A 72,089-nucleotide genomic window follows, 5' to 3' on the forward strand; every position below is an offset into this window, starting at 1 on the left:
TATTATTATTTTTTATTCGCTTCCTTATTTCTCTTTATGTTACTTATTCTCTTTATATTATTAGGTTTTATAAATAATTAACTTTCTTATATCAATAATTATGTACTTATTGAAAAAGTAAGATAGTAGCGTAGGAAGAAAATAGTTATTATCATGAAAGAAATAATAAAATGGTAGCATAATAAGAAAGTAGTTGCAAATATCATTATATAAATACAGAGTGAGTCTTTTTAATGTTAACAGGCAAATATATATCTCCAAAAGAAGTTTTTTTAAAAAATGTTTCAGACAAAAGTTTTATGACCTCGAAGGGGACATAAGATGGCACTATTGGTTTGACCTTGGATAATCATTTGAAGGTCACGTAAAGGTCATCTTCAATTTCTTAAATGGAACTCTCTATTTTTTATTACATATTCTTGTAGCTTATCTCGAGACCAAAACACTATAATAAAATATTCTTCCGTTAAGTATTTTTCGAGTTATGAGGCTTGAAAGATATAGTATTTTGACATAAAATACAAAAGATCTTATAAATTATTTAGTTTTCAGTAATCTTACCTTAATACTTTTACTCGAAAAATACTTAACAGAAGAATATTTTGTTATAGCCCTAAAAGCTATATTATATTTAGATAACATTATATTTATATATTACATATAATTATATTAAGCAACCGAAATTAGAGCGCATACCCGCGCGAAACGCCGACGCAGCGGGTCTCACGCAATCCGAAAAACGAGGCTAACGCCGACTAAGCAATTATATTTCAAAATTGCCAAAATGCAAGCGAAGCGTCCCGTTAACCTCCTTCGCTTGCATCTAGATCTTTTGATTGCGCGTGTCGACCCAATTATCTAATATAAAAAGGATCCATCATTAACACTCAGGGGTCAATTCGAAACAACGATTGTATACGTATAAACCACGTCGACACGAACGAGCGCCTAGAAGTATTCAATAGTAATTACGAGTATCGTGCAAGGATACACTCTAACGCGCATTGTGATACGCGAGTGCAATTGTAAGAAGATAGATAAATTCTGGAAGTCTATACCAAACACTGTTTTACGTCTTTGAGTGTCAATTCCCTAGACCGATCCCGAACTTCCCAATTCCTATCCGGCCACGATCCCTTAAAAACCCTCGTGCCTCTCACGGGCACAACATAATTTTATTATAGTGTTTTGGAAAGCTGTTAAGATAAGCTATAAGAATATGTAATAAAAATAGGGAGTTTCATTTAAGAAATTGAAGATACCTTTCACGTGAGCTTCAAATGACTATCCAAGGTCAAACCAATAGTATCATCTTATGTCCTCCACGAAGTCATAAAATTTTTGTCTGAAATATTTTTTTTTTTAAACTTCTTTTCGAGATATACAGGGTGTCCCATTTTAAAGGACCCATTCAAATATCTCAGAAACACTGCGTTAAATCGAAAAATGTTTCCTACAAAAGTTGTAGGGTTTCGAGGGGGACATAACATAGTAATATTCATATGACCTTGGGCGGCGTCTCCAAGGTCAAGTGAAGGTGAGAATAAATTTTTTTAATGGAAACCCATATTTTTTATTATAACATCTTTTTCTACTAATTAATTTGAACAACTTTTATCTGAAGCATTTTTTTATTTTCTTCAAAATTCATTCTCACCTTCACTTAAGGTTAACCTTCACTAACCTTGGAGACGCCGCCCAAGGTCAAATGCATATTACTATGTTATGTCCCCCTCGAAACCCTACAACTTTTGTAGGAAACATTTTTCGATTTAACGCAGTGTTTCTGAAATGAGATATTTGAGTGGGTCCTTTAAAATGGGACACCTGGTATATATACTGGTTTTTTCCAGGACTTTTAATTTTTTTAAATAGACTGGTTATTTTCAAGGCCTTTTTTAAAATGAATTGGTTGTTTTCAAAACTATAATATCTTTCTCCAGTATGAATGTAGAGAAAGAATAGATAAGAATAAAGAGAGAGAATAGATAATAAAAGACAGGGAAAAAATTAAACAAATCATTTTTAGATTATATATTATAGTTTTTATTAATTCTAAGTAAATTAATAAACATTTTTTTAAACAGAAAAGTATTTTCTAAATCAAACAAAATGAAAAAATTAAAGGAAAAAAGGTTTTATTTGATTTTATATTATACTGGGTGTTCAAAATAAAGAGTTACAAATTTTTATCTCCAAAAATATTGTTTTTAGAAAAAAATGTTTCAAATAAAAGTTGCAGTATTTCAAGGGGGAGATAAGTTGATGTTATAGAAATGTTTGTAGAAGACGGTTTTCAAGATTATTTTAAGGTTGATTTTTTAAAATGGAACAACTTGATTTTTTAAAATGGAACTCTAAATATTTTATGTAAATAGATTTTTTATAACATTTTGCATAAAAAATTATAGAAGATAGTCAAAAATCGAACGGTTTATGAGATATTTACATCTTAATATCTGACATATTTTGATATAAAATACAAAATATCTCGTAAATTATTTAGTTTTCGATAATCTTACCTTAATACTTTTATGTATAGAATAATTAGACGAATCAATTGATATAAAGAAAAAACATACTTGTTTTTAAGAAAAAATATGTAACTGCATGTTGCAAATTGTATATTTTTACATGAAATATTTAAGGTAATTTCATTTTAAAAAATCAAGTTGACCTTGAAAACCGTCTCCTACAAACATTTCTATAACATTAACTTATTTCCCTCTTGAAATACTGCAACTTTTATTTGAAACATTTTTTTCTAGAAACAATATTTTTGGAAATAAAAATTTGTAACGTTTTATTTTGGTATATAAACAATAAGCATCACGCGTATTTATTTAATGAATTCGGTCATTCGCATTACATCGCATTATAGTGCATATTAAAGGCTGTACATATATGAAGTAGTTAAATGCAATAACATAATATTGTAACGATACCCCCGTTACCCGACCGAACACCGTGCGGAAGGCTGCGCCCGGCAAACACCGGCCGGGCGATGCAGCAGGCGCAATGCGCCATCATTTATTAAATACACCCGAATCGGGCCAATTATTCCAAATCCGAACGGCGTACCGAAAACCACGACGTCACGACAATATCCGAGCGCTACCGAAGACGCGCGGAAATTCCCGAACGCGAAGCCGGGACGCTTAAAAAGAGCGATTCGAGGCGAGAAAGCGCATTCCGGTCCCGATCCGCACACATCCCGAACCGATTCCAGAATAAAAACACGAGTAAGCCGCAAATAACGGGGGTCGGGCGTACTCTGCCTCCGGTGGGTGTTCCCACCTAGAAAGCGCTCTAGTGTCTTCCGTCTTCTCTCGCTGTAAGCGTATGACCAAAGGGGTCGGGTGTGCCCGGTCTCTACCGAGAGTTTTCGGTTAGCGGACAAACGCTGACGTCCTTCCGTACCCCGGTTCCGGCAATCAGTCACAAGGTAGGGAGTTCCCCGCCTTGGACGGGAGTTCCCGTCGCCGGTCACTATCCTCCGCGCAACTATATCCTTGCACGCGGACACGAGTCGCGAGTCGCGTATAATCCCGCGCGGCTTTCGAGATATATCGAACGCTCTCTCGGGCGCGAGAGAGAGTCCGTGTAGAAAAACGCGAATTCCGGAGCCACGCGCTCGGCCCCGCCGCGCCCCGCTTCCTGCGCCGTCATCGTTCGCCACAATAACATCAACATGCGTGAGCTAGTGGCCCTTTAAAGTATAGCTACCCGTGCCTAGGGGCAATAACCTCGCGATTGAAAACATATGATCGCGCCTCTCTGTATCGATATTATATCGCGGATTTTTGTATGTTATTTAGCCGAAGCGTTTCCCGCATTAATTCTTTTAATTGTAGTATTGTTATATCGCGGATATTTGTATATTATTTAGCCGAAGCGTTTACCGCATTAATTCCGTTCTTTTAATTGTAGTATTGTTATATCGCGGATTTTGTATGTTATTTAGCCGAAGCGTTTACCGCATTAATTCCGTTCTTTTAATTGTAGTATTGTTATATCGCGGATTTGTGTATATTATTTAGCCGAAGCGTTTACCGCATTAATTCTGTTCTGTTAATGATATTATTATTATATCGCGAGTTGGTCTCTTATATGGACACCTAACGGACGAAACATTCATTTCTTTTGTGTCTTTTGAATAAACAGTTTTAAGTTAAATATTAAATCATCGTCTTGTGTTTTCGCCTGAACCGTTTTCCCCGAACCTTGTGATCCCGACTGAGCGCAGTCCGGCCGTATCGGAAAGAAAACGGTACGTTACAATATAAATATTTTGATGATAAAGTAATAAATTTATATGTTCTGCTAAATAACATAATAATATTATTATATACTGCGGTTTAATTGTTTAAAATATTCTTTTTATGTTTAGATAATTTCATATACAGCAACCTTTCCCTACAACACATAATATTGAATGTTCTATACTCATACTGTAAATACGTAATGTATAATATTCATAGTACATAACTACTATGACTATATAAATTTATAAAATATTATTTTTAATATTAACATTAACCTTTAAAAGACATTTCTTTTTTATTTTGTTTTGCATATATAGTTATATTATATTTCTATATAAGTTGATAAATGAAAAAACTAGATATAAATATAAATACTTAAGTATCTGTTATATACATACGTAAAATTTACGTATTGATATAGTGCAATGCTGCGATATAAGGATCAGGGTGTTTTAAAAGTTTGGAAACGGTCAAATATCTGATACACAATGCATTTTAGAAAAAATGTTTTAAATAAAAATTGTGGGGTTTAAAAATATCTATTTACAGATTTTATCATTTTGATCTTGGATGGCGAAGTACCGAAAATTGTAGAATTGTAGAGAATTAAATTATCTTTCAAATGAGATCAAAATGATTGTCATACGTTCCATAGGTTTCGAGATAACGAGTTTCAAATATGTAAAAGCTTTGAACTTTACTTTTCAATCAAGAGACACGGTAGTGTCTCGCGTCAAGTTCACAATAAGCGTAGCTTTATTATAAGCGTAGCGATAGCGACCGCGAGGCACTCCGTGTATCTATACGCGAGTCGGACTTTTGAGAGTATCTCATATTATCAGATCTCATAGAACGGCTGGACCGATCGAATTCTTGATAGGCTTAATCGATAGCTTGGGTTTCAATTATATAAAGAAAGTGTCTTTATTTTTGCTCTACGTGTTATATAAATGGAGGGAGATATTACAATCTAAATTTGATTTATTTATAAAATTGACTTCGATGTCGTCGACCTTCTCAATGCGCATGCGCGCGAAAATGTACTGTTCAAGCAGTTCATGTTAGATTGCGTTGAAGTCGCTACTTGACCTCTCTAATATTAGGTTATTATAGGTTATCTGTCAGTTTTGATGAGATGCGCGTAGGTCAGTCACATGCATAGGATGATGATGATTTATTAATAATAAAAGAATAAATAAAAAATTCATTTTAATTGTATAAAAATTGTTCATATAAAATAAGGAAGTGATTAAAAGTCAATAATAGTAAATAATGTAAAGAAAAAGTCATAAAAATAATTCATGGCACTAATATAAATGATAATTCATAGCACTATTATGAATGCTATAAGCTATTAAAAATGTACATTTATTTTATGATTTTTCTCTTTACGTTATTTATTATTATTAGCTTTTATTCACTTTGTTGCGTGCGTGATAGACCTAAGAGAGGAATACCGATAGAATGCGCGTAGCGCGACCACGCACGATATGTGTGTGGAAGGGGGAGTCGTGCGTACGGGGGACACGGCCGCGTGAGGCACCGGGCAGCTCTCGAACTCGACTTCCTTCCTTCCGGGATTCCGTCTAGAGCTAATCTCGAAGCGAGAACACTTGTGAGTTAGATCATAGTAATAAACGATTGTGAGCAGCACATCGACTTGATTACACCCGCCTACTCCTTCTCACGGCTAATCCAACAAGTAACATAACAACTGGCGACGAGGATGGGATTGCCGTGAAGCACCGATAGTGGAGCAAAAAGCCGCGCAAGGAATTCGGCGAGCACGTGGCACGAACTGATAGTAACCACGGCGGGACGGACGGGACCAGACCAACGGCGTAATAATGCCAACAGGAACAAATGTCGAAGCTACAGCGGAAACGAGAGCAAGTACACTAAATTCTTTTTCAATTAAATTCTTCGATTCCGGGACCACGACGTTACAACGTTGGCTACAAAGGCTCGAGGGAGCATTTGCGATATGCGGGATAGATAGTACCGCGAAGGCCGCGTACCTTTTACACTACATGGGCGCGGCCGCCTTTGACGCAGTCTGTGATAGATTAAACGAGCAAGATTCATTTGGAGTGTCTTTCGAGGCTCTCAAGGCCATCCTATACGAGATCTTCCAGCCCGAACCATTGGAAATTGCTGAAAATTTTAAGTTCCACCAGCGCAAGCAAGAGGAGGGGGGAACAATCCAGCAGTTCGTTACGGCGTTACACAAGCTAAGTGTGCATTGCAAATTTGGCGCATACTTAAAAACTGCGCTGAGGAATCAGTTCGTATTCGGACTGGCCAGCGCAAAAATTCAAAGCAGATTATTGGAGAGGAAGGACTTGACCTTTGATCTGGCGGTACAGGTGGCAACATCGATGGAGTTATCGGACAGGGGGAGCCAAGCAGCTTCAAGGCACATCAACGGCTGTTGAATACATACAAGCAGCTAAAAAAGTACAAAAGAAGAAAGGATCTACAAATAAGTATCAAAATAAGTCGTCAAAAACCACAGTAAGCGAACACGTACATAACCGTAAGGCGAATTACAGTCAGGGTAATAATTCCAAGGAGGTTAAATGCTACAGATGCGGCAAGGCGCACCTTGCATCAAAGTGCATACTCAACAAGGAGATTCGATCCAATGGTTGCGATCGCAAGGATCATCTGCAGCGAGTGTGTTTCCAAGCTAAAGGTCATACGAATCAAGTTGAGGAAGTTCTCCATATGGAACAAGCAGAGTATCGAGACAAATTCGAAGCGATCTTGACAATCAACGGAAAGGAAGTCACCTTCGAGGTAGACAGCGGATCAGCGGTGACGCTGATGAGTAGACCACGCTCGAGCGCTATTTGCAGGTTCGACTATCCATAGCACTAGCCTTAAGTTAATTACATTCTGTAAAAACGAGATCAATGCGATAGGATTTATCACTGTACAAGTTGAGGACCGCGGAGAGACGCGAGACTTAAATATTTAATTAACGAACGTTGATAGGAGGCCATTATTAGGTCGGGAATGGCTCCGACAGATAAAAAATACACTTACGTTTAACGATATTCAAACAACGCAGGTTGATTATATGAATTCATTGTCAGACTGTAAAATTCCGATGGAGACAATACTACAAAAATATAAAAATATTCGCGACGCGGAGTTATCAGAAATCAAAGGCATAGAAGCAAGAATTACCTTTATTTCATATAATATTATAATATTATATTCTAATATTATATTAATAATTTTTGAGTTATTGTAGATGTATTTTCCTTTTATTTTTATAATGACAATAAAATATTTACAAAATTTTAAATTGCATTGTCATTTTTATAATGTATGTACATACATTATATATATATATATATACATTTATATGTCATTTTTATAATACTCTAATAGAACAATTCAAGCGCGCGCGTAATGCGCTCCTTTTATTATAAAAAGAGCTCTGTAAAGTGAGCAGTCACTTTCTGTTCACGTTCTGTGATTATACACAAGTTAATATATATAAGATATTTGTATATAAAATAAGAAATTAATAAAGAATAAGAAATTTTTATAAATAAATGATAAATTATAAATAATTCTTATGAATAAAAATATCTTTTCAAAAAAAACTCATCACTTTAGCGAATTTTTAGATAATGCAAATTTTTAATGTTGAATAAATAAATATAGATAATTTTTTTAACAAAGAAAGTTATTAATAATTTAAAATATATTAAAAGTTTACTGTGTTTACATATATTATGGTATTTTATGCTTTATATTTGTCCAGGATCGGGTGATTGTCAAAATGGATATATGCTGGCGCGACTGGATACAGTCGACGGAACGTCGAGAAACAATAAATAATTGGACACTGGTGCGAATAGTCAATTTATTTATGTACGGTTGAAAATTAAGTTGTCACAACCCGTGGAATTTGCGATGGTTCAGATGCGTAACGTCTTTCACTCTTCACAGATTATTCTCAGCTCGCTCGTTAATCGCTCGCTTACCAACGCAGTCTGAAAGTCGAGGTATTAGCGGTCACTCTCTCCTCGCACATCTCACCGACCTGACGCGATTCTTGGTATTGGAACCTATCGTATTTAGGAACGATCTATATGCCCAAATATGGAATATGTTGGCTTGTTTACATACATCTACAGATTCAATAAATCGGCGTATCCGTGAGCTGTCGAGTGTGTCCGACAGGGAGGAATGTCACAGTATATCAAGAGACACGGTAGTGTCTCGCGCCTAGTTGAGGGCGTAGCCGACTCCCGCTTTAGCGAGGCACTGTGTATCTTTACGCGAATCGGACAGTTGAGTCTATTATAAATTTCGAATCCTCAATAACGGCTGAAGCAATCGCGTTTATACTAAACTTAATCGATAGATTGAGTTCGAATTATATAATGAAAGTGTCTTTATTTCTGCTCTACGTACTTTGTAAGCGGAAATATCATAATGCAAAGTCTAAATGTGAAAAATTTCTTGTAAGAAACGTCATCATCATTATCATCGTCATCGTTCACGCATACATAGTAGTATCGTGCTACACGTATTCACACGTATACAACACATGCATACACGTATATTCACACGTAAACAACACATGCAATAGATGCATGTATTGGAAATGTCCAGCTCTCAATGTTTTACAACAGATGGCGTTATTAGTGCTCTATCGGTATTAGCAGCGTACGGGGTTATGTATATAAAATAATAAATAGTTACGTGCGGGGTTATGTATAAATAAATATTGATACGTTATCATTTTAAACTATTTCTTTCATATAATAATAATTACTTTCTTGCTACACTACCATCCTACTATTATCCTTTTTTTATAAGTACCTACATAATTATTGATGTAAAATAAGGAAGCGATCTTTACCAATAATAATTATTTATATACTTATGAAAGATGTAGTACGATGGTAGCGTTGCAGAAAATTATTATGAAAGAAATAGTAAAATGATAACGTAACATAATAAAAGTAAGAAATACATGTGATATGCAATACTGCATCAAAATATTCAAAGTGATAGCTCACATGATGCCAGATTTACCAAATGTTGACTTTGAACGAGATGTATATCAATTTATTATTGTAAGTAATGGTTCTATAGCTTGTACATATTAATATTTAAATTTAATTAATTTAATTGATTGTTTCTTATTACTTCTATATATTGTTATATAAATATTATAATTTGTAGGAATTTTTCAAAATCCTGCGTTTTGAGCAGATGGATTAAAAATTTATCCGACACTTGTCATACGTGGAACTGGTTTGTACGAATTATGGAAAACTGGAAGATACAAAAGTTATGCACCGAGTGTACTGATCGATCATATTCTGTCTTTAATACCATGGTGGACATGGGTTTATCGTGTACAATGTGATGATATACGTATGCCATTAGTAAGGTAAATGTAACAACAATATTAAATCATATGGATAATATATACATTTATGATTATACATAATATATATGTATATTTTTTCTTTAGATAGATTATACTTTAAAAAAACAGTTCCGGTGTAGAACATGGAAATTTACGTCAGTTAGCTTTAGCCAGAATGAAGGATTTAGGTACAGATTGCCGTGATATTAGGACATGTGAAGTAGGCATTCAAGAAATACATAATAAAGTGCAGCCCTATGAAGTTGAACTTATATGACGTGATTACGTTGCTAATGAAGGATGGGAAACGTTTCTATCATATGAAGATACTATGCAAGATATTCTAGTCGGTTTACTCAGATTAAGAAAATGCTCCGATAACACATTCAGGTGAGTTTTAATTAAAATAAAATATACTTGAAAGATAAATTTTGTAGACTATGATGTATACATGTATCAATATGTAATTAATAATTATTAATAAATCTTATAATTTCTTGTATTAGAATTAAAATGGAAATTTACGTGAGGTAGCTTTAGCCAGAATGAAGGATTTAGGTACAGATTACCGTGATGTTAGGACACGTGAAGTAGGCAATTCAAGAAATATAAATAAACTTCAAAAATTTAATCATTTTTATAATGAATTTATATAATTATTTCCGTACAACATGGAAAAAAACACTGTTCACCTTGTTAAGAGCACGCTTGGATGCGAAAAATGCGATGAAAAGATTTCGGTTATCCAAAATAAAATTATAATTATTAACAGAAAATTACATTTTTTAATTAAATATTATTTCAAACTAAACAAAAAGATATCATTATCTACCTATTATACCTAAAATTCAACTATTTTTATAGACATCCAACTTGCTTATAATTCTATATATTGATCATTATAATACTGTTTCTAATATGACTATGTAAAATTTATAAAATATAAAAAGTGATGAAAGTAATTAATTATAAAATTAGAAATTATATAGTTTATAAATAATATATATTGTATATGTACTACATATATATTGTATATGTAATATATATTGTATATTATAATGCACTTTAAAATAATTTGAGAAATTACATGTACAATAACAATGTAATAGTTAACTAATCTTGCCTTGACAAATTTGAATTTTATAAATAATTAAAAAAATTTTAATTTATTCTCTTACCACTTATACTTTCCTCTTTCAATTTATCCTAAAGTTTCAAAGTACTCAAAATTTATCTTCCACTGCATAAAAATATTTATTTACATTCTTATTGCCACATACATTTATATTATATATAAAATTAAAGATAAAATTACTTTTATAATGTTACATTCTACATATCTCTTCCTTAATGTATATGTATTCTGATATATATCTTATATATATGATGTGTATTCTCACTTCTGCATGTACAATGTGTTTTCTGCATTATACGACACATAAAATTATAAATAGATTTCTATCCCGAATTCTATTACGAATTTACGAATTATCTATTAAAATTGTCTAAAGTTGTCTTTTATATTACTAATGTGTACAAACATTAATTTAAAAAAAAATGATATCGAATATATCAGAAAATCTTTCATGTGAATTTTTTTATAAATATAATTCAATACTTGTAATTTTTTATATAATAATAGATAAAAATATTATTTTTTATTTTTACACGACTATTAAAATTTCATTCTGTTACGCACGCGAGTTGTACAAACTTAATATGCAAACCTAAAAAACTACTTATTATAACCCTGAGAACACAAATGGCCTCATTTACGTAAAGAATTCGTTTGACTTATTGAAGGCGAAACAATTTTAAAAAATTGAAATTGTTAAATTGCTTACAATATATCAAATTGACATTTAGAAAATACAGCAATTTTTAAAAAGATATTATTGTATATTACTTAATTTAATTTTTAATGGAAATTATTAACAATATCTAAATAATTATAATTTTGACAAATTTTTACATTTAATTGATATGTAATGAAGATGAATTCGAAAAGATGTAGTTGATATCAAAAAATTATGCTTTGTATTGGATGTAATTAGCCAAATAACCACTTGGTATTTTCTATAAAATTAAATTTATGTCGAAATAAACAGACAATTTGCCAATTATTCTATAAAGTTTTGATGGATATGTAAGTCGTATATTTTATTTTCCGCGCGTTACGAATCTTACTAGGTCAGTTCGCTCCGGTGAGGTTTTTTAACGAAAGCCAATCAAGTACCGCTGCAGACAGAACCCACAAGAAATGCGATTTTCATAGTCTGTAATCGCGCGACCGTCAATGAGGAACATTGCGAGATCCTGAAGAATGTGTTCAGCAAGAATAAAAATAAAATAAAAATTAATATCACTTAAATGACAGAGCTCTTCTAAGATGGCGTACCTCATCAATTGAACTTTAAATGCTACATGCTGATGGCGGAAGTAAATCAGAAAGAGGTAAAAAATATTTTTTCAGAAGCATTAATAAAAGTTAAAATTTACGAAAAATATAATAAGAATATTGAGAAATTAAATGCAATAAGATTGCTATATTGCACTTCTTATACTTCCATTCTCGTAATCATGAACATATGATAAGACTAGTCATTTTTGGTATCACTTCTTATACTTCCATTCTCGTAATCATGAACATAAGACTAGTCAATTCAGTGAATCTGTAAAATAAAAAAGTAATTTCTTTGTAATAGTTGTAATTTGCTTATAAATATTTCATATACTTACTATTGCAATATTTTTTATATTTACTATTTACATATTTATATATATTATGTTTCCGCGTCCACGTCCGCGGTCACGTCCTCGTCCCCGTGCCCTGCCGGCTCTTGCCCATCGGGCAGTTTTTTCTTTTACTGTAAGAAAAATTATATTTATATTATATATTTATTGATATTTTATTTAAATACTTTTGTGTGTGTGTGTGTGTGTGTGTGTGTGTGTGTGTGTGTGTGTGTGTGTGTGTGTGTGTGTGTGTGTGTGTGTGTGTGTGTGTGTGTGTGTGTGTGTGTGTGTGTGTGTGTGTGTGTGTGTGTGTGTGTGTGTGTGTGTGTGTGAGAGAGAGAGTGAGTGAGTGAGTGAGTGAGCGAGCGAGCAAGTGAGTGAGTGAGCAAGTAAGTGAGCGAGCAAGTGAGTGAGCGAGCAAGTGAGTGAGCGAGCAAGTGAGTGAGTATTTATTACATATATTCTATGGGTGCTTTCCAGCAATGACACAGAGCGACACAGAGTATCATTCTATCTTTGTTGTTTACTAGTATTGAAAGAAGATAGAATGATAGTGTTGCTCTGTGTTGTTGCTAGAAAGCACCCATTATTATATAATTTACTTACATTGCAATGTAGGCTGCTTCATTCGTTGCAGCCACTGTTGTATCATTGTCAGCAGTTACCACAACCTGCTGTGGTGGCTGCGCTTTTTGTATCAATGATAATTGTTTCTGTAGGTTTCTTAGCTCTGCTTTTAACAAGTCATTTTCTAACGTTGCAGATAGTTCTTCATTGTCCATCTGAAAAAATCAAAGAAAATGTTATTTCAGCAATTAAGAACTACGAGTGAGTATAAAGCGTGGTCTACAATAGCAGTAAGTAAGCAGTAAGAGTAAGCAGTACGAAATGGGATTTGCCATTTTGTCGGGAGTAATGAAATGAACAATTCTCATTTCGTACTGCTTACTCTTACTGCTTACTTACTGCTATTGTAGACCACGCTTTAGAGTAATTTTAAGGTTAAAATCTCACTCTCGTTCTCGTTCTCATTTTTCGCTCAAAAATTAATAAAAATTACTTACGATTTGTTGCTCCGAGCTGCTGCCCGCAATGGATTTAGTTTTCTTGTCTGGCATTTTTTAGTATGCACACGCGGTGTAACTTGCCGGATTATTTTATTAAGACGTGCAGGAGCAAGAGACGCGCCAAATCGCTTCTGCGCATGGGACGCGGAAACGTTTGTCGCGCGGCAAGAAGCAGTACGTTGATTGGCTACCGTTTCGCTTCTTGCTGCGCGACAAGCGTTTCCGCGTCCTACGCGCAGAAACCCTATAAGGTGTGGTGCCACGCGAAACTGGCAACATTATTATACACTGTGACTGAGTATAATGAGATAACTTTTATCACAGTCATCACAGAACAACTTTCTGTGCTATAGTAGAGCGATTATATTATAAAAAAAACATTGGAGGAAGATCCAGGTATGTTTATTTTTATATTATTAATAAAATATATATTGTACAAATAACTACTTTCTTGTTATACAATCATCCAACTAATTGTTTCATAAGTATATAATTGCTGATATAAAATAAAAAATTATACCAACAATTATGTACTTGTGAAAAAAATAGTAGGATGGTAGCATAACAAGAAAGTAGTTATTATAATGAAAGAAATTAGTATAACACACATATATATATATATATATATATATATATATATATATATATATATATATATATAGGTAATATTTAAATCACATGTATATAGTAATGCAAAATGTAGATCTTGCTATTTTTTCATAATATATATATTAATACAATATTAGTAATGACTCTTTTGTGTGTTACGCTACCATTTTATTATTTTTTTCATAAGAATAACTATATTTTCTTATTACGTTATCATCCTACTATTTCTTTCATAAAGATATATTTGTTGATATAAATAAAAAAGTGAATCAGAATTAATAAATAATATAAAGAGTACTTATAAAGAATATGTATCTATATATATTGATAGCTTATAGTAGTATTCACATAGCAATGTTATGAGAGCTATTGAGATATCAAATATGTACATTTTTACATTTTCATTTTAAATTATTTTTTATTATTAGCTTATTCGGTTCCTTGTTTTACATTAATAATTATATATTTATGAAAGAAACTATTAGTATGATAACGTAGCAAGAAAGTATACGAATATACGATATAATATATTTACAAATATAATATAAATTTACTAAAGAGTGTGTATATATTATATATATATATATATTCGTAAATACTTTCTTGCTACGTTATCATACTAATATTTGTTTCTTTCATGAATAAATAATTTATTTAATATAAAACAAGGAGGTGAATAAGCTAATAATAAAAAATAATGTAAAATGAAAATATAAAAAATGTACATTTTTGATATCTCAATAATTCTCATAACAGTGCTATGTGGGTACTATAAGCTATCTATAATATATATATAAATACATATTCTTTATAAGTAATCTCTTTATTTTTTATTTTATATCAACAATTATATCTTTATGAAAGAAATAGTAGGATGATAGCGTAATAAGAAAATATAGTTATTCTTATGAAAATAATAAAATGGTAGCGTAACACACAAGAGTCATTACAAATATCATTATATTAATATATATATATATATATATTATGAAAAAATAGCAAGCTATCTACATTTTGCATTACTACATACATGTGATAATTAATATTATCTATAAGTATATATATATATATATATATATATACTAATAACTTTCTTGTTACGCTACCATCCTACTATTCTTTCATAAGTACATAATTGTTAGTATAATTTTATATTAGCAAATATATATTTATGAAACAACCAATTGGATGATTGCATGATTGTAACAAGAAAATAGTTATTATTATGAAAGAAATATAGGACATCACATATGTAGTATCACATGTATATATATGGTATTTCTTTCATATTAAATATATATATATATTTGACGTGTATTGTTTTAATATAATGTTAAAATTTAAATAAGAAGTATATTAAATTTAAAAAATTATTTGTAGTTTTTCATTTTAATTTAAATATCTTTGAAATTATTAATTATTAAAGAAACGTTTTAAATAAGTTATTTAATGTTATTAGTTAAGCAATCTTGTTATTTAAAATTAAATTTAAAAATAAAGCATAATTTGTCATCTATGTATTTATTTGTATGTATAAAAAAGTTATATTTTAATAAATTACAGTTATTTTTTAAATGTGCATTACAAATTACAATAAAATAAAATTTTTAGGCAATCTTTAAGAAGATTTAAGAAAAGAAGATCAAGAAAAGAAGAAAAGAAGATCAAGGAAAGAAGAAAAGAAGATCAAGGAAAGAAGAAAAGAAGATCAAGAACAGAAGAAAAGAAGATCAAGAAAAGAAGAAGGGTCAAGAAAAGATTAGGCTGCTATGCGCCCATACAAGGCTGCTGTGCGCCTACAAAAAGTGGCTGCTGTGCGCCCATACAAGGCTGCTGTGCGCCTACAAAAAGTGGCTGCTGTGCGTCCATACAAGGCTGCTGTGCGCCTACAAAAAGTGGCTGCTGTGCGCTCATACAAGGCTGCTGTGCGCCTACAAAAAGTGGCTGCTGTGCGTCCATATAAGGCTGCTGTGCGCCTACAAAAAGTGGCTGCTGTGCGCCCATACAAGACCGCTGTGCGCATACAAAATTATTACATTACATAGTTACAAAAAATTGTATCTTTTTAAATTATTTTATTCTTATCGAATATATATAAATATAAATAATGTCTGTAAAGACAAAAAAACATAGAATTCTACTACCTACAGATAAAGATATAATCATTCGAGGTGAATGGTTAACCGATATACATATGGAACATTTTAACTATTTATTGCAAAATTGTTCGGATTATAAACCTGTCGAAACATGAAGATTACAACTTCCTGATACTATTCAACCTATGCCAATTGATAAAAAACATATACAAATATTACATAGTTCGTCAGGTCCATCAGATGGACATTGGGTGTGTAGTTATTACGATACAAAACATATGTTTATTTATGATTCATTAAATAATAAAAAATTACATAGACATCATGAACAATTCTTAAAAAGATTATTTCCAACATATAACTTTGAAAAAAATTCTGTCGAATTTCCTACTGTACAATATCAACCAAACGGTAGCGATTGCGGGGTTTTTGCAATAGCCTTTGCAATTTCATTGTTATTCAATATTAAACCCGAAAAAATAAAATATGATCATAGTTTAATGCGTTTGCATTTAATTAAGATTTTTGAATCTAATGTTATTGAGCATTTTCCACAAAATCCACAATATGCTCCTCAAAAGGTGCTTCCATTAGCAGTAATAAAAGCAAGAGAGATTGAAGCATCTCGTAAACGTACTATACGTCAATGTGAGACGGAACGTTTGAATCGGTTAGAAAAGCAACGTCATATTTACCAATCTAAAAAAGAGTTCAGTAATAATCAATTACAATTAATGGAAAATATTTCAAAGAATTTAATGAAAACAAACAATGATATTTATGAAGAAACTAAGCAGCATGATTTGGAAAATCACTGTGTAAATAAACGTGCACGCTATTCACAAGATTTAGAAAATAATCATAATAATCAATTACTATTAATGGAAACTGCTTCAAAGAATTTCATGAAAACAAACAATATTTATGAAATTAAGCAGCATGATTTGGAAAATTACTGTGTAAATAAACGTGCACGCTATACACAAGATTTAGAAAATAATCAATTTAAAAAATATGATTCATATGAGCAAGATTCCGAAAAGAATTGTATTGAACAGCGCGATCTGTATAAACAGAGCTTTGAAGATAGATGCGCTAAACGACGCAATTGTTATAAACAAAATTTAGAAGTCAATCGCGCTAAACAGCGCGATCGATACACACGAAATTTAGAGAATAATCGCGCTAAACGACGCGATCGATATAGACGAAATATAAAAAATAATCGCGCTAAACAGTGTGATCAATATAGACGAAATTTAATAAATAATCGCGCTAAACAGTGTGATCGATATAAACGAAATTAAAAAAATAATCGCGCTAAATAGTGTGATCGATATAAACAAAATTTGGACTTCCGTTTCCAGTTGCGTGATACAAGGTTGAAGTGCTGTCAGAGAGTGTGTTTTGAGTGGTTATTAGAGGTAGGAGGAAGAGAAAAGGCGAGAGAGAGTGAGTCAGTGAGAGTCTGGAGTGAGTGCATGCCGGGGGAGTGCAGGCGAGTTGGTTGAGAAGGGAAAAGAGCGGTGAGAAGGGAGTAAAGTGGTGCAGGTGGAGTGAGTCAGCAGTTAGGGAGATAGGTCAGGGGCGCAGAGGAAGAGGAGGGGAACTAGGAAAGGTGAGAACGGGTGTAGAGGGATCGGAGCAGGTGTAGTAGGTATAGGGAAAGAGAAAGAAGTAGGTGGCGCGAGAAAAGTCACTAGACATAGAGTAAGGGAAGTATAGAAGGGAGATGGATGAGGTGCAAAGAATAAAGAATGTTGAGAAGAGGGAGTGAAGAGGTAGCACGGGGACGCCGGAAGAGGTTTTGAAAAGGAAAAAGGATGAATTAGAAGATATAGGATTGAGAAAAGAGATGGAGGAGAAAGGGGATTTACAGTGGATATTTAGGAAAAGTAAAAAGGTGATAAGATCGCCAGAGACAGAAAGGAGAGAGGAGGCAGGAGGGATGGGGGAGAGTATAAGAGAGATGGGGAGGGAATGGAAGGAGGAAATAATCAGAGAGATGAGAGAGATAAGAAGAGAAATTAAAGAGGAGATTAAGGAGGGAATAAGAGGACAGGAAGAAATAAGAGAGGAGATAAGGGAGCTGAAGAAAGAAATGGAGGAGAAGGAGAGAAGGTGGGGGAGGGAGAAGGAGGGGTTGGAGGGGAGGATTTTAGAATTAGGGATGAAAGTGGAAGAATTGGAGCTGAGGAAGAGGGGGAGAGGAGGGGGGAGGGAAAGGGAGAGGAGATGGTTGAGATGAAAGGTAGGATTAATATGATGGAATGGAGGTGGGAGAGGAAGGAAAGGGAGGAAAAGAGAGGGAACATTATAGTAAAAGGTATAAAGGGTGGGGAAGGAGGAGTAAAAGGGGAAGTGGAGAGAATTCTAAAAGAGATAGGGGTAGAGGGGCCGGTGGGGGAGGTGAGGAAAATAGGGGAGGGAAGGAGAGATGGGACTAGTATGGCATTAGTAAGGGTAGGAAATATGGAGGTTAAGAGGGAAATAATGGAAAAGAAAAGAAGATTGAGGGGTAGAGAGGAGAGGATTGAGGAAGATCTTACGTGGAAAGAAAGAAGGATGATGTGGAGATTAGGAGAGATCGCTAGGAGGGAAGAAAGAGAGGGGGCGTGGGTACGATATGGAAGAATATGGATGAGGGGTAAATGGTGGAGGTGGGATGAGGTGAGAGGAGCTGAAGGAGGAAGGGGGAGAAGAAGGGAAGGGGGTAGTGAGGAGAGGAGGGGACGAGGGGGAAATGGAGGTGGACATATCGCAGGAGGCAAAAAGGAAGGGAGAGAACGAGTAGGAGAAGGAAGGTGAAAAAGGGAAAAGGGAGAGAGAGGGGGGAGGGAGAGATGGAGAGCTGGGGAGAGGAGGGGAAGAAAGAAAGAGCGAAGAAGAGGGAAGGGAGGAAGGATGGAAAGTGGCATTTTGGAATGTGGCGGGGCTAAATAATAAGGATGCGGAATTCTGGGAAGCGATAAGGGAATGGGACGTAATGTTCTTGTTAGAAACATGGGTAGATGAAAAAGGGTGGGAGAAGATAAGAGGGAGGTTGCCTTGGGGATTTAAGTGGGAGGTGCAATATGCGAGGAAGAAAAATAGGAAAGGAAGGGCAATGGGGGGAATAATAGTAGGGGTAAGAAAAGGGTTAGGAATAGAAGGAAAGGGCGGGGCAGATAAGGAAGGAATGATGGAGGTGATGATAAAGAAAAAGGGGGAGGGATGGAGATTGGTGGGTGTGTACGTAAATGGGGATTTAGAAGAAAAATTAGGAGAGATGAGGGAGTGGATGGAGGAGGAGGGAGGTGGGATTAGAACGATAATATGGGGGGATTTTAATGCTAGAACAGGAGAATTGGGAGGAAGGGTAAGGATAGGGGAGGAGGGAGAAGAGGAGGGAAAGGAAAGAAGGTCGAAGGATGCAAAGGTAAATGGGGAAGGGAAATTGTTAGTGAGAAGATTAGAGGAAATAGGATGGGCAATAGTGAATGGAGGGATGGCAGGAGATGAGGAGGGGAGCTGGACGTACATGGGGCCAAATGGGAGATCAGTCATTGATTATGTGATAGTGAAGGAGGAGGTGAGGGAGGAAATTATGAGGGTAGAGATAGGAGATAGGATTGACTCGGACCACATGCCGGTAGTGGTAAGGATCAGAGGGGAAAGAGGAGGATTGGAGAAGAAGGTAAAAAAGAGGGAAAGGAGGTGGAACTGGTCGGGCGAGGGGAAGAAGGAATTCAGGGAGAGGTTAGGAGTGATAGGGGAGAGGCAGGGAGATGAACAAGAAGAGAGTGGGGTAGAGGAGGAGTAGGAGAGGATGGAAAAAAAAATACAGGAAGTTCTAACTAAGGGAAATGGGGGAGAAAGTAGGGAGGAGAGAAGAAAAAGGGGAGGGTGGTTTGATGAGGAGTGCAGAGAAGATAAGGGGGGGTGGCAAAGGAGTTGAAAAGATGGAAGAGGGAAGGGGGGAGGGAAAGGAATATAAGAGAAGAAAGGAGTACAAGGGATTATGTAGGAAGAAGAAAGAGGAGGAGAATGAAGAATGGACTAGGAGGGCAATGGAAGCGAGGACGGAGGGGCAGGTATGGGAGGTAATTAGGAAAGAGAGGAGAAGGGGGAAAGGAGGGGGTGGAGAAGGGATTGAGATGGAAGAATGGAACAGTTATTTTAGGGATTTATTGGGGGGGGTGGAGTCGAGAGTGGTTGGGAGGAAGCAGGAGGGTAAGGGGGAAGGTGGAAGATCAGGAAGACCAGATGGAAAGGGGAGAAATTAGGAGGGCGATAGGAAGGATAAAAGATAGGAAGGCGGTGGGGGTGGATGGAATACCAGGAGAAGTGTGGAAATATGGCGGAGAGGGGCTAGAAGAGTGGGTGTGGGAATTATGTAATAGGATATGGAAGGGGGAAGGGTGGATCAGAGAATGGTGTGAGGGGTTGGTGATACCAATTTTGAAAAGAGGAGAGGGAAGGGAGGTCTCAGATTACAGGGGAGTAACGCTGGCACCATCGTTATACAAAGTGTATGCGACGGTGTTAGCAGAGAGGCTGAGGGGTGAAGTGGAGGAAGGAGGGATGGTGCCACCGAATCAAACGGGGTTCAGGAGAGGCATGGGGACAGTAGATAATATTTACGTGTTGAACTATCTGATGAATAGACAGATAAGCAGGAAAGGAAGACGAATGGTGCTATTTTTTGTGGACCTGAGGGCGGCGTTTGATTCGGTGGACAGGGTGAAATTAATAGCGGCTATGAGAGGGAGGGGGGTGAAGGAAGGGATGGAGATGTGAGGAGATAGTAGGGGAGATAGGATTCAGGGTTAGAATAGGGGAGGAGAGGGGAGAAAAGTTCTGGACAGGGAGGGGAGTGAGGCAGGGGTGTCCTCTGAGTCCGCTGCTTTTTAATATGATGATGGCGGACTTGGAGGAGGAGATGAGGAAAGAGAGATGGGGAGGAGTGAGGTTGGGAGAGGATAGGATATATACGCTAGCGTACGGATGATGTGGTGATGATGGCAGAGGATGAGGGGGGGAATGAGGTGTATGATGGAAAGATTAGGAAGATATTTGGAGGAGAAGGGATTGGAGTTGAATGAGAGCAAGTCGAAGGTGATGAGGTGCAGGAAGGGGGGAGGGAGGCTGAAGAAAGCTAGTTGGTATTGGAAGGGAAAGAAGTTGGAGGAGGTAAAGGAGTACAAGTATTTAGGCTATGTAGTACAAAGGAATGGGAGGCAGGATGGACAGGTGAGGGAGAGGATGAGGAGGGGGGCAGCAGTAATGGGGCAAGTATGGGGGATAGGAAAGAGGAAATTTATGGTTTTTTGATGCGTTAGTGTGGACGGTTTTATGGTATGGGGTTGAGATATGGGGGTGGGAGGAGAGAGAGGAATTGGAAAGGGTACAGGAAAGGTATATGAGATAGATGTTAGGAGTGGATTGGGGAACGCCGAGGTATATGATAAGGGAGGAGTTCCAAAGGGAAAAGATAAGATCAAGGATGGGAAGAAGGGCGTGGGGATATGAGAGGAGGTTGGAGGAGGGTAAGGGGGGGTTGGCAAGAGTATGTTTAGAGGAAATTAAAGAGAGGGCTAAAAAGGGAGGGGAAATATCGGAGTGGGAGAAAGAAAGAAAAGAGTTTTTTGAGGGTAAAGGGATGAATTTAAGGAAGGTGGAGGAAAGAAGGGAAAGAAGGGAGTTTAGGTGGGAGGAGGTTGAGGAATGGGAAAAGAAAGGACAGAGGGAGGAGAGATGGGAAAGGATTGAGAATTCGGAGTATAATAAATGGTACAAGCATATAAAGGGGGAGGGAGTTCCGAGGTATCTGAGGAAAGGATGGACGGAAGGAAGGTGGCAGAGGATGGCGAAATACAGATTGGGGAATGGGATGAGGGGAAATAGATATTGGAAGAAGGAGGAGGAAAGGAGATGTAGGATGTGTGGGGGAGGGGTGGAGACATGGGAACATGTATGGGAGGAATGTATGGAATGGGGAAGGGGAGAGAGCTGGCAGGAAATGGTGAGGGAGGTACTGGGAGAGGAAGGAGAAGGGGAATTGTGGGTGAAATTGTTGGAGGAAGCGAGAGGGGACGGGGAAGGAGGTGAGGGGAAGGGGGGTGAGTGAGGGAGAGAGAGAGAGAGAAAGAGAGAGAGAGAGAGAGAGTGGAGAAGGAAAGGCAGAAGTAACCGGAAGCGGAGGTCCCACATTAGATTAAGCTAGTAGTAAGATTGCGTAAGATAGGAGGGAAAGGGCGAGAGTGTGTGTGTAGGGGTAGATAGAGCGAAAAGAGAAAGATGAGAGGTAGGTAAATGGTGCGGCGAGATAGGGAGAGAGTAAGGCGGAGTTGAATGGCGTTTTGTTTTTATTGTATATTTTGTATATATTTTGCGTAGGCTAAGTTATAGGTTAAGGATCGATTATAAGTGGATGTAAAAAGTGGATAAAGGTTTGGGACTGCTCCTTAAGGGAAAAAGCGCCTTGTAATCCCCAATTGGGGCAGCAATAAACTTATCTAATCTATAAACGAAATTTAAAAAATAATCGCGCTAAACAGTGTGATCGATATAGACGAAATTTAAAAAATAATCGTGCCAAACAGTATGATCGATATAAACAAGATTTAGAAAATAAACGCGCACAAAAGCGTATGCGTTATTCGAAAAACTTTGAGCATGAACGAGATAGACAAAAAAGATTGGATCCTAATCACAAATGGCTTTATAATAAGCGATATTATCAGACAAAAATACAGAACAAAATCAAGACAAAATCTACATTTAAAATAAAACTTGCAATGTTGCCAAAAAAATTAGTAAAAAGTATAAACAATTGTGGTCGAAGAACACCATAAAACTTCGTAATTGTTCAGAAATATTTATAAAAAATATTATGGAAAAAATCAATATTAAAGGTCATATTGAGAAACGATTGGAAGCCGAAAAAATTGTACGTTGGTGCATGTGTATTAGGAAAAATTATATTCGCAATATATACAAAATGTTAAGTTTGATTAAAAAGAAATCAGAAGTGTATTTGACTCTTGTCGCAGATTGTTCTACAATCGAAGACAAATTAACTGCGCTATGTGGCGAATCTAGACATACAGCCTCATCTGAAAATTATTTCATTGAGTCTACATATCATCATGATGTAAATCCATTGGAACCTTTGGTAATGAATGTAGAAGGAAAAGTAGTAAACATATTACCATTAACAACAGAACAAGCTAAAAAATCTTGGTCGTGTAATATTTCAAACTGTAAAATTAACAATCCGCTTTTAATTGACCGTTCTCAGAAGTCTCTTAAAACCATAAATACATGTATCTTAAACAATGAACCAAAACTGATGTGTAATACTGCAAGATGTAAAATTAACGATTCGCTTTTAATTGATTGTTATCAGAAGTTTCTCGAAACCGTAAATACATGTACTTTAAAAAATGTACCAAAACTTATGCAAAATATTCATAAATGTACTATGAAAACTTCAAATGAGAAATTGGGTCATACGCGTAGCTGTTATATTGATTTAACACTTTGCGAAGGAATGTTTCTTCCAGTTCAATTATTATCGCCTCATTTTCCAAAAGTAAGATATATGAAGCGTTTAATTTATCAACTTACATATTTTCGAAAGTTGGAAAATCTAGATGATGCATTAAATAATGCTGATATGAACACTTTGAATGAAATTGTGACTTCTGCACAGGAGAAAGTAGATATGTACAGACATCAACGGATTGATACAATTTTGAGTGATGATGATATTATGTTTAAATATCGTTTAGCATTTAAAGCATTGACTAAACGCTCTGTGGACACACCACGACATGTTTGCGTATCATGCGAGAGATTGTGTTATAAAAAAGTGTTTCTAAAGTCAATAGTCTTCAGACACAAGTACATGTTAAAATTTGGAAAGATTTAATGACGTATGTACAACAACAAAAAGTTGATGCGCAATATATATGTAATTATTGTGCACGCAAATTTCGTAAAGGCTTAATGCCTGCATACTGCGTCTTAAATAATTTCTTTACAAATCAGGTGCCTGAAGTAATATCATCTCTTAATACATTCGAAAAAATTCTTATACAGAGAGCTAAAGCGTTTCAAACTGTCCTTAAAATGGGAACTGTTATTAATAAAAAGTTGCCTCAAAGACAAATGGTATCAAAAGTTAAAGGTAGAACATTTCATTTACCACTTCCGTTACAGGAGACATTGAATAAATTATGTTCTAATACTGATCCAATAAATATTAATCATGAATTATATATATTAGTTAGAGGTATCTCGACAAAATCAAAGATTATTTGGGAAGAGGTAGTTGATATTAAAAAAGTATTTGACGCTTTAACGTGGTTAAAGCGCAACAATACTTTATACTCTCATATTATATTGCCAAATGATTACAAAGATTTACGTTTACCAAAATTAAAAAATTCAGAATTTCAAATGGAAGATGAGACAGAAGATAATGCAGAAGTAGCTGATGATGAGACTGCATTATTAAATGATCCGATAGAAGAGATAAAAAATGATACGTTAGAAGGTCAACGGAAAGCAATGTTGACTCAAGTAACTAATGCTGAAAACGATGGCTATTACGAACAATATACCATCTATCCCTTATATGAAAAGAAAGCAAATAAAACTGCGACAGCTTTATATCAAATGTTAAAAATTCAGGACTTGCCTCTGAACAATCGTGAGCAACATTTAGATTTAATGTGTTTTCCAGATTTATATTCTTCTGGTATTAATGGACAACGTGAGATTAGACAAGTTAAACTTCATGATCATGAATTTATTAAATGTCGTTTGACATCTAAACATCCACAGTATAGATTAAATCTACAATATGTATAATATTTTATTTATTGAACGATGCAAATATGCGTCAATTAAGTCGTGGAATTTTTCATAAAATGAATGTAACTAATCCGCGACTTCGTTATACAGCTGCAGAATACCTAGACGCAATGTCGAAAGAATTGTTGGAATCTAATTTGAGTACAATATTTGCCACACTTCGAAATACGGAGCAATATTGGTGTAAACCGAGAAACGATTTAAATTATATGACGCAGCATTATGGACCTGCGACATGGTTTTTAACACTCAGTCCAAGTGAGTGATTATGGGAAGATTTAGGTGAATATATTCGTGAAGTAAATGAATGGCATGACGCTTCCTTAAGCGTTAGCGCACTCGTTGTTAGAGATCCTGTATCAACATCCAGGTTTCTCGATAATAAGTTTCGGGCAATGCTTGACTTCATTAGGTCAAAAGATCATCCAATTGGAGAAGTAACGCACTATTTCTGGCGACGAGAATATCAAGGTAGAGGTATACATTTTCACTTATTAATTTGGATTAAAAATGCACCAATTTTCGGTGAATCTACTATTGAGGAAGTTTCCAAATTTATTTCACAACATATAAGCTGCACAATACCGGATCAAAATATTTCGCCATTGTTGTACAGACGTGTTGATACGCATCAGCGACATACACATAACGATTATTGTCTTCGTTCTAAAAAAGTAGGACGTAAAGTTATTCGTCGATGTCGTTTTGGATTTCCTCGTCCCGTTACTGAAACTTTGAATATCAGGGATGTGGCAACTTCGATAGCCGGTAGAAAACAATTGAAACATAAAAGTAGACTTTATGATCTTCCTCGAACGGATAATGAAGGTAATATAAATGACTATAATCCTGTTCTTCTTACTGCATGGGAAGGTAATATGGATATACAATTTATTGGTGAAAAATCATCGCTGCTAACCTGGTATGTTACTAAATATATGAATAAAGCGGGAAAAAGTGAATTATCTGAGAATATTCTTGATAGTAAGGATAACAAAAACAAATCATTAGCGAGTCATCTTTGGAATATTGCTTTGCGATTTACGAATAATAGAGAATGTGGAGCTCTCGAAGCTGCTGATACATTGTTAGGTATTCCTTTGTATGGAACTAATCGAAATACAACCATCAGATGGTTAGATGTTAATCAAATACGATATAGAAAATTAAAAAATCGTAGAGAAATTGAAGCTCTTGATCCTGAATCTACAGATATATTTTATCAATCTTTGATAGATGATCATTATCCACATAGACCAAACGAATTAAAAAATACGTCTCTTTATGAATTTGCACAGTGGTATGATATCTCAAAGATCAAACCGAAAAATAAGTTTATTGAATATTATAAAATAGGTAATGGTTGTTATCTTAAACGGCGACAGCGCGGATATCTTATTAATCATTTTAGATATAATGTTAATACACAGCCGGAAAATTATTTCTTTGTGTTATTGCTTATGTTTAAACCATGGCGAAAATTAGAGGATCTTAAAAATGAATGCGATACTTATACCGAATCGTTTCACAAAGTAAAACTGCATCTTTTAGAAGCATTGCAATAACATGAAAGATTAGAAGAATTGCAAAAAGCATTTGAAACTGCAAAACAGTTAGTTCAGCAATGCTTAGATGACGATTTGCAAAAAGAGCAGTCTCAGGATGATCCTGAAAATGCAATAGGTATTCAAAATATAGAGGCTGGTGAAGCAATGCAAGATTTTAAAGATCTTGGTGATAGAGCAATTCAAGAAATTGATATCTGAAATGATAGTAAAATTAAATACGGATCAAAAACGAGTATTTGATAAAGTTACCAATGCTGTAGAGTCCGATAAATCAATATTACGATTATATGTTAGCGGAGAAGGTGGTACTGGAAAAAGTTTCTTAATCAAGACTATTAAATGCTGGATAAAACAACATCTCAACAAAGCTACTGCTGTAACAGCACCTACTGGTATAGCAGCATTTAATATAGATGGTTTGACAGTTCATAGATTGCTTCAATTACCCGTTGAACATGGTCAAACTCCTAAGTATAAACAATTATCTGATTGTGTGTTAAAAGTTTTACGAGCAGATCTTAAAGATGTTATTCTTTTCGTAATTGATGAAGTATCAATGATATCTAATTTGACTTTAATATATATACATCTTCGATTGTCTGAGATATTTGATACAGTGATTGCGATGATGGTTGGTTTGGTCGAAAGCATATTCTTTTATTCGGAGACTTGCTTCAATTACCTCCTGTACGCGAAGATCTTATCTTTACACATTTATCAGATCAAAAAATTGCTAATTATCTTGGTTCTTTAAATGCTGTTAATTTATGGATTATATTATTTGAATATGATGAATTGATAATCAATATGCGTCAGCAAGGAGATAATTCATACCGTGAGTTATTGTCGCGAATTCGTATTGGTTTAGTGACAAAATCTGATTGTAAAATTCTAGAGAGTAGAAAAATATCTTTCAAAGCTGATTCTTTCGAATCTAGATTAAATGAATTATGTGATTTTATTAACAGTTTATCATCGGACACTGTTTGTTTATTTCCTACTTGTAATATGTGTGATGTTCTTAATAATTTAATGTTAAGTCGCATTACTTCCAAAGAAATATTATTAATTGCTGAAGATACGATTGACTGTACATCATATGTAAAAAAGAAAGCATTAAAAGTATTGTCAAATAACGATGATGATAGTTCTCGAACAGCTGGACTTTCAAAACAAATTACAATTAAAATTGGAGCAAAAGTTATGATTCGGCGTAACATCGATGCCAGTTTGGGTCTTGTAAACGGTACAATTGCTAAAGTAATTTCAATTGTACGAGAAACATCTACTGATGACGTAGAAAAGATTAAACTTCTTTTACCATCAGGTTTAGAATATGAAATTGAAAGAGTAAAGGCTAAATTTCAGGTATTGGATAGAGCGTATGTTATTCGAAAACAATTTCCATTATCTTTAAGTTATGGCATCACTATTCATAAAAGCCAAGGATTAAGTTTGCAAAGTGTTGTTATGGATATTGGCAACTCTGTATTTAGTTGTGGTCAAATTTATGTTGCCTTGTCGCGAGTAACATCTCTAGAAGGAGTGCATTTAATTAACTTTGATCCTTCAGCAGTAATAGCTAACGAAAAAGCTATTATTGAATATAATCGTTTAAAACAGATATACAATCCGAAAGCAGAAATGATTGCTGTGTCAAAAGAACGCTGTCGTAAAGTAAAAGATGTTCCATGGACGTTACCAAAAGTAGTTACTTCTGTTCAAAAATCAAATTCAGATCGAAAAATTCAACATACGGTTTCAAATAAAAGAATTCAAAGCACTGCTTGGGTATTCCGTGGTTTTCAGAATACAGACAAGGTTTCATGTTATGCAAATACAGTATTGCAATGTTTATTACATTTAAATATTATTAGGCAGCAGTTGATTAATTGCGACAAAACAGACGTTTTACGTATATTAATGCATCGATATGAAAATGGAATGCGTAATCTAAATACATATGCAATACGGCAATGTTTAGGAGAATATTTTTCGAGTATGGTAAGACGAAACGCGTACGCGTACGCGTACGATTTTCTTACGGCACTTTGCGAAAAATATGATTGCATTAGAAATTTGATACAACATCAGGTAACTTCTACCAAGCGATGCAAAACATGTGGTAATACAAAAACTATTGTTGAAAATAATATTGCTATTTCAATTTCCCTTGATAATTTCAAGGAAAAAAGTTGTAATCATAATGAATTATTCAATTCTACATTTTCACATTGGTTTCACTTACACAACGAATCATGTGAATATTGTACTGGAACTGATCAAATATTTAAAAATGAAGTAACATTAACAAGAGAAATAATTGTTATTCGTTTAATACTATTTTTAGCACAAGATGGTAAATTAATAAAAGCAGAAAATAAATTTAATTTATGTGCTGTTCCAACAACTAAAGTATTAATAGCGGGACAATTGTACAAGACGATGAGTGCTATGCTTTATGATAGTTCGTGCACCGATGAAGGTCATTATGTAAGCATATGTAGAGAAGGACTATCTAATATTTGGATCGAAATAGATGATGCAGAAGTTAAAAAGAGGCAGTGGCCTAGAGGTGCTAAAAATGTTTATATAATATTTTTACAAAAAATAGGTAATAAATAATACTAATTCGATATAAAATAAAGTAGTTATAAAATTCTTACTAAATAGATTTTTATAATATCAAGTTTATGATTACTATTTAATCATTTAATATTGTATTTCGATCAGTCCTATATAAAAAAAGGTTTCGTAATATATTAGCAATTTCATGACAACGCTTTATATTCTGCATTATTCGTGAAGTGCAAAAAAATAATTTTTACTTAAAATACAAGATAGTTATTTTTATCTATAGTAAGCAGAGGACCGTCGTATTTTGAAATATGACGGGGGTGGTGGCGGGTTCTTTGCTTATTTATTTAAAGATGCTTATCATATATGAAAATGAATGATATAATCTCTAAAAACTCATCTTTAAAAAAAGGTAAAAAAAGGCGCCTAGTTAAGGGCACGCCAGTAACAAAAATTACCCATTGCAAACCCATGTAGAATCCTATGAAAAATTAATCATTGCAAACCCATGTAGAATCCTAGGCAAAATTAACCATTGCAAACCCATGTAGAATCGTACCCATTGCAAACCCATGTGGAATCCTATGAAAAATTAACCATTGCAAACCCATGTAGAATCCTATGAAAAATTAACCATTGCAAACCCATGTAGAATCGTATTAAAAATTATATATTGTAAACTCATGTAGAAACGTACTATAAAAGTAATGATATAAAAAAAAATTGCGCCAAGTGAAAGTAGAAACTTGTACCAGTGAAAAATTAAAGTTGCAAACATATATAGAGTCGTATAATGAACCAGTAAAAATTTAAATTTGCAAATGTAGAATCGTACCATAAAAAACTTATCTTTTTAAAAAAAAGATAAACAAGATGCCAAGTCCATGCGCCATGTGAAAAAGTGTTACACAAAAAACTATTTTTAAATAAAAAGATCTGTCAATTGACAAAAACTTATATTCTAAAATTAATATCTCTACAAAAAATAATGTCCAAAAATTGCGCGAATAAACATTTTTACAAAAAATTAAAATTTAAAAACTTATGCAAATTTAAAATTAATATAAAATAAAAAAAAAATAAAAAAATTTTAGTTAAAAAAACTTGGCGCGCTGCTAAGTTTCAAAATTACAATGCATCTTAAAGTTACATTAATTAATTTAACTACAAAATATATATTTTAACTGCAATAAGTTTTAAAGTAACAATTTAATTTTAATATCATTAGAATATTATTTAGCAGCGCGCCAAGTTTTTTTAACTAAAATTTTTAGTGAAACGAGTGAAACATCTCGTGCGTCGGGCGCGTTCGCGTACGGTCGTGTGAACGTGCGATGGATGAGTGTGTGAGTAAGAGTGAGCCCCCTTTCGGAAATTCCTCACTATACTCGTCATTATAGTCCACTTTTGAGTACCTCATGACATATTATGTCACTTTGTCTATCTAATGGGATATCGATAGGGGGGGGCTCACGGCTTTTGCGCTACGTGCGGTAGTATGTAGATTCCCCATTATTATTTATTGTATTAAATTTACTGAAGAAGGTCCAAAGAAAGGACCGAAACGTTTAGATTCAATAAATTTGTTTTTCCAACAAGTTTGTTTTTAATATTTGCGTACCTACACCAGTATATACAGTAGCGCAACTCTCTGTCGGCGCCTTTGAAGTTAGTGTTGGCCAAAATGGAGTGCGCATGTGCGAAATAAGCGAGTTGCCCAGTAATGCCATCTAAACTTCTCTCTCGCTCACTCTTGTTTGTTCTCTCTCCAACTCATTTTCTTTCTAACTCAGTCATTATTAACATATCAGAATAATATAATTTAACAAAAATAATACAAAATAGAAAGAAATAAAAATTATTATAATAATATGTACGTTAAAAAATAAATAAAAATTTCTAAAGCGTATCATTAATAAATAATATGAGACGTGTGTAATGTTAAAATAGACAAAGGCAAAAAAAAATATAATATATAAAAATTATTAACTATATACATTGTTATAAAAAAAAATCATAGTATTATTAATTATATGTATCAAAATAATAAAATTATATATTATACAAAAATTTAATTGCACGCTATAAATAAGTGACAAAGAGAAATAATAAAATGCAATATTTTTATAAAATAAAAAAATTATATTTATTAAATATATATTTTTGTATAATAATGTTAATATGAAGTATATAAATAAAATTTATGAAACAAAAATATAATCACATATAAAATATTTATTACAAATCACATATAAAATATTTATTACAAATTTTATTAATAAATAAAATTAAAAGTATTTTAGTTTTCCTAAAAATAACATGTTGATTTAATGTAGATATTTAATATAGATATTCTAAAAATTACATTACATATTATATATTTATGATAAACAAAGAAATGTTTAAAAAATATTTTTATAAATATGCATATACATATATATATATATATACCTAATATCTCTATTTTTTTCTTCCAAATTCTTTACCTGTCTGTACCTCAGCTACTCGATCCACCTCGATACAAACAAGAAAGAACCTCAGAAGAGCAAAAGAGACTTTATATAATAATTAATAATATTATAATACATATAATATAGTAAAAATACATATAGTAATAATCTATAAATAATGTTTTTATAAAAAATGAGACTGAGAGAGACCGAAACAAGTAAGAGTGAGTGAGAGAGAAGTTCAGATGGCACTACTGGGCAACTCGCTTACTTCGCGCATGCGCACTCCATTTTGGCCAACACAAAATCGAGAGAGTTGCGCTACTGTATATACTGTGCCTACACCATACGCGTGGCTCCATATAGCCTCCTTTTGAATTTGTAATTGTCCCTAAATCTTTTAATCGATTATAAGCTGCTGTACCTAGTTTTATATCTGTGTTGATTTGTCTACAATGTTTAATTAATATTTTATCAACTCTTTGACGTCTTCTTTCTTCTAGTAGTGAACCTTTAATATCGGAAAAGTAAGCTTCTGATTTAGCTAATGTAGCTACATCATGAGGACTTTGAAAATAATTTTGCATCACATTTGTCCATGCAGGGAATTCCATACAGAGCTTAGATAAAGGCTCTATAAAAGCTGATAAGTAATAATCATTATTTTTTAAATCAAAGTCAGAATTGTTAAATTGAGAAAAATTTAATAATGATGTACGTTTTAAATTTTCAATATAATAATAAATGGGTCTTCTTTTAACTTCATCATTATCTTCATTATCTTGTAAGAAATCTTCATTTGCTTCTTTTGTATTCAAGTCACTTTTGTTTTCTGTTTCTTCTTTATCTTCAAATTTATAGGTTTTTACTTTTTGAATTAGATTCTTTCTGGCCTTTTGACACTCTTCAGTATCGATTTTATTACTGGCTACCATGAAAACTTCTTTTAATGTTGTAGTGAATGCAGTCAAAGTTTTTACATTACTTAAAAGCTCTACACATCTTCTGAAAAATTCCTTAACTCGAGAGTCACATCGTTTAAAGCAATCTCATTTTCTCACTGCATTGGTTAAGTGAGCTATGTCAGTTCTTAACCAACATTTAAAATTTTTTATTTCAATATCTTTTTGTAAAATCATAAAACATTTGTCAATGTAGTCTTTAAATGTAGTAATATTAAATGCTAAACAGATTGCATTTTGTAACGCTTTGTTCATGTCCGTTATTATTTCTTTTGGTGTGAGAGCTCCAGATTTTTTCCAATTATTTAGCCACCATGTAAGAAAATTACTATCATTTTTTTTCAGACATTGTTTGAGTTACTGGTACAATCAGATTGTCAAGATGTGCAACAAGTGCATGAAGAAATATTTCATTGTTTTCTCCATTGGGACGGTTGATTGAAGTAACCATGCTACCGGTTGAATCAATGGATACTAGTGTTCCAAGATATTTTTGGATGTCATTATACAAATTAGTTTGTTCTGGTGACCAGTATGAAGGACCTTATCATACCCTATGTCTTTTATAAATTTATTGAATTCGACATTTTCTTTTACTAGCGACAAAGAGTCCCATACTGAAATGCCAGCTACAATTCCTAATTTTTTATCTTTAGCTTTCTGTCGAGTCTTAGATAGAGCAGACAATGTGTACAAGTGTGCAGGTTCTGGACATCCATGAATCATTTCTTTAGCTGCTATCTCACGTCTCACTTCTTTTGGTTTTTTGTTTCCAAATTCTTCATTAGTTTTTCCAATTCAATACCAGCTAATCTTTTTTTTTTCGTATGTGGGATTCCATGAGAATGTTTTGTTTTTACTTTAAAACGTACTTTTGTGTCAGTAGGACTATTCTCTGACTCAGCTACTAATATAGCATCACATTCATTGCAGTATCCATTTTTATTTATTGTTATATATGGATGACTATCTATTCTCACAATTGCATGTTTGAAATTAAAACAGCAATGCAACTTCTGATATTTCCAAATAATTTTGCCCATTATACTATACATATGTCCATCCAGGTTGAAGCATATTACCTTTTTGCTCTATGGGTTTCATGGAATCCCACTCCTCACCTTCTATCTTAATATCAAAAATTAATTCCTTTGATTTTTTTTACTGGACATTTATGCTTTTATCTTTTTCAAAAGTATTTGAGTATACTGTCTGTATATTTTGAATACTATCTACCTCTAAACCTAATACTTCTCTATATTTTAAATATACATTATGCCGATTTTGTAACATAAAAATATTAATTTACTGGTTTCTTAAGATTATGCAAGGCTTGAGATATTTTTTCCCAAATTTTGTCCTTCTTTGTTTTAATGTTTTTATTATTATAAAAAATGTCAAAATCATTTTCAATTAAAATTGCTAATATATCTTCTGGCGACACTGCATTTTTTTCTTCCTCGTTTTGTCATTATTAAAACGATTTTCAACAATATATAACTGTATAAAACAATATAGAACTTTTTTTATTGAGAAAAAACAGAATTAATTCATAAGAAGAGCGTCTGCTATCTCGTCAGAAAGTATGGTTGTGTTTAAATGGAATTTTATATCAGTATTTTATATAGTCTCAAATTAGTAATGTAATTGTATATAGGTATGTATATTTACTAGTAAATATAATGTTACTAGTAAATATTTTTAATGTGTCTGTACACGCTACGCTTCGTGTCTCTCATTCTAATTTGCTTGTACCCACTGCCGGTAACATCCATTAGTTAATATGCCACCGAAAGGGAGAGAGCGCATCGCATTTCCGCTCTCTCGAGAAGAAGACATCCTGTTTCTTCATTGTTCCGACATGGTCGTCGTTCGGTGCACACGTATAAATATAATAAAGAAATATTTAGTAAAATTATTGTTCTCTATCACCTCAATCAACGTATATACCACAAGGTATTATTTCGGCACAAGCCAGGAAAAGAAAAAGAGCGTACACATACGCAAGAGTACAAACTCACGCCACACGGCGCAAACATAAATTGGTCCTTCAAGCCGGATACCATAACCTCTGGATAATAACTTGAACAGTTTACTGGAGGTAAGATTAAGGTTTTTTGTTCATAAAAAAACTATTGTTTACTACAGTCACACGACTGGTAAGTGCACAAATTTGCTATCTTTCATTATTCAGAATACATTATATCAAGCATTGCGTCATGTGATGTCACGATAAATACGACCAATACGTACACTTTCAATACACACTCAATTTGAACCCAACGTTTTCTCTTATTCGTGATACAATTCACTTGCAAAATCAAACACAATGCAAAATCTAACCTATTTTGAAGCTAAAAATAAGCGTACTCAATTAAAGGCAACCGTAACACGGTTAAAGACTTTCATAGATAGCTTCGAGGTAGAACAAGGAACGCGACACGACATCACAGATCGTAAAGTCAGATTAATCGAATTATGGGATCAATTTGATGCCGTGCAATCGCGAATAGAGATTCTTGAAAATGAAGATCCAGCATTTAAAGATAAGGAAGCGCTTCTCGCTCAGCAAGTACAACAACAAAGGACAACTTTTGAAGAGTCATATTTCAGTTTACTAACACGATACAATTATATCCTCGAGTTTTATGATGCACGCCAAATTCCGCCCATCGCACCACGTGAAAATATCGCGCCTATTGCTGCCAATAGAGAATCGCGGGTTAAGTTGCCAAAAATAGAGCTTCCAATGTTCACAGGTTCCTACGATGATTGGTCTTTCATACCAGGATACATTTGAGAAACTAATCCATGATAATACTCAGTTAACAGAGATTGAGAAGTTTCACTATCTGCGTTCTTCACTCAAGGACAATGCAGCGCATGTTATCAAATCAATTGAGACCACCTCAGACAATTACAACGAAGCTTGGGCTGCTGTTAAAGAGCGTTTTGACAATAAGCGTTGGATAATACAAAAGCATATCAGAGCCATTTTCGATGCGCCAACGTTGAACAAGGAGAACCATGCCAACTTGCGTGAGTTATTAGACACAATATTAAAGCATCTACGCGCTCTAAAGGCCATCAAGAGGCCCACAGAGCACTGGGACGATCTTATCGTACACGTTATCGTTTCTAAACTGGACCCCGCTACAAGTAAGGCTTGGGAAACTAGCATACCAGATAAAGATATTCCAAGTTTAAAATCATTAACTGACTTTCTATCTAGGCGTTGCCAGGCACTTGAAACAATCTTTAGTAAGCTATCTATCAATCAAATTAGCTCGGTAAAGTCCTCTAACAAGTCAAGGTCTTCCGCTGTTGCAAATATCGCCACATCTAACTTCTCTTGTCCTCAATGCAAGGAAAATCATCCGCTGTATCATTGTGAAGCCTTTCTCAAATTACCGATAGAAAAAAGAATTCAATTAGTAAAGAAGGCTCATCTATGCATCAACTGTTTGAGGTCATCATCACATCAAGCTAAGGCTTGCTCTTCGAGTGCCTGTCGCAAATGCAGCAAAAAACATAATACATTGTTACATTTAGTCAATAGCGTACAGGATAATAAGAATTCTAGCGAAACCTCTGAAAGCGAAGCAAATAAGGCAACATCGCCTATCGTTACGCAATGTTTGTCCGTACAAAGTCCTTCAAGCGTTATATTGTCCACTGCTATCATACATACCTATGATTCGAATAACGAAGTTCATTCTTGCCGCGCTTTACTGGATAGTGGTTCGCAGTTGAATTTTATTACTCAAGATTTCGCTAATAAATTACATCTCAAGCAGCGATCGGTAGATATCTCATTTTCCGGTGTTTCTCAGGGAACATTGCAAGTAAAAAATCTGATCAATACGCGCATTCAGTCACGTTTCAATAACTTTAATGCAAGCATAGAATCCTTAATTGTACCTAGAATTACTCAGCAGTTACCTCAAAACTTTATATCTACTCGAGACTTCATTATACCGAACAATATAAAATTGGCAGACCCCAATTTCAATGTTCCCTCGAGCATCGACATACTGATTGGCGCAGAACTTTTTTGGAAAATTATTTGTACAGGCCAGATTAGAGCTTCTCGATCTCAGCCTACGTTACAAAAGACCCAACTGGGTTGGATTATATCCGGGCCAACAATTAGTCAAACCTCTACTCTACATTCTCCATTTACTAGTTGCTTGGCAATCTCAGAGGATTTGAACCGCGCAGTCAGCTGCTTCTGGGAAACTGATCAGCTTGCGTCATCGTCTCAAACATCTCCTGAAGAACAAACTTGCGAACGCATTTTTAAAGAAACTGTGAAACGCAACGAGGAAGGACGTTTCATCGTGCGGTTGCCGCTCAAATCAGACAAACTAAAGCAACTTGGAGACTCCGAAGAAATTGCAACACGTTTCAAGTCTTTAGAAAGGCGACTCACGAAATCACCCAAAATGTATGCCGAGTACAAACAATTCATCCAGGAATACATAGAACTTGGACATATGCGCGAAATCACCGACCCGGCAAAGCCTATCGGCGAATTCTATTACCTTCCACATCATGCGGTGTACAAGGAGACGAGCACCACAACTAAATTAAGGGTCGTCTTTGATGCCTCCTGCAAAACAACTACGGGAATCTCCTTAAATGATATCCTAATGGTCGGTCCTACCATTCAAGATGATCTCTTCTCCATACTTACAAGATTTCGCACTTTCAAATACGCCCTAACCGCTGACATTGCTAAAATGTATCGGCAAGTGCTCATAGATCCTAGTCAAACATCTTTGCAGCGCATCTTGTGGCGCGACTCCAAGGAGGAACCAATTCGTACCTTTGAATTACTCACCGTAACATATGATACTGCATCAGCGGTTTTTCTGGTTATTCGCGCCCTTAGAAGGCTAGCCGAGGATAATCACATTAGATACCCGATCGGCGCTAAAGCAATTTTAAACGACTTCTACGTGGATGATTTGGTCACAGGATCAGACACCTTTCGAGAAGCGATAGCCATCAAACAGCAAACAATTCAGTTACTACAGGAAGGAGCATTTGAGCTGCGCAAGTGGGCCTCTAATATTCCCACTCTTCATGACCATCTTGCTACATCTCCACAATGGGAATTCTTACTATCTGACGACAAACGATCCGAGACCCGAGCGCTAGGTCTTTTGTGGAACTACGCTTGCAATCATTTCAAATTTTCCAGTATAGCCTGCTTACCACCGCTGTCATCACCTACAAAGAGAAGCATCTTATCAAGAGTTGCGCTAGTTTTTGATCCACTAGGGCTACTCGGTCCCTCTACAGTCATCGCTAAAATCATAATTCAGGATCTATGGCATCTCAAGATTGATTGGGACGAATCACTACCTTTAGAGATGGATACTAAATGGAGGCGGTATGAGAATGAGTTGCCGGCGCTAAAAGACATGAACATACCTCGGCGAGCTATTGTATTGGATGAGTACAATAAATTGGAGCTCCATGGGTTTGCCGACGCTAGTGAAATTGCCTACGGTGCATGCATTTACTTACGCGCTACCAACAGTGACGGAACACACTCCACTCGACTGCTCTGCTCTGCTCAAAGAATCGCGTAGCACCATTAAAGAGCCTTTCCATACCTCGCCTCGAATTATGTGCAGCACTACTCCTTTCACGCCTTGTCAACAAGGTCATGGATGGCCTAAATCACAAGGTAGAATCAGTATATTATTGGACTGATTCTACCATCGTATTAGCCTGGCTTCAAGCATGTAGCCGTTCTTGGACTCCATTCGTCGCCAATCGTGTAGGAGAAATCCAACAATTGACCACTATTCAAAACTGGCAGCATGTTCCTAGTCAGGACAATCCTGCAGACTTACTCTCGAGAGGAATCATGCCAGCTTCGTTACCTCAACTTTACCTATGGTGGTCTGGACCTTCATGGTTAAGCTCCGATGAAGAAAAATGGCTGCAAAACCCCCCCATAACGAAAAGAGATGATCTCCCTGAACGTAAAACTAAGGCCATAGTCACGCTCAACACTGAAGAACCATCTTTTGACATCTTCACGCGCTTCTCAAAGCTCACGAATTTAATCCGAGTGGTAGCTTACATATATCGATTCTATAACCAGCTGAAACGTAAAACCAAATTCTCCAAATCCATCTCTACTGACGACTCAACACAATTTCTTACAGCTAATGAATTGCAACTTGCTACTCGAATCATTGTAAAATTGATTCAAAAATCGTATTTCGCTAAGGATTTAGAAAGGCTCTCCAATGATCAAAATGTGAGCAAAAATAGCTCTCTCATACGATTAAACCCGTTCCTGGACGAGGATGGAATCATACGGGTAGGCGGGCGCCTCAAATTATCTCACATTCCCTACAACGCCAAACATCCAATGTTGCTGCCAGGACGACATCCTTTTTCTCGACTCCTCATCACATACGAGCATGAAAGGCACTTCCACGCAGGTCCTCTAGCAACCTTGTCTGCCGTACGCCAAAGATTCTGGCTTGTATCCGCCAGAGATATTGTACGTCAAGTTATTCATAAATGCACCATTTGCTTCCGAAGTTCGCCCAGACCAGCCTCGACTTTAATGGGTAATCTGCCTAAGAACAGAACCGTCATACCCCTGCGTCCATTCGAGAAATGTGGCGTCGACTACGCCGGGCCTTTTCACTACAAGGATGGATCAAGGAAGACGGTTAAATTAATGAAGTGTTATATGGCGATATTCGTCTGCTTTACTACTACCGCCGTTCACATCGAATTAGCAGCGGATCTATCTACAGAAGCTTTTCTCAGCATTCTCAAGCGTTTCGTTTCTAGAAGAGGATATCCCTCAGACATATTCTCAGACAACGGTCTAAACTTTGTGGGAGCTGAACGCGAATTACGCGAATTAGCAGCTTTATTAGACGCTCAAGACACCAAGGACAGAATCGTAAGCTACATGACAGCTAATAACGTGAACTGGCACTTTAACCCCCCACATCACGGTGGTCTATGGGAGGCTGCAGTTAAGGGAGCGAAACGTCATCTCTATCGAATGACTAAGCATGCCAACCTGAAGTACGAACAATTGAATACTTTGCTCGTCCAAATTGAAGCGATTCTGAATTCGCGTCCACTTACTCCTATTTCATCTGATTCTAATGATATTATAGCGCTGACTCCAGGACATTTTCTGACTGGGAGTTCGCTCACTTCTCATCCCGAACCTTCGTTAGAGGAAGTACCAACGAATCGACTATCATATTGGCAGCGTGTTGAACAAATGCGTCAGCATTTTTGGCGACGTTGGTCACAGGAATATCTACATCATTGTCAACAACGAAGTAAATGGAGAATCAAAGAAAATTCTGTACGCGTTGGTCAGATAGTCGTTTTAAAGGAAGATAATATTCCTCCTCTAACCTGGCCTCTTGCTAAAATAATTTAAGTGCATCCAGGTAATGATAACATAATTCGTACCGTCACTGTTCGCACCAATAAAGGTGTCTACAAGCGTCCCATTACGCGCTTATGTATACTTCCCGTTGAAGATGATTAATTTATTTTTGCGTTTATTTAGCATTGCGACATCCTTTCTAAACTAAGTTCATTTCGTTTATTGCCAATGTAATATTTGTATTTAGGTCGTAGCTAGTTTAAGATTTGAGTTAGTATATTAGCTTGTAAGCGATTTTTTTTTTTATATTTGTTGAAAGCTGATGCTTTCAAGGGCGGCGGTAGGTACACGCTACGCTTCGTGTCTCTCATTCTAATTTGCTTGTACCCACTGCCGGTAACATCCATTAGTTAATATGCCACCGAAAGAGAGAGAGCGCATTTCCGCTCTCTCGAGAAGAAGACATCCTGTTTCTTCCGACATGGTCGTCGTTCGGTGCACACGTATAAATATAATAAAGAAATATTTAGTAAAATTATTGTTCTCTATCACCTCAATCAACGTATATACCACAAGGTATTATTTCGCACAAGCCAGGAAAAGAAAAAGAGCGTACACATACGCAAGAGTACAAACTCACGCCACACGGCGCAAACAGTGTCTTTATTGGAAATTTTATATGTTACATGACATACACATACACATATATAGGGTGTATCTGAAATGATGCACTAAACTTTAGGAGCGTATTCTAGAGGTCAAAATAAGACTTTTCCTATAAACATGAGTCCGCAAATAAACCCCCCTCTAAGCTAAAATTCGAAAATGTGTAAAATTGACCAAACACCCGCAACGCAAATTTATTTATCTCTTAAAAGAGGGTGATAGGTAACGTCAAAACCAAGGTCAAATAATAAGGCAATCCATAAATAACAAGTTCAAGTGTAAGTACGGACGAAAAGCTTTCATTGTTAAGAACTGACGGCTGAAGTACGGACATTTTCTGCTTTCAATTTGACTGCGGTTATTCGGCGATAAAAATGCCAGGTGAAAGATTCAGTTCCGCGGAATTAACCGACATCCACTTCATTTATGGACTCGCGGACGGTAATGCTTACGCGGCTGTGCGCCTTTATCAGGAACGATTTCCTGATCGAAGGATCCCAGATTCTCACATATTCACACGCATTCATCAAAGGTTGCGCGAAAATGGGACTTTTTATGTTGCAAATCATGATGCCGGAAGGAACAGAGACGTAAGAGTCCCAGTTTTAGAAGAGAAACTTCTTCATCGAATTGAAGAAACTCCTTCAACTAGTACGCGAGTGATATCGCGTGATCTACAAGTGAGCTATATGACAGTTTGGCGTGTTTTGCGAGAACAGTTATTATACCCTTATCATATTCAGAGAGTACAGGCCCTTCTGCCGACGGATTTTGAACCCAGGATACGCTTTTGTCAGTGGTTTTTGGATACGTGCATTGAGAATCCCGAATTTACGAGTGTTGTGCTTTTTACAGACGAGTCAAAATTTTCGCGAGAAGCCATAACAAATTTCCATAACAACCACATATAAACTGATGCGAATCCTCACGCCATAACCGAACGTAGACATCAATAGACTTTCTCTTTAAACGTTTGAGCAGGAATAATTGGCGATCGATTACTCGGCCCTGTGTTTTTACCCAATATCTTAAATGGGGATAATTATTTAAACTTTTTACGTGATGATTTGCCCGAACTTTTGGAGGATTTGCCCTTAGACATTAGGCAACATCTGTACTTTATGCACGATGGTGCCCCGGCCCATTACAAGGTCACAGTGCGTGAGTTTTTGAATGAAACTTTTCCAAATCGCTGGATCGGCAGAGGTGGCCCAGTGCCATGGCCTGCCAGATCCCCGGACTGTAATCCATGTGATTTTTATTTGTGGGGGCACGTAAAATCTTTAGTTTACGGTCGACCCATTCCGAACATTAACATTCTGCGTGAACAAATTCTGAATGTATTCGCGACAATCCGGAACACGCAAGGCATTTTTGGAAGGGTACGGCAATCCATGAGGCGCAGGATGGAAGCTTGCATCGCAGCCAACGGCGCCCATTTCGAGCATTTTTTGTAGATAACAGTAAAATCACTTAAAAATTGAAAAAGTCTTCGAAACTGCCAGCTTGGCAAATTAATGTTTTCATGATATACGTTTTTATTTTTTCATTTTAGTGGCTTACTTTACTTCATAATTTACTGGGCTATACCAAATTTTTAACCTTCTGCCATTTTTTTCTGAAATACAGCCAATTTTCAATTTTTTCTCCAAACTTTAGGGGTCTCTAGCTCGGACGGGGGTTCATTTGCGGACCCATGTTTATAGAAAAAAGTCTTATTTTGACCTCTAGAATACGCTCCTAAAGTTTAGTGCATCATTTCAGATACACCCTGTATATTGTAAAATATCCTTTAGGCCATTTCGACCAAACTTCGATTAATTTAATCGACGTCCAATATTTAATAAGAGATAATTGTTTTATATAAAACAAATTTTCCTATTGGACGTCAGACGTCTAATCATATTTTGGTCGAAATGGCCTTAAGTGTTTTATTTTATATTAATAGTAAAATATTACATATTTATTTAAAATAACTGCATGAAATAAAAATAAAATAGATTCCCTTAAAAATAAATTTATAATTTTAATTTTATGGTGTGCCCTTTAAAGCATACATTTTTGTCTTTTATTTTCTTTTAGTGGAATTTAGATGTGGAAAAGAATGATAATATTTATTTAATTTTAATAATTTTTTTTTCAGACTTAATATTTCTTAAATGAATTAAAACAAAATAAATAATTTTAAAAATGGCGCACGATTTCTGCCACGCATGCGCTACGTACTCTTGCGCATGCGCACAATTTCTCGACATCCCGTAAAGTACACAAAGTAATTATTAACGTTTAATAAATACTATAGATAATTAATTTTTAAAAGTGGAGCAAGTTCAAACAAGAAAGGAGCAAATTTTTTGTGCTTCGAAAACTTAAAAATTCTAATGATTTTCGTTTGTATTGACGTTAACACTGTTCTTAACTTTATCATTTATTTATAAAAAAAAGTAAAATGGAACAAATTCTGAAATATGGATATTATGAAAGAGCAAATTAAGCTGAATTTTTTCGTGCCTCGGAAATTTAATTACTGTGTACGTTACTGGCTAGGAGCTTGAGGATCTCGCGCAACTCGCTCACGCACGCGAATCGCGTGTTAAGCCGATATTGGCTGATCGATGCCGCACGCGCGATAAGGACTCGCGAAATTCTAACATTCTACACTGGGCCATTCTGAAATCAAGCCCCGACCGCTCGTCGTCTTCGTCGTCCTCCGATACAGTATAGTCGTTATCCTGTAGTGTATCGAACACGAGACTCGTATGTAGCGCACGAGTGATCAGAGTGAGAGAGAGTGATAGAGAGTGACAGAGACAGTGAGAGAGAGAGTCGAAGTAGGAGACTCGAGGCGAGAGACGGACAGGCGAGCAGTGTTCAGAAAGAGACTGACAAGTAGACAGTAGCTTGTAGTTAGAGGAGTAATTATAATCAGATATTGCAAATTAACACGCATTCCGTTGATCATTGCACTCCCGCTCATACCCCCTCCTACATACACAACAACTGGCGACGAGGATAAAAGAAATTAAAAATACAACGCAACCTTCAAAAGGACGTACAGGCTGATTCAACACGTGATCGCGAAGAAGCGAAATCGATAGACTAGTTACAAAGGAACCTAGACCCAATTACACAAATCGTTAATTGGCAACAAGCCAATAAGTAATCTATCACGCACCATAACAGTGAAAATCGTTGCGACGACGACGAGTCGAAACAGCTCAACATACAAACAACGCACAGGAGCGGGGCACGTGATCATCACGTGAACAGCACAACGGCTCAAGAATGTGAGTTATTTTCAACGAAAGCAGTTGGACCTCCCACCACAAGTGAGCAAAATCGTTGCCCTAAGTGCAGTGAAATAAATAATACAAATTCAAACGCATGGCAGATCTTACAAATGTGCTAGTTAATAAGTTAACAAAACTCGAAGCAGTGAAATACTTGACCACTTTCCCAACAGAAGGAATGTTAGATTTAATCACGCTTGACGAATTACGTAAGGTCCTAATAAAGCTTTGTCACGCCCAGTTACAAGAAAAAGACAAAAATTTAACTGACGAAGAAGAAACAGACCGCCCAGGCACTTCAAAACAAGATCTGAACGTGCAAGAAAATACCGAAGATTCCAGCACAATCGACTGCAACATTAATATTATCACAAACGTCGATATGAACGATAAAAGTTTCGAATTCCATCAAAACAAAGATTGTTGGGAAGAATATGTCGAACGCATGGAATTATCGTTCATAGCAAATGACATCACAGACGAAGCTAAGAAGGCAGCCACACTATTAACTAAATGCGGCACTGAAACATATAGACTCTTTCGAGAGCTCTGTTCCCCAGCCAAACCGAGAGACAAAAAGTTTAAAGAACTTGTCAAGACAATGGAGGAGCACCTCAACCCCAAGAAAAACGAGGCCATGGAAAGATGAAAATTCCAGCAAGCCAAGCAAGCACCGACAGAGGCAGTCAAGGACTACGTTGCCAGACTCAAGGAGCTAGCATTAAATTGTAATTTTGCAGATCTCAACAGCGCACTGCGAGACCAATTTATCTGCAGAATCGCAGATCAAAATACCAGGGTGACATTGTTCAGCACGGACGACCTGACGTTCGAGAAAGCGCTCAAGCTAGCCACAACGAGAGAGGCGGCAGTCAAAAACGCAGCTACTACAAGGTCCACGGGTTCATCAAACTCATCGGAGGTAAAGTGGATACGGCAACAGGGGCAACACCAGCAGCAGCAGAAAAAAATAAACCACAGCACGCTCAACAGGGGCAGCGCAATCTAAACAAATCGAAATTGTAGTTAAGAGAGAACAAGAATAGTATTTGTTATTGTTGCGGTATGCGAAATAATCACATGACCAACGACTGTAAACATCGTGATAAATCGTGTAACCATTGTCAAAAGAAAGGGCATTTGGAAAAAGCTTGCATCGGGAAACACGGTAAACAATTTTTTCAAGCACTTCCAAGGATAAAGATCAAAACAAACTTCATCACTTGAAATCGTGTAAGGATAATAACAATTCCGGTAGTAATTCCGACGATGAAAGTAAATTCACAGATTTTCACCCAATTTTTGAGTACGAATCAAAATACAAATGCATGAAAATTATAGCCGAACCAATACAGGCAAACGTAGTTATCAACAATAATAAAGTAAAAATGGAAATAGATACAGGTTCATATGTTACAGCAATGTCCGATATCGATAAAGAAAAATACTTTCCTAATGCACCTTTGTCCAAAAGCGATTTAGATCTAACAAGCTATGGAAACTTATCGTTAAATCCTTTAGGAATGCTAAAAAATTTGTCAGTAAAATTTGCTGATAAAACCAGATCTCTAGATTTATACGTCATGAAGGGACCAGGCTCACTACTGATAGGAAGACAATGGCTAAAAGAATTTGGTTTATGGCCATTACAGTTGAATCCGAATGTAAATAATAATATATGCGTATTGAATATAGCAAGCAATGAAATAAGGAGGCAAATGCTAGAGAAATTCCCTGTCTTATTTTCTGACACTCAGGGATGCTACAACAGTAGGAAAATTAAATTGCACTTCAAAGACGATGTAAAACCCATTCAATTAAAACCTTATCACGCTGCTTTTGCTTTGCAGAAAAAAATTTCAGCAGAAATACAGAGATTAATTAATGTAGGCAACCTAGAGCCAGTATCAATAAGTAGGTGGGCGACACCCATAATTCCAGTTTTAAAGAAAAACGGAGAATTTAGGATCTGTGGAAATTTTAAACTGACGGTTAACCTTCAATTAATTATTAAGAGGCACCCGATACCATTAAGAGAGAAAATTTTCGTCACTCTCAGAGTAGGAAATAAATGGTCTCATTGTCAGATAGATTTAAAACATGCTTTCATGCAATTCGAGTTAGATGACGAATCTAAGGAGGCGCTGACAATAATCACACAAGACGGACTGTTCAGATATACAAAACTAGGTGAAGGTATAGCTTCAAGCCCCGCGGAAGTACAGGATATTTTAGAGGAAATACTCAAAGGTGTAATAAACACAGAAATTTACATAGATAACGTCTACTGTACAGGACGAACAGACGAAGAACATATAGAAACACTAAAAGAAATGGTGAGAGCAGTCGCCCGGCAAGCGAAAGGTCTCGGGTTCGATTCCCGATTCAGCGACTTTCGGATCTATATTTTTCTCGCCTATAATTCTGTAGGGGGGTTAGAGGGTAATATGGGAATTAAAAATCTAGTATGGATTTATTACCAAATAAAAGTCTTGGTGGTGTACCAAGTGTTACGTCCGGGGGTGCAGTTGCGGCGTAAATTTTACGAAATTTAAATCGCGACCTACGAACTCGAACTGCGGGGCGGACTACGTCGTATTTCGGAATTACTCCGGGGATACCCACGACGACAGGTATTTCCTTTATGGTCACGGTTGCGTTTTGGGAGAAAGGGAGCGTTTCGTATAGGTTCGATTACTGACGAATCAGTCCATGTATCCGCGGAATCGTTCGAGTGAATCGTTGACGGAGTGGAAAATAGTGATTACTGTATTACCATCCGAGTCGATACGGTAGGGTTCTTCACCACGGCGGTACAGAAGGTAAGCTCGTTGGCAATGATAACAAGGGTGGTCGATGTCACGTGTTTTCGACAGTCGGTAAAAATTGCAGACTGAGCAAACGACTCCGGTCGGTACGTCGCCGATAACGAGGAGATGCTTAGCGCAAGTTAACCACTCAGATTGCACGCCAATAGGTAAACGCATATGGCAATCCGTACAGAGAGCGGCACTTGTTTCCTTATTAATAAAACCGATTATCCGTTGGCAATACGGGAGGTTATTTAGGGTTTCTTCAATAGTTTCTTCCTCGGAATCATCCTCGGGGAGAAGCAAAGTGGTGGGGATGTCCAAGTGTGACGGTATTATTGGACACATAGGAGTTGATTGTTTAAACTAATGTTAGTTAAAATAAATAATTGCCATGAGGTCGATTTGAATGTTCTAACACGTTCACGAAGTTTCTAGATATTCTGGAAAGATTTAGAATTTTCCAAAGGGTTGACTGTAGGATACCTACTGCAGTTTTATGAGGGCCATAAACTGACCCTTGATAAAAAAAAAGGTTTCGCACGATTTCTCTTTTTGGGAGATGAGAAAATTTAAGACGCGCAGAGAATATTCTGGAAACCACGTGGTAAGCTAATATTTCTAAAATTGCAAGAGAATTTATTAGTTATTATTGTTAAGTGATTCAAAAATGCGTAGACGTAGTTTCCGAAATAGATTCTTGTATTTCGCGGGTTCCCGGGCAGAAGGGAGGCTCGTGTTGTAAAGAAATATCTTGAGCACCTACCTTATTTAATTTCCAAGGAATGGACAACGACTGGATGGCGATGATCCGGGGTACCCGCGTTGTAGAGGGTGTACAGGATGCCAGACCTTTCTGCAGATACCTTGTACGGCGTGGATCGTTGTCCGGGATGTCGTTCAATGGCACCTTGGAATTCTTGATTTCGATCGCGTGCAATTGCGTAGGCCACTCCCGTAATTTAACGTCCGCGTGATTATTATTATTATTATTAATGCTAAAAGGCACGGAGTCGCCGAACAATCTATCGTATTCCGCGTCGTTATGATAGTCGATTCCAATGAAATTAGAGAGACCACGTGTTGATTCAGTGCGATGTAGTCGTGCTGTTATACGCCGTAGTTGATTCTTTCTTCCTGCACGGCGTGTTTTAGGCATTATAAAATTTAAACATTCTGAACGTCGTTTCGCTTCTGCAATAACTAACGTGCGGCGGTCCTCACTGTTCGTTGTTGCTTTCGGCGAGAGATTATGAGCGGTTCGTCCTCTCTGAATAATCACTACGAGGTTCAGGAAATATTTCTATGTTATAGAATAGTAATTTGTTAGGAATGAATTACTTGACGCGTGTTTTAGGCATTGTAAAATTTAAACGTTCTGAACGTCGTTTCGCTTCTGCAATAATTAACGTGCGGCGGTCCTCACTGTTTGTTGTTGCTTTCGGCGAGAGATTATGAGCGGTTCGTCCTCTCTGAATAATCACTACGAGGTTCAGAAAATATTTCTATGTTATAGAATAATAATTTGTTAGGAATGGATTATTCGGCATGTGCAGGCGAGAGAATTCGAGATGCGTTTTAGAAATAATATAGGCTTGGAGATACACGAGGTTGGAACTAATTTAGAATGAATTTAGAATATATATATATATATAACACTTTTATTCTAGTATAACACTACGAGTAATACAAAATATCTAAGTTAAATTTTAGAGTTAGAATCTTAGAGTTAAAGTTAGAATTAGAGTCTTAGAATTAGAATTAGAATCTTAGAGTTAGAATTTGAATTTTAGAATTCGGAGAGAGTCTTAAAAGTGACTGCTCTGCTTGACGGCGCGATTAGAACTGAGCTCCTCTGGGCTCGCTCTGAGGTCCTTCGGTTTTCGGCAGCTCGGTTGCGGCGGCCGAGAGTGGGGGAACTCTCTAGGGTAGGGAGTTGCCGTGGTAGGGAAGTTCCCAGGTGCTGCGGAGCGCCGCGCTCAGGCACTAGGCGGAGTTAGATGTCGTGGCCGGCATTGGCGCGCATTTCGAACGGTGTTATAAGAACTTAGATTTATTTTGCATAAGAGTGAAAAAATTTAAGTAGCCGGACGTGACACCTCCCCCCTTAGAAGAAAAAGTTGGACCATGTCTAACTTTTTCAGTTCTATATCATAGTGGGTATAATTTTATTTATGCTTAATGTTAAGGTTAACACTTTCTTATTTCTTAGTGGTGAAGTCTATACCTCTTCGTTGAGGAGGTTGCGCAATTCTTTATAATTTACATGCGCTTCACTTTTCACTTTTTGTATTGGTGGGGAGTCTTCTTCTTGTGAGGGGGGGGCTAGGGGTGTTGATTCTTCCTGTACGGGTAGTGGTCCCAGTGGTGGTTGCTTCCTTTTGTTATTTTGTCCTCCGTCGGCCGGTCTTCCCATGTGTAATAATATGTTCGTGACTGATGTCCATACGGCTCCCAGGAGGTGTAGGCTCCATCCGTAAACGGAGTGAAGCGCGTAGCCATGGATCAGTGTGTCTATTATTAATTTGGCAAGTCGTGCGACGACAAAGATGCCCAGCACTCCGGCGCTGGCGGATCCGAAGCTTATGAAACCTTTCCATAAGCGTGCTCCCGTGTTTTCTGCTAGCTTGTCGAGTGTTTTCTCGTCTAGCAGGTTTAGCATGGATAGACTTCCTGTGGGGACTTCGTGTCCCATTGCTCCCCTGGCGATCGTGTTGAGCATTGAGGGTTTTTCCATCGGGAACATGATGTGGTCGCGCAGACGATCCAGGTCTTCGCTGGTGTAAATGCCGCTGGAGGCGAGCGAGTCAGGGCTTACGTATCTCCATGACGGCTTGGTCAACGGCTGGATTGTTGGAGGTGCGATTGACTCCACTGGTTTCGGTGTCAGTCGGTACCATATGTTGTGCACTTGGTACATCGCTGGTAGGAGTTCGTTGCAGTCCTTGAGTGTTCCAGATTTTGTGAGTATTTTTGATCTGGGTAGTAGGAAAAGGGATTTATTCTGGTGGGTGACGGGAAGCTCGTTGTAGCAATTGTCGACGGGTCGTACTCGGCATTCCACAGGTACGCATTTGATGAGGTGGATAACCTCGCCAGCTGTAATGGCGGTGTACCCTGGTGATTTCATAATTCTGTGCGCCATCTCGTCTGGTGCAATGCTTGCAAGGGAGAGAGCGTTGAGCAGGATTTGTCTCTCTAGGGCGCATTTCTGTTCCATTATGTCTCTGTATAGTTGTGATAGCTGTGTTCTGAGGTGTTTTTCTACGTAAATAAACTTGGAGTTTACGTACGAGAAAATATCAAGATTGTCGATTTTGATTTTTGAACGACCTTTGAACACGCGTCCTGGCTGCGTTTCGAGGACGCAGAGCTTGGGGTGCTCAGTTCGCAGGAGTTTATATCCACAGATGTTTGTCTCGGTTGTGCGTGCCAGCGCGAACGTGGTATCTTGTGTCGTTACCGTGTAGACCGTTGGGGAGTCCTTATGCGATGATTTCGGTGATAAGCGATGTGCCAATCCTTCGTATAGGACATCGTATCGGCCGAAATGGCAATTGTCGGCAGGTAACACCGACCAGTATGTGGAGGCTCCGTCTGCGTCGTTGCATTCTCCTGTTGTCACGGGGCAGCGAACACCTGAGGGGAGTATTACCTCGTTAGTGTTGTGTTTAACGGGTAACTCCAGCTTCCGGGTAGTGATCCGTATTGAGGCTTGGACGATTGCGTTATCCCAGGTGCCGTACGGATCGCTGTATTGAGTCCCGCTACATCCTCCGTCGGTTTTTACGGAACCTGCGAATGTTACTGCGCGCAGATTGGTAGCGTTTGGTTTAATGTCGGAGAGATGTCCGTTTAATCCTAAGGAGATGGTTCCCGTTTCGTGCAGTTTTCTACAAGTATCGGCCGATGTTTCGTGAATGTACTCGCGTCTGCCGTTATGTACGGCAGATATGTGTGAGTGCATCCCACAGTAATAGACAGTTCGGTCGACTTCAATTTTGCACTGGATTCCTGATGTGTGCTCGAATTCGCTCAACTGTAGCAATTGTACGTAGACCTCTTCCTTCTTTGGCTCGATGTCGTCGACTTTGCATTCTTCTATGTCCAATAGTGAGAGCGTAGTGATATTTAAACCGCGGCCTCCGCAGTCGTACCCTATTAGCCCATTAGAGGTTAGGGCTAACAGTGCGATTGCAGTTAGTATGCTTGCGTAGGTCTTCATTCTGTCGTGGTTGGCTGGTTACTGGCCCGTCCTCCGTCGGGGTGTCCGAGATATAGTCATCTTCGGAGTGGGGGTATTCCGGGGTAGGGGCTTGATGTGGCGAGGGTTTTAGCTTATCCATATGTACAATTCTAAACCTATTATTACTTATAGCTAACTTAACATTATGGTTTTTTAGGATTTGTATAATTTTATAGGGGCCTGTATATTGGTCGGATAGTTTCCCCTTTTTGGGTTCTTTTAATAGGTATACGTTATCTCCTACCTTAAATTCCTTTACATTTAGTTTCCTATCGTAATATTTCTTAGATCTAATCTTAGCTTCTATTAAATTTTCGCGCGCGTTATCTTGTACGTCGCGGATTCTAGAGAACAATTCTCGAAGATAATGCGAGTATGTTTCGTTTTCTTCATTCTCTAGTGGCGGATCGTTGGAGGGGACACGCGCTATTTTGCCGAATATAAGTTCGTGCGGAGTGTATCGCGTGCCTTCGTGTACACTAGTGTTATATGAGAACGTAGCTAACTTCAAAAATTGATCCCATTCGCGGTTTTTATTAACATATTGTTTAAGGTATTCCCATAGTACATGGTGGGATCTTTCAATCGAACCATTCGATTGCGGTCTATAAGCTGTAGTTTTATATTGCTTAATTCTAAACTTACGTGCTATATTGCGCAACAGAGAATTAAGGAAATGTGACCCTTGGTCAGTTAACCAAGCTATAGGAGCGCCGTATATACATATGAATTCGTTAGTGAGTGCATCGGCTACGTCGGTTGCGGATGCGTGCTTCAATGGAATGGCTAGTGAATATTTAGTTAAAAGGTCCTGTATGGTAAGAATGTATGTATTTCCTAAAGAAGTTGTAGGAAGAGGTCCCATTATATCCATTGAGATTTTATCAAATGCTGTGCCTGGCGTATCTGTAAGCACCATTGGTTGTTTAGTTTTTACTCTTACTAATTTTTTCAGTTGACAATCTTTACATTTACGAATATATTCACAGACGTCTTCCTTCATCTTTGGCCAGGAGTATCGTTCTTTTAGTCGGTTATACGTTTTGGTTACTCCTTTATGGCCTCCTATCGCTGAGCTGTGGTTATCTTTTATAATTCTTTCTCTATCTGCAGGGAGTGGAATTTCGATCTTGTTTGCGCATACGAATATCTTAAGATTAGTGTCGCTTAATGTACGCTGCAGCAATGAATATATGATATTCCAGGTAATGCTATCTACATTGTCTTGACATATCGAGATTGACTGTAGGTCCAATTCTGTAACTACGTCCTTTAGTGAGCGTAGCGTTTCTTTGATAATTTCTATTTCAGTGGCGGCTGAGACTCTTTCTTTAGCGATAAGTGATATTAAGTGTCTGTTACCGTTGCAATTAACTTTTGTTCTGCCCAACGTGGCGTCTTTAATTACGGGTAGTATGTTATTATCATGCAACATTTGAGCTCCTCGTCCCAGCGGTACGCCTTGTTGCGTAGCAAATATAACAAGATTGTCTTTTCTGGTTATAAAGTTATCTGGAATAGTTATTATTTTGAATCTCGCGTTCGGTTCTCGTAATTCAAAGGGGGTTCTAGGGTTATCGAAGATTTGATTCTCTTCGTCTGAACTGGAGCTATCGTCAGTCTCGATTTCTTTGTCGGATTCATTTTCTGCGGTACTATCAACGTTATTTCTTGTTGATGAATTTACATTTGTTGGTATGGGAGAATCGACATTTGTTGGGGCTTGTGTTTTCTTATGTTGATTAGTCGAAAATAGTGATTCGTCGGAGTCGGATGTGTTTACAAGCGGGAGAATTTGTTCGATAACAGGGTTTCTAGATAACGCGTCGGCGTTAGCATTTATTTTACCTGCTTTGTATTCTACTTTATATTCGTACTCTAGTAATTTTAGACGCCATCGGACTAAACGCGATGATGGGTCCTTTACTGAGTGTAGCCATACTAAAGGCTTATGATCGGTTACTAACTGGAATTGTCGGCCATATAGGTATGGTCTGAAATAATTTACACTATATACTATTGCTAACAGTTCTTTCTCAATGGTAGAGTAGTTTATTTCTGCTTTATTCAATAGTCTCGATGTGTAGGCTATAGGAAGATCCTTCCCTATAGTGCCCTGGCTAAGTATTCCTCCAACCGCATATCCGGATGCGTCGGTAGTTACAATGAACGGTTTAGTGAAGTCTGGGTATTGCAAAATCGGTTCGTTACAAAGCGCATTGCGGAGCTGCGTGAAAGCCGACTCTTGTTCCTCTTTCCAGACGAATGATTCCTCTTTCTTTAGCAGATTCGTGAGAGGTTGTGCTATCTTGGAGAAGTTAGGTATAAACCTTCGATAGTAGCCCGCGAGTCCTAAGAATTGTTTTATGTTTTTCGCGTGTTTGGGTCTAGGGAAATCTTCGACCGCTGTTATTTTCTTGGGATCGGGTTTCACTCCGGCTTCACTTATTACATGGCCCAGGTATGTGACTTCTTTGCGGAGGAATTCGCATTTGTCGGGCTGGAGGCGCAGTCCTGCCCTTCTGAGTCGTTCCGCTAGTTTGTGGAATTTGATTTCGTGTTCTCGCAACGAACTGGAATACAATACTATATCGTCGAGATACACGAAGAGTTCGGCACCTTGAAGTCCCGACAGTACCTGGTCCATGAGCCTTTGGAAGGTCGCGGGGGCATTTTTGAGCCCGAATGGCATTCGTTTAAATTCATAATGCCCATACGGAGTGGAAAACGCGGTTTTATGTGTGTGGGATTCGTTCATCTTTATCTGGTGAAAACCCGATGCCAAGTCAAACACACTAAAGTATTTCGCGCTCCCCAGCTGATCGAGGATCTCTACTATGTTTGGTAAGGGGTAAGCGTCCCCGACTGTTTTTTCGTTCAGTGCTCGGTAATCTATTACCATTCGCCAACGCTTGTTACCTTGTGAGTCCGGTTTTTTGGGCACGATCCACAAGGGGGAGTTATATGGTGACATAGATGGTTGGATTACATCGTTCTCAATGAGTTCTTGCACTTGTTTGTTAATCTCCTCCTTGTGCATCGGCGGGTATCTGTATTGTTTTGTGTGTACCGGAAGTTCGTCGGTCGTTGGGATGGTGTGTGTGGTGACGTTAGTAGAGTGTAGTTTGTCGGTAGGAAGGCGAAACAGATCATTGTAAGTGTGTATTAGGTTATGTACGTGTTTCGTTTCTTCCGTGTTTAGATGATCGAGTCGCAGTAGTGTCTTAATCTCGTCGGGACGGGATGTGTTTTGTTTACTTAGTGTTGCGACGTACTGTGTTTTCTTAGCGAAGGTCTCCTCATGCCCTAAGGTTGGGAGAGCGGCTTCGGAGGTTTTATGACTCTTGGTCGAGGGATGAGATTTGGAGAGAGTGCTTTTACGACTCTTAGAAGGGGGCGGTGAGCCCTCATGGTCTCGAGGATGGGATGTGGAGAGTTTTTCTATCTCTTGAAGACTTATTCTAGGTAAGTTGAACTTGAGATCCTTATCGCTTGTATTGACGGCTTTTATGTAGGCTATGCCGTTGCGATTGGTGACGATGGCGTCTCCTAAGTAGATGTCATCGTTTACGTGGATCCGTGATATATACCCTACGCTAACGTTGGTAACGCTAACACGGAGCGGTAGTGTAGTTCGCGATCTTGCCGGGATCGTGAATGTTTGTTCGGCGTTGAAAGGGATTGAGGCCCCTTGCCAAATGATGCAGCGTTTGACGTAGTCTATTTTAGACGCGTCTTGTAAGAATTCGGAACCTAAGATTCCGTCTTGCGAGATTGGAAAATCGTCGGTGACGACGTGGAGTTTGATTTGGTGACCGAGGTATTTTATGCTAATAGTCCCGAGCGTTTTGATTTTATCGTTCGTGATTCCGCTAAGGAAGATCGTCGAACTTTTATCAATGTCGTTGCTGGGGAGTATCTGTCCTTGTTTAACAAGATTAGGAGCTGCACCTGTGTCTATCATAAAGCATGTCTCGGTCGATAATCCACCTGCGGCTATGGTGACCGCGGGCGCATGTGAAAAATCGTTCGGAGTTAACATTGCGATTCGCGTGTTTCCGAATCGTGTTCCGTGCTTATCGCTCTTATCGGGCGGTTCGTTTGAGAAGAGGCCCCTTGGTGAGGTGTACCCGACCTTCCCGCGGGGCTCGGTGCGTTTCCCGACTCATTTTTTTGCACGTTATTATTATATTCACGTTTTCTGCATTCTTCTATCTCGTGCCCGTTGTTTTTGCAATAGCGGCACCATTTATTGCGACGGTCGTTGTAACGAATAGGCGCGTTAGTGTTTGTGTTAGTATTATTGTAATTTTGGCGTCTATCGCCATATGTTGGGCGTTCGTCGGAGAATCTCACCGGATCGTTACGCGTATTGTTCGGATAGCGTTCCCGAAAATAATTTTCGTTACGCGGAGGCGTATTAGCGTATCCTCGACGCGTATGTTCGTTTCGCGGTGGTTCGGGTTCGCGGCGGTCACGTGTTTTATATCGATCGCGGTCTATTTCTTCCCGTTTTGCGAGTTCTTTCGCTCTCGCGAACGCCTCAGACGGGACAGAGTATAATCGTCTGTCCATCTGCAATCTGTACTGCAGAGGGAGTCCTTCGCAGAAAGATCGTGCCGTGAGCTCGTCGATTCTTAGGGCTGTCTCATTATCTATGCGTCCCATTGCGCGGCGTTCGGCGTCTAAAATCGCGGATCGTAGATCTTTGACGCGGCTGATGTAATCTAACATGTGCTCTTGGGGTTTTAAGTATACGATACTAAGTTCTCCCCTGTATTGATCGATCGTTTTCGCGGGCCCGAATGCGTTATTTAATAGGTCGATCAGTTGTGTGATGCTTTCGCAGGGCTCCCCCTCGACGGCGCTATAGGCACGCCCGCTAAGCTTATTAAGTAAGAGTTTGGTGAGGTTGCGTTCGGATGTCGGGGGAATTATTTCTTTCGCGCGTTGGCATGCCCGTGTAAATTGCCTTAACGGTATATTATAACCGTCGAAAGTAGGCACGGTTTCGGTCGCTTCGCGAAAGGAGACCTTGGGGGACTGGGGTCGTCCGGATGGTAACTCGGAATGCCCGGCGGAGTCGTCGAGCGATAGTAGAGGTTGGCCCGAGAGTCTGATAGACGGACTGGGCTCTCGCCGCAGCCGATTCACCTCATTGCGTAATATTTCGATTTCCGCGAGGAGATCGTTTTTGAGGGAATTCATATCCTCAGGGATGGTGCCCTGGGGTTGGCTCTTTCCCGGATTCCTTTCCATATTTTCGCGGAGCGTTTCGATTTCGCGTTCTCGTTTATCTGCTCTTTTCCGTTGCTCTTCGAGGAGTGCGGCCTCCTCTCTTAGGCTGATTTCTTTGGTTTTCGCGAGAGCTTCCCTAGTTCTAATACGATTTTGAGCTTCGATAATTTCGACTTCCTTTTGCTTTAATTTTGCTTGTATATCCGCGAGCTGTGCTTCAGTTAATTCCTTTCCCGCGAATTCCTTTTCAACCGATTCTTCCTTATCTCCCTGTCTTCCGCGCGTCCCGACCATAGCTCGGAAATTTCAGTATCCCACCGCTGTCACCAGTTTTGTTACGTCCGGGGGTGCAGTTGCGGCGTAAATTTTACGAAATTTAAATCGCGACCTACGAACTCGAACTGCGGGGCGGACTACGTCGTATTTCGGAATTACTCCGGGGATACCCACGACGACAGGTATTTCCTTTATGGTCACGGTTGCGTTTTGGGAGAAAGGGAGCGTTTCGTATAGGTTCGATTACTGACGAATCAGTCCATGTATCCGCGGAATCGTTCGAGTGAATCGTTGACGGAGTGGAAAATAGTGATTACTGTATTACCATCCGAGTCGATACGGTAGGGTTCTTCACCACGGCGGTACAGAAGGTAAGCTCGTTGGCAATGATAACAAGGGTGGTCGATGTCACGTGTTTTCGACAGTCGGTAAAAATTGCAGACTGAGCAAACGACTCCGGTCGGTACGTCGCCGATAACGAGGAGATGCTTAGCGCAAGTTAACCACTCAGATTGCACGCCAATAGGTAAACGCATATGGCAATCCGTACAGAGAGCGGCACTTGTTTCCTTATTAATAAAACCGATTATCCGTTGGCAATACGGGAGGTTATTTAGGGTTTCTTCAATAGTTTCTTCCTCGGAATCATCCTCGGGGAGAAGCAAAGTGGTGGGGATGTCCAAGTGTGACGGTATTATTGGACACATAGGAGTTGATTGTTTAAACTAATGTTAGTTAAAATAAATAATTGCCATGAGGTCGATTTGAATGTTCTAACACGTTCACGAAGTTTCTAGATATTCTGGAAAGATTTAGAATTTTCCAAAGGGTTGACTGTAGGATACCTACTGCAGTTTTATGAGGGCCATAAACTGACCCTTGATAAAAAAAAAGGTTTCGCACGATTTCTCTTTTTGGGAGATGAGAAAATTTAAGACGCGCAGAGAATATTCTGGAAACCACGTGGTAAGCTAATATTTCTAAAATTGCAAGAGAATTTATTAGTTATTATTGTTAAGTGATTCAAAAATGCGTAGACGTAGTTTCCGAAATAGATTCTTGTATTTCGCGGGTTCCCGGGCAGAAGGGAGGCTCGTGTTGTAAAGAAATATCTTGAGCACCTACCTTATTTAATTTCCAAGGAATGGACAACGACTGGATGGCGATGATCCGGGGTACCCGCGTTGTAGAGGGTGTACAGGATGCCAGACCTTTCTGCAGATACCTTGTACGGCGTGGATCGTTGTCCGGGATGTCGTTCAATGGCACCTTGGAATTCTTGATTTCGATCGCGTGCAATTGCGTAGGCCACTCCCGTAATTTAACGTCCGCGTGATTATTATTATTATTATTAATGCTAAAAGGCACGGAGTCGCCGAACAATCTATCGTATTCCGCGTCGTTATGATAGTCGATTCCAATGAAATTAGAGAGACCACGTGTTGATTCAGTGCGATGTAGTCGTGCTGTTATACGCCGTAGTTGATTCTTTCTTCCTGCACGGCGTGTTTTAGGCATTATAAAATTTAAACATTCTGAACGTCGTTTCGCTTCTGCAATAACTAACGTGCGGCGGTCCTCACTGTTCGTTGTTGCTTTCGGCGAGAGATTATGAGCGGTTCGTCCTCTCTGAATAATCACTACGAGGTTCAGGAAATATTTCTATGTTATAGAATAGTAATTTGTTAGGAATGAATTACTTGACGCGTGTTTTAGGCATTGTAAAATTTAAACGTTCTGAACGTCGTTTCGCTTCTGCAATAATTAACGTGCGGCGGTCCTCACTGTTTGTTGTTGCTTTCGGCGAGAGATTATGAGCGGTTCGTCCTCTCTGAATAATCACTACGAGGTTCAGAAAATATTTCTATGTTATAGAATAATAATTTGTTAGGAATGGATTATTCGGCATGTGCAGGCGAGAGAATTCGAGATGCGTTTTAGAAATAATATAGGCTTGGAGATACACGAGGTTGGAACTAATTTAGAATGAATTTAGAATATATATATATATATAACACTTTTATTCTAGTATAACACTACGAGTAATACAAAATATCTAAGTTAAATTTTAGAGTTAGAATCTTAGAGTTAAAGTTAGAATTAGAGTCTTAGAATTAGAATTAGAATCTTAGAGTTAGAATTTGAATTTTAGAATTCGGAGAGAGTCTTAAAAGTGACTGCTCTGCTTGACGGCGCGATTAGAACTGAGCTCCTCTGGGCTCGCTCTGAGGTCCTTCGGTTTTCGGCAGCTCGGTTGCGGCGGCCGAGAGTGGGGGAACTCTCTAGGGTAGGGAGTTGCCGTGGTAGGGAAGTTCCCAGGTGCTGCGGAGCGCCGCGCTCAGGCACTAGGCGGAGTTAGATGTCATGGCCGGCATTGGCGCGCATTTCGAACGGTGTTATAAGAACTTAGATTTATTTTGCATAAGAGTGAAAAAATTTAAGTAGCCGGACGTGACACAAGCAAAAATTCGTGCCCCGTGCACAATTGGTTAATTTCAACGAAAAATTAATTTTCGTTGGAATCGACGCACCGACATCCGCGTATGGCTCGAATAGCCTTTCTATTTTCTAATTTATATTTGATATATAGAGAGCCTTTATATTCTTAGAGACTAAAAGAAATCTTTTCCAGATTAGAAAAGACAGGCCTAAGAGTGAATCCGGCAAAGTCCGATTTTTTCAAAGATAAAATTGAAGTACTGGGTTACGTAATAGACGAAAAAGGACTCAGGACAAACCCCTCAAAAATAGAAGCAATAATGCAGGCACCGACTCCGAAAAACCAAAAAGAGCTAAAAGCATTCCTAGGTTTAGTTACATTTTACGAAAAATTTTTACCTAACAGAGTCAAGCACGTTAAACCATTATATGATCTTTGTAACAAAGAAAGATGGAACTGGACACAGGAATGTCAAAAAGAGTTCGAGTGGTTGAAAACAGAATTGGCTTCAGATAGGGTATTAGCAATTTACGATCCAGAAGAGCAGTTAGTATTAGCGTGCGATGCTAGTCAATACGGCTTATCAGCAGTACTGTCACATCGATACAAAGATGGCACAGAACGACCGATCGCATTCGCGTCAAAAGTTATTCCCAAAAGTGAACTTCACAGGGCCATTATTGACAAAGAAGCAGGTGCAATAATATTTGGCCTAAAGAAATTTTATCAATATATTTACAATAACATAATCTTAAAGACTGATCACGAGCCACTGAAGTTCATTTTCGGAAATAAAAACATGTCAACTATGTTACACAGCAGGCTCCAACGATGGGCATATTTTTTTTGTCAGGCTACACATACACAATAGAAATAGTAAAATCAAAAGCAAATGGAAATTGCGATGCGCTTTCAAGACTACCAATTAAGGACAAAACGCCAGTATTCGAAAAGGAATACACCGGTATTAGTTATATTAATGAAGGACTACAAACAATTGATTACTCGGTAGTATCAAGTCACACAAGTAAAGATACAGTATTAAAAAGAATCATCACGTTTCTACAAAATAATTGGCCGAAATCGGACGATTTGTCCTCAACTGAGAAAAATTTTTATATAAAAAGAAATGAATTAAATATTGAAAAGGGATGTTTAACATGGGGACATACAGTAGTGATTCCACTAGCATTACAGAAAGAATTGTTAAAAGAGTTATACTCGTTGCACATGGGGATTGTAAAAATGAAACAAATGGCACGAAATTACATATGGTGGCCAAATATAGATAAAGATATAGAGGCCGTAGCGACATCATGTAAAATTTGTTTAGAGGCACGGCCAGAACCAGCGAAAACAACAATAACCCCATGGTAATGGCCAAGTACACCATGGACAAGACTCCACATAGATTTTTTAGGCCCATTTTACGGTGATATGTATTTAGTGGTTATCGATGCACATTCGAAATGGCCCGAAATTATTAATATGAAAAAAGACAGCGTCCAAAAAACTAATATCCGTTCTGGATGTACTATTTAATAGATTCGGTTTACCAAAACAATTAGTTAGTGACAATGGTCCACAACTTATTAGTGCCGAGTTCAAAGGGTACTTAAAAAAGAACGGGATAACTCATACATTCTCTCCACCATATCATCCAGCAACAAATGGCGCAGCAGAAAATTTTGTAAGAACCTTCAAAACGAAAGTAAGCAAAATGATAAAAGACGGTAATGAAATAGACTTCGCGATAAATAGATTTTTAGGAGACTACAGAAACACAGAACATTGTACGACAGGCAGAACACCATCTTACCTAATGTTTAAAAGAGAACTAAGAACACGTTTCGACTTACTGAAACCGGACGTTAGAGGAACAGTAGAGAAAAATCAATATAATAGCAATCGCACTAAAATGAATAACAGAATATACGAGTTTAGGGAAAACGACACTGTTTATGTTCAAGACTTCCGAAGAGACACAGGCAAAAGAACGGAAGCAATAATCTTAGAAAAGCTATCTCCAGTGACCTATAATGTAAGAATGAAAGACGGTTACGTCACAAAACGACACGTAAATCAGATAGTTCGCACAGGTATGATATCTCCAAAAAGAGGGGAAATAGGAGATGCAGCGAAAGACAACTCAAATATTGTAAACGACAGCGGTCGTAACGTTAATGATAAAGAAAACGTCGTGAAACGTAAAAAGAAAACGCGCAATGTTAACATTGAACCTAGGCGTTCAAAAAGAATACAAAATAGACACAATCAGAGTACCCTGCAGCAAAACTAAAAAGAGGGGATTTGTAGTGTATCGAACATGAGACTCGTATGTGGCGCACGAGTGATCAAAGTGAGAGAGAGTGAGAGAGAGTGAGAGAGACAGTGAGAGAGAGAGTCGGAGTGGGAGACTCGTGGCGAGAGACGGACAGGCGAGCAGTGTTCAGAAAGAGACTGACAAGTAGACAGTAGCTTGTAGTTAGAGGAGTAATTATAATCAGATATTGCAAATTAACACGCATTCCGTTGATCATTGCACTCCCGCTCATACCCCCTCCTACATACACAACAATCCTGTATCCAGGGCTTCATATAATCAGCGGCCGATGATGTCTGGATGGGACCTTCACTTTCGCCGACCTTGCGCAACAGATAGCGGTGGTTGCGCAAAACTCTTATTATTTCATGCGGTCCGAGATATTTGTGCGCCAATTTGAGGTGAGGACCCTGCTGCGTACGTCTAATTGCAACGAGATCTCCTTCGCGATAGCTCAAAGGTTTTTTCCTTTTCCTCTGTCGTAAGTCTTCTTATTCTCTTGCTGAATCTTCTCAATATTTTTTTTTTGCCTCTGCTCGCAACTCCATTCGATCGTCATTGAAAGACACAACGATTTCGTCCTCAAGTAGCTCTCTGACATCAGGGTTGTCCCTGATGCGTGGGTGAACGCCCAGCAATACCCGGGAAGGCGTCATTTCGATGCTCCTCTGTACTGTCGCATTCAGGCACATCTGCACAGCGCTTAAGTATTTGTACCACTTGTTTGGTTTTGGAGACGACAGCTTTGCTAATAAAGGTATAAGCGTGCGATTTACACGCTCAACCTGACCATTCGCTCGCGGCACTCCTGTGGTTGTCAGCTGATGTTCTACGTTTTCTGACTGGCAGTACTCTTCAAACTCTCTTGATGTAAAGGCGGCACCTCTATCCGATACGATTCTTCTCAGATTACCAAATGTAGATGATAGTCTCCATAGTCGCTCGATAGCATCTGCTGCGCTCGTTGATCTGCTCGCATACAGCCACACAAATTTCGAAAACGCATCCACGACAACAAAAATGTGCGCATAACTTCTCTTGGTTGATTGCAAAGGACCCAAGTAATCGATATGGAAGGTATCTAACGGCGCATCTCCCTTGTTAATCGGATTCAAAAAACATTCTGCTTTTCCGTGCTTTCGCTCCGCTAGAATAATTTCGCAGAACATTTTCGACCTTAGAACGTAAATTCGGTATCCAATAGTCCTTCCTCACAAGTGCCTCAGTTTTTGCGATTCCAAAGTGTCCCTGCTCGTGCACTCTCCTGATCATCTGCAGCTCCATGGCCTTGGGAACGACCAACCTTATGTCGCCGTCATCCTCCTTGTAGAGCACTCCGCCTCGAATCAAATAGCCCTCGGATCGGCCCTGCTCGATCGCCTCGAATATCCCTCGCAAGTCGTCATCCGCGCTCTGGGCTCTCTTCAATTGCGCAAGCAGTCCTCTCTAGCATTCGCTAACTACTAAACATGTCGGTAACGGATTCCGACTGAGAGCATCGACGTGTGTCATGCTCTTGCCTGGTCTATGCTCTATTACGTAACTCCTCTAACGACAACGCCCACCTAGCTACTTGCACGCAAAGATCTTTTTTCGACATTGTTTGTGTGAACGCTCGACAATCGGTTACAATTTAAAATTTTATTCTTAGCAAGTATGTGCAAAATCGCTTAAGCACTCTAACAATTGCTAGAACCTCTAACTCGTAACTCGGATATTTCTCTTCCGCCGGAGTGATTTTACCACTCGCACAGTACACTGGATGCAGTGTTTGAGTCTCGCTATCTTTTTGGAGAAGTATTGCTCCAAACCTGTACATGGACGCGTCGGTATGCAATTCGGTCTCCGCGCCTACTCGAAATAAGTTCAATACTGGCCTCTCGCTCAATATTATCTTTAATTGCTCGAAGGCGTTTCTCTCGGCTGCACCGAATTGAAACCTCACATCCATCTTCAACAAGTGTCACGTCCGGCTACTTAAATTTTTCACTCCTATGCAAAATAATTCTAAATTCTTATAACACCGTTCGAAATGCGCGCCAATGCCGGCCATGACATCTAACTCCGCCTAGTGCCTGAGCGCGGCGCTCCGCAGCACCTGGGAACTTCCCTACCACGGCAACTCCCTACCCTAGAGAGTTCCCCCACTCTCGGCCGCCGCAACCGAGCTGCCGAAAACCGAAGGACCTCAGAGCGAGCCCAGAGGAGCTCAGTTCTAATCGCGCCGTCAAGCAGAGCAGTCACCTTTAAGACTCTCTCCGAATTCTAAAATTCAAATTCTAACTCTAAGATTCTAATTCTAATTCTAAGACTCTAATTCTAAGTTTAAGATTCTAACTCTAAAATTTAACTTAGATACTTTGTATTACTCGTAGTGTTATACTAGAATAAAAGTGTTATATATATATATATTCTAAATTCATTCTAAATTAGTTCCAACCTCGTGTATCTCCAAGCCTATATTATTTCTAAAACGCATCTCGAATTCTCTCGCCTGCACATGCCGAATAATCCATTCCTAACAAATTATTATTCTATAACATAGAAATATTTTCTGAACCTCGTAGTGATTATTCAGAGAGGACGAACCGCTCATAATCTCTCGCCGAAAGCAACAACAAACAGTGAGGACCGCCGCACGTTAATTATTGCAGAAGCGAAACGACGTTCAGAACGTTTAAATTTTACAATGCCTAAAACACGCGTCAAATAATCCATTCCTAACAAATTACTATTCTATTACATAGAAATATTTCCTGAACCTCGTAGTGATTATTCAGAGAGGACGAACCGCTCATAATCTCTCGCCGAAAGCAACAACGAACAGTGAGGACCGCCGCACGTTAGTTATTGCAGAAGCGAAACGACGTTCAGAATGTTTAAATTTTATAATGCCTAAAACACGCCGTGCAGGAAGAAAGAATCAACTACGGCGTATAACAGCACGACTACATCGCACTGAATCAACACGTGGTCTCTCTAATTTCATTGGAATCGACTATCACAACGACCCGGAATACGATAGATTGTTCGGCGACTCCGTGCCTTTTAGCATTAATAATAATAATAATAATCACGCGGACGTTAAATTACGGGAGTGGCCTACTCAATTGCACGCGATCGAAATCAAGAATTCCAAGGTGCCATTGAACGACATCCCGGACAACGATCCACGCCGTACAAGGTATCTGCAGAAAGGTCTGGCATCCTGTACACCCTCTACAACGCGAGCACCCCGGATCATCGCCATCCAGTCATTGTCCATTCCTTGGAAATTAAATAAGGTAGGTGCTCAAGATATTTCTTTACAACACGAGCCTCCCTTCTGCCCGGGAACCCGCGAAATACAAGAATCTATTTCGGAAACTACGTCTACGCATTTTTGAATCACTTAACAATAATAACTAATAAATTCTCTTGCAATTTTAGAAATATTAGCTTACCACGTGGTTTCCAGAATATTCTCTGCGCGTCTTAAATTTTCTCATCTCCCAAAAAGAGAAATCGTGCGAAACCTTTTTTTTTTATCAAGGGTCAGTTTATGGCCCTCATAAAACTGCAGTAGGTATCCTACAGTCAACCCTTTGGAAAATTCTAAATCTTTCCAGAATATCTAGAAACTTCGTGAACGTGTTAGAACATTCAAATCGACCTCATGGCAATTATTTATTTTAACTAACATTAGTTTAAACAATCAACTCCTATGTGTCCAATAATACCGTCACACTTGGACATCCCCACCACTTTGCTCCTCCCCGAGGATGATTCCGAGGAAGAAACTATTGAAGAAACCCTAAATAACCTCCCGTATTGCCAACGGATAATCGGTTTTATTAATAAGGAAACAAGTGCCGCTCTCTGTACGGATTGCCATATGCGTTTACCTATTGGCGTGCAATCTGAGTGGTTAACTTGCGCTAAGCATCTCCTCGTTATCGGCGACGTACCGACCGGAGTCGTTTGCTCAGTCTGCAATTTTTACCGACTGTCGAAAACACGTGACATCGACCACCCTTGTTATCATTGCCAACGAGCTTACCTTCTGTACCGCCGTGGTGAAGAACCCTACCGTATCGACTCGGATGGTAATACAGTAATCACTATTTTCCACTCCGTCAACGATTCACTCGAACGATTCCGCGGATACATGGACTGATTCGTCAGTAATCGAACCTATACGAAACGCTCCCTTTCTCCCAAAACGCAACCGTGACCATAAAGGAAATACCTGTCGTCGTGGGTATCCCCGGAGTAATTCCGAAATACGACGTAGTCCGCCCCGCAGTTCGAGTTCGTAGGTCGCGATTTAAATTTCGTAAAATTTACGCCGCAACTGCACCCCCGGACGTAACAAAACTGGTGACAGCGGTGGGATACTGAAATTTCCGAGCTATGGTCGGGACGCGCGGAAGACAGGGAGATAAGGAAGAATCGGTTGAAAAGGAATTCGCGGGAAAGGAATTAACTGAAGCACAGCTCGCGGATATACAAGCAAAATTAAAGCAAAAGGAAGTCGAAATTATCGAAGCTCAAAATCGTATTAGAACTAGGGAAGCTCTCGCGAAAACCAAAGAAATCAGCCTAAGAGAGGAGGCCGCACTCCTCGAAGAGCAACGGAAAAGAGCAGATAAACGAGAACGCGAAATCGAAACGCTCCGCGAAAATATGGAAAGGAATCCGGGAAAGAGCCAACCCCAGGGCACCATCCCTGAGGATATGAATTCCCTCAAAAATGATCTCCTCGCGGAAATCGAAATATTACGCAATGAGGTGAATCGGCTGCGGCGAGAGCCCAGTCCGTCTATCAGACTCTCGGGCCAACCTCTACTATCGCTCGACGACTCCGCCGGGCATTCCGAGTTACCTTCCGGACGACCCCAGTCCCCCAAGGTCTCCTTTCGCGAAGCGACCGAAACCGTGCCTACTTTCGACGGTTATAATATACCGTTAAGGCAATTTACACGGGCATGCCAACGCGCGAAAGAAATAATTCCCCCGACATCCGAACGCAACCTTACCAAACTCTTACTTAATAAGCTTAGCGGGCGTGCCTATAGCGCCGTCGAGGGGGAGCCCTGCGAAAGCATCACACAACTGATCGACCTATTAAATAACGCATTCGGGCCCGCGAAAACGATCGATCAATACAGGGGAGAACTTAGTATCGTATACTTAAAACCCCAAGAGCACATGTTAGATTACATCAGCCGCGTCAAAGATCTACGATCCGCGATTTTAGACGCCGAACGCCGCGCAATGGGACGCATAGATAATGAGACAGCCCTAAGAATCGACGAACTCACGGCACGATCCTTCTGCGAAGGACTCCCTCTGCAGTACAGATTGCAGATGGATAGACGATTATACTCCGTCCCGTCTGAGGCGTTCGCGAGAGCGAAAGAACTCGCAAAACGGGAAGAAATAGACCGCGATCGATATAAAACACGTGACCGCCGCGAACCCGAACCACCGCGAAACGAACATACGCGTCGAGGATACGCTAATACGCCTCCGCGTAACGAAAATTATTTTCGGGAACGCTATCCGAACAATACGCGTAACGATCCGGTGAGATTCTCCGACGAACGCCCAACATATGGCGATAGACGCCAAAATTACAATAATACTAACACAAACACTAATGCGCCTACTCGTTACAACGACCGTCGCAATAAATGGTGCCGCTATTGCAAAAACAACGGGCACGAGATAGAAGAATGCAGAAAACGTGAATATAATAATAACGTGCAAAAAAATGAGTCGGGAAACGCACCGAGCCCCGCGGGAAGGTCGGGTACACCTCACCAAGGGGCCTCTTCTCAAACGAACCGCCCGATAAGAGCGATAAGCACGGAACACGATCGGGAAACACGCGAATCGCAATGTTAACTCCGAACGATTTTTCACATGCGCCCGCGGTCACCATAGCCGCAGGTGGATTATCGACCGAGACATGCTTTATGATAGACACAGGTGCAGCGCCTAATCTTGTTAAACAAGGACAAATACTCCCCAGCAACGACATTGATAAAAGTTCGACGATCTTCCTTAGCGGAATCACGAACGATAAAATCAAAACGCTCGGGACTATTAGCATAAAATACCTCGGTCACCAAATCAAACTCCACGTCGTCACCGACGATTTTCCAATCTCGCAAGACGGAATCTTAGGTTCCGAATTCTTACAAGACGCGTCTAAAATAGACTACGTCAAACGCTGCATCATTTGGCAAGGGGCCTCAATCCCTTTCAACGCCGAACAAACATTCACGATCCCAGCAAGATCGCGAACTACACTACCGCTCCGTGTTAGCGATACCAACGTTAGCGTAGGGTATATATCACGGATCCACGTAAACGATGACATCTACTTAGGAGACGCCATCGTTACCAACCGCAACGGCATAGCCTACATAAAAGCCGTCAATATAAGCGATAAGGATCTCAAGTTCAACTTACCTAGAATAAGTCTTCAAGAGATAGAAAAACTCTCCACATCCCATCCTCGAGACCATGAGGACTCACCGCCCCCTTCTAAGAGTCGTAAAAGCACTCTCTCCAAATCTCATCCCTCGACCAAGAGTCATAAAACCTCCGAAGCCGCTCTCCCAACCTTAGGGCATGAGGAGACCTTCGCTAAGAAAACACAGTACGTCGCAACACTAAGTAAACAAAACACATCCCGTCCCGACGAGATTAAGACACTACTGCGACTCGATCATCTAAACACGGAAGAAACGAAACACGTACATAACCTAATACACACTTACAATGATCTGTTCGCCTTCCTACCGACAAACTACACTCTACTAACGTCACCACACACACCATCCCAACGACCGACGAACTTCCGGTACACACAAAACAATACAGATACCCGCCGATGCACAAGGAGGAGATTAACAAACAAGTGCAAGAACTCATTGAGAATGATGTAATCCAACCATCTATGTCACCATATAACTCCCCCTTGTGGATCGTGCCCAAAAAACCGGACTCACAAGGTAACAAGCGTTGGCGAATGGTAATAGATTACCGAGCACTGAACGAAAGAACAGTCGGGGACGCTTACCCCTTACCAAACATAGTAGAGATCCTCGATCAGCTGGGGAGCGCGAAATACTTTAGTGTGTTTGACTTGGCATCGGGTTTTCACCAGATAAAGATGAACGAATCCCACACACATAAAACCGCGTTTTCCACTCCGTATGGGCATTATGAATTTAAACGAATGCCATTCGGGCTCAAAAATGCCCCCGCGACCTTCCAAAGGCTCATGGACCAGGTACTGTCGGGACTTCAAGGTGCCGAACTCTTCGTGTATCTCGACGATATAGTATTGTATTCCAGTTCGTTGCGAGAACACGAAATCAAATTCCACAAACTAGCGGAACGACTCAGAAGGGCAGGACTGCGCCTCCAGCCCGACAAATGCGAATTCCTCCGCAAAGAAGTCACATACCTGGGCCATGTAATAAGTGAAGCCGGAGTGAAACCCGATCCCAAGAAAATAACAGCGGTCGAAGATTTCCCTAGACCCAAACACGCGAAAAACATAAAACAATTCTTAGGACTCGCGGGCTACTATCGAAGGTTTATACCTAACTTCTCCAAGATAGCACAACCTCTCACGAATCTGCTAAAGAAAGAGGAATCATTCGTCTGGAAAGAGGAACAAGAGTCGGCTTTCACGCAGCTCCGCAATGCGCTTTGTAACGAACCGATTTTGCAATACCCAGACTTCACTAAACCGTTCATTGTAACTACCGACGCATCCGGATATGCGGTTGGAGGAATACTTAGCCAGGGCACTATAGGGAAGGATCTTCCTATAGCCTACACATCGAGACTATTGAATAAAGCAGAAATAAACTACTCTACCATTGAGAAAGAACTGTTAGCAATAGTATATAGTGTAAATTATTTCAGACCATACCTATATGGCCGACAATTCCAGTTAGTAACCGATCATAAGCCTTTAGTATGGCTACACTCAGTAAAGGACCCATCATCGCGTTTAGTCCGATGGCGTCTAAAATTACTAGAGTACGAATATAAAGTAGAATACAAAGCAGGTAAAATAAATGCTAACGCCGACGCGTTATCTAGAAACCCTGTTATCGAACAAATTCTCCCGCTTGTAAACACATCCGACTCCGACGAAACACTATTTTCGACTAATCAACATAAGAAAACACAAGCCCCAACAAATGTCGATTCTCCCATACCAACAAATGTAAATTCATCAACAAGAAATAACGTTGATGGTACCGCAGAAAATGAATCCGACAAGGAAATCGAGACTGACGATAGCTCCAGTTCAGACGAAGAGAATCAAATCTTCGATAACCCTAGAATCCCCTTTGAATTACGAGAACCGAACGCGAGATTCAAAATAATAACTATTCCAGATAACTTTATAACCAGAAAAGACAATCTTGTTATATTTGCTACGCAACAAGGCGTACCGCTGGGACGAGGAGCTCAAATGTTGCATGATAATAACATACTACCCGTAATTAAAGACGCCACGTTGGGCAGAACAAAAGTTAATTGCAACGGTAACAGACACTTAATATCACTTATCGCTAAAGAAAGAGTCTCAGCCGCCACTGAAATAGAAATTATCAAAGAAACGCTACGCTCACTAAAGGACGTAGTTACAGAATTGGACCTACAGTCAATCTCGATATGTCAAGACAATGTAGATAGCATTACCTGGAATATCTTATATTCATTGCTGCAGCGTACATTAAGCGACACTAATCTTAAGATATTCGTATGCGCAAACAAGATTGAAATTCCACTCCCTGCAGATAGAGAAAGAATTATAAAAGATAACCACAGCTCAGCGATAGGAGGCCATAAAGGAGTAACCAAAACGTATAACCGACTAAAAGAACGATACTCCTGGCCAAAGATGAAGGAAGACGTCTGTGAATATATTCGTAAATGTAAAGATTGTCAACTGAAAAAATTAGTAAGAGTAAAAACTAAACAACCAATGGTGCTTACAGATACGCCAGGCACAGCATTTGATAAAATCTCAATGGATATAATGGGACCTCTTCCTACAACTTCTTTAGGAAATACATACATTCTTACCATACAGGACCTTTTAACTAAGTATTCACTAGCCATTCCATTGAAGCACGCATCCGCAACCGACGTAGCCGATGCACTCACTAACGAATTCATATGTATATACGGCGCTCCTATAGCTTGGTTAACTGACCAAGGGTCACATTTCCTTAATTCTCTGTTGCGCAATATAGCACGTAAGTTTAGAATTAAGCAATATAAAACTACAGCTTATAGACCGCAATCGAATGGTTCGATTGAAAGATCCCACCATGTACTATGGGAATACCTTAAACAATATGTTAATAAAAACCGCGAATGGGATCAATTTTTGAAGTTAGCTACGTTCTCATATAACACTAGTGTACACGAAGGCACGCGATACACTCCGCACGAACTTATATTCGGCAAAATAGCGCGTGTCCCCTCCAACGATCCGCCACTAGAGAATGAAGAAAACGAAACATACTCGCATTATCTTCGAGAATTGTTCTCTAGAATCCGCGACGTACAAGATAACGCGCGCGAAAATTTAATAGAAGCTAAGATTAGATCTAAGAAATATTACGATAGGAAACTAAATGTAAAGGAATTTAAGGTAGGAGATAACGTATACCTATTAAAAGAACCCAAAAAGGGGAAACTATCCGACCAATATACAGGCCCCTATAAAATTATACAAATCCTAAAAAACCATAATGTTAAGTTAGCTATAAGTAATAATAGGTTTAGAATTGTACATATGGATAAGCTAAAACCCTCGCCACATCAAGCCCCTACCCCGGAATACCCCCACTCCGAAGATGACTATATCTCGGACACCCCGACGGAGGACGGGCCAGTAACCAGCCAACCACGACAGAATGAAGACTTACGCAAGCATACTAACTGCAATCGCACTGTTAGCCCTAACCTCTAATGGACTAATAGGGTACGACTGCGGAGGCCGCGGTTTAAATATCACTACGCTCTCACTATTGGACATAGAAGAATGCAAAGTCGACGACATCGAGCCAAAGAAGGAAGAGGTCTACGTACAATTGCTACAGTTGAGCGAATTCGAGCACACATCAGGAATCCAGTGCAAAATTGAAGTCGACCGAACTGTCTATTACTGTGGGATGCACTCACACATATCTGCCGTACATAACGGCAGACGCGAGTACATTCACGAAACATCGGCCGATACTTGTAGAAAACTGCACGAAACGGGAACCATCTCCTTAGGATTAAACGGACATCTCTCCGACATTAAACCAAACGCTACCAATCTGCGCGCAGTAACATTCGCAGGTTCCGTAAAAACCGACGGAGGATGTAGCGGGACTCAATACAGCGATCCGTACGGCACCTGGGATAACGCAATCGTCCAAGCCTCAATACGGATCACTACCCGGAAGCTGGAGTTACCCGTTAAACACAACACTAACGAGGTAATACTCCCCTCAGGTGTTCGCTGCCCCGTGACAACAGGAGAATGCAACGACGCAGACGGAGCCTCCACATACTGGTCGGTGTTACCTGCCGACAATTGCCATTTCGGCCGATACGATGTCCTATACGAAGGATTGGCACATCGCTTATCACCGAAATCATCGCATAAGGACTCCCCAACGGTCTACACGGTAACGACACAAGATACCACGTTCGCGCTGGCAAGCACAACCGAGACAAACATCTGTGGATATAAACTCCTGCGAACTGAGCACCCCAAGCTCTGCGTCCTCGAAACG

General features: G+C 38.6%; 1 protein-coding gene and 2 pseudogenes across 1 annotated transcript; all 3 read left to right on the forward strand.

The window, feature by feature from the left end:
• Positions 1–6,112: 6,112 nt before the first annotated feature.
• On the forward strand, positions 6,113–7,139 carry LOC145946693 (uncharacterized). Its single transcript, XM_083056450.1, has 2 exons — positions 6,113–6,681; positions 6,818–7,139. The coding sequence occupies exons 1-2, from the start codon at positions 6,113–6,115 to the stop codon at positions 7,137–7,139; spliced, it is 891 nt and encodes a 296-aa protein (XP_082912576.1).
• A 2,171-nt stretch (positions 7,140–9,310) lies between these two features.
• LOC145946658 (elongator complex protein 3-like) lies at positions 9,311–10,060 on the forward strand (annotated as a pseudogene).
• An 11,151-nt stretch (positions 10,061–21,211) lies between these two features.
• Positions 21,212–38,196, forward strand: LOC145946694 (uncharacterized; annotated as a pseudogene).
• The last annotated feature ends 33,893 nt before the right edge of the window (positions 38,197–72,089 follow it).

This window comes from Prenolepis imparis, unplaced genomic scaffold, assembly GCF_030444845.1.
Source record: "Prenolepis imparis isolate NDT839.2.m4 unplaced genomic scaffold, iyPreImpa1.0 SCAF_18, whole genome shotgun sequence".
NCBI classification, from domain to species: domain Eukaryota; kingdom Metazoa; phylum Arthropoda; class Insecta; order Hymenoptera; family Formicidae; genus Prenolepis; species Prenolepis imparis.

Coding starts and splice junctions, on each gene's coding strand:
- LOC145946693 (XM_083056450.1), top strand. CDS start 6,113: ATGCCAACAGGAACAAATGTCGAAGCTACAGCGGAAACGAGAGCAAGT. Junction 6,682..6,817: donor GGGAGCCAAGCAGCTTCAAG/GCACATCAACGG, acceptor GGCGAATTACAG/TCAGGGTAATAATTCCAAGG.